At 39.1% G+C, this 72,089-nt stretch overlaps 2 protein-coding genes across 3 annotated transcripts in view; one reads left to right on the top strand and one right to left on the bottom strand.

Moving 5' to 3' along the window:
* podxl (podocalyxin-like) overlaps window positions 1–9,043 on the top strand; it is a 28,438-nt gene extending 19,395 nt beyond the window's left edge. Inside the window, exons 3-8 of the mRNA XM_028451211.1 lie at window positions 452–687; window positions 775–798; window positions 3,297–3,429; window positions 3,522–3,565; window positions 3,642–3,761; window positions 6,716–9,043. Coding sequence (XP_028307012.1) covers window positions 452–687; window positions 775–798; window positions 3,297–3,429; window positions 3,522–3,565; window positions 3,642–3,761; window positions 6,716–6,910 — 752 coding nt within the window. The 3' untranslated portion in view covers window positions 6,911–9,043. The remainder of the gene's footprint in view (window positions 1–451; window positions 688–774; window positions 799–3,296; window positions 3,430–3,521; window positions 3,566–3,641; window positions 3,762–6,715) is intronic.
* A 13,563-nt stretch (window positions 9,044–22,606) lies between these two features.
* On the bottom strand, window positions 22,607–49,691 carry mkln1 (muskelin 1, intracellular mediator containing kelch motifs). 2 transcript variants are annotated; one of them, XM_028450674.1, is made up of 18 exons: window positions 49,556–49,691; window positions 44,616–44,685; window positions 42,732–42,874; window positions 39,898–39,986; window positions 39,710–39,819; window positions 34,996–35,188; window positions 34,779–34,895; window positions 34,501–34,566; window positions 33,170–33,282; window positions 31,581–31,793; window positions 30,966–31,187; window positions 30,763–30,892; window positions 29,950–30,097; window positions 28,772–28,886; window positions 26,911–27,050; window positions 25,404–25,506; window positions 24,583–24,637; window positions 22,607–23,397 (listed from the first exon to the last, which is right to left on the bottom strand). In XM_028450674.1, exons 1-18 carry the CDS (start codon window positions 49,633–49,635, stop codon window positions 23,276–23,278), a joined length of 2,229 nt encoding a protein of 742 aa, XP_028306475.1. In that variant the 5' UTR covers window positions 49,636–49,691; the 3' UTR covers window positions 22,607–23,275. The 2 variants fall into 2 exon arrangements, with proteins under 2 accessions (XP_028306475.1, XP_028306476.1); XM_028450675.1 differs by having other exon boundaries at window positions 29,950–30,085.
* Between the last annotated feature and the right edge of the window lie 22,398 nt (window positions 49,692–72,089).

The following is a 72,089-nucleotide window of genomic DNA, read 5'->3' as shown; positions in this document are numbered from 1 at the left end:
GGCTTTCAATCCAAAGTTCGGGGCGGAGCTCAATGCGGCATGCTATTGTGCTGTGTGACTCTTATACAGTTAAAAATAATCAACCTCAAAATAAATAAATTGTGACATATAAATAATTTATATATATACAGTATGTTACATAATTCTATAGGCATACAAAATAGATATGGGTAGGGTTAGAGTAAGACTGAACGCGATCGGTTTATTGAACATTAAGCTCCGCCCCGAATGTTGAGCGCCGCCCTGAACTGCAGGCTGCAGTCAGGGCTTTCTTGACCCTTTATTTGTTAATTTTCCACTCTCAAGTACCCCCTGTAGTGCCATCGCGTACCCCTAGGGGAGAAAAAATACTGCCTTAGAGCATATATTTCCAGAAAAGTGTCGGCTATCTTTGATTGGTTCATTGTTGTACATTTTTCCAGTAATGTTGTCATTGTTTTTGGGATCACAGTTACCAAGGAGGGACCAAAGACAAGCCCTGAGCCGACAACCGTCAGACCAACAGAACCAGCCCCAAAACCAGGAACAACAGGTCTGCCTGAGCAGCCAAAGCCTGTATTTCCGACTGATCATGACACTGGTACCACAACTCAGAAAACTACTAGTTATAACCCCACAACCCCCATTACCATCACCACCAGCACCAAGTCAACCACTACACGACAGGCTCTGCTAAAGAAGTTCACAGTAAGCCCAGCACAATGACAAACAGTCACGTGTTTGTTGTTACAGATATGTTTGTCTGACAGATTCTTCACTGTGATTTCTTTACAGTACTCTCTTCTCAGCGAGCAGGAGGTAAGACTGCCCACACAAACCACTGTAGCACATCCAAAGGATTTTGGGTCCATCTACTAGGGATGTAACGATTAATCGTAAGGCAGTTAAAAATCGATTCATAAGTATCACGGTTGATATCGATTTTCTGGCAATTGAATCGCAGTACTTTTTTTAAACCAGCAGAGGGCGCTATCCGGAAGTGTTGGCGGCAGGCGAAGTCTGCTAATACTTTCTTTCTGGCTGCCTTCTACTCTTAAATATGTTAATAAATGATTCATTACCCCTGTAGCACTGAAAAAATATCTGTAATATTACTTAAATATCTGTAAAAGTCACGTTTTTCTATTAGCTCTGTCTGCTAGCATAGCTTCTCTTCTTCACTGCAAGATATCTGCATGCCAACCGACCACTGGGTTACCAGCGCCCTCTGCTGGTCCAAACAAATATGACGTAAATCAGTGCAATGACGTTTTTTTTTTTTTTTTTTAAAAGTCCAATTGTTAAGGCACAAAATACATTTTCAGTTGCACTTTTAAAAGAAAAAGAACTATTATGCAGTTTTGCATTGTTTATTATAGAACCAGAATTTAAATTAATAGGCTTCATTTTCATTTGTATTATTCCTTTATTTAATTCAAGATTTATTTTTAGTTAAATTGCATTGTTTTGAATAGTTTATCAAGGAATTCTTTTGACAATGAAAAATAAAAGGAAAATAATACAGTATTTTCTAGTTTTTTTCCCAAAAAAAAAATTTGTCTATAGTCCCATTTTGTAAATGGAAATATCGTGAGAGAATCGTATCGTGAACCCAGTATCGTGAATCGAATCGTATCGGGAGTTGAGTGAATCGTTACATCCCTACCATCTACTGAACGCGTTCGGACTACAGAGGAACAATAACGGGCTCACTGTGGGCTTCCACTGCACACTCGTGTGATAGTAAAACTTAAAAATGACATTTTTATTCTAAGTCAAACCAATATCATATTCAAAAATAGTATTACTTAGTTTTGTACTCAACACCACGTTGTCTGAGACCAAGACATAGACTATTTTAGTTCTAGTCCAGTTTTAGTCAACTTTATGTCATTAAGATTATAGTCGACTAAATCGGTTACAGGTATTGTCGACTAAAATATAAAGCATAAGATGTTATGCGTGTTTAAATATTCAATGACCATTGATCAACCTGGTATTAATGTTTGTAAATACACACAGACAGATTTGATGTGATCATTGCGTAAGAACACATGATCACGAGTTCTGATTGGATTTCGTCCCATGAAACGAAAATGTAGTTTGTTTTTATTAGTAAGGGAAAATTGTAATGTTTGATATAGTTTTCGTTCACATGTATTTGTTTAAATTATAGTTTAGGTACGGAGGTGAATGTAATTGATTACAAGTCTTCAAGTTACTGTAACTGAGTACCTCTTATGGGTACTTTAATTTTTTTGAGTATATTTCTAAATCAGTCATTTTACTTGTACTTAAGTATGTTTTTTTTTTTTTTACAATTTTTTTCATTACAATTCTACACACAACCGTAACTGAGTAAATTATGAATAAAATTGGTACTTAAAGCACAGTAATTTACCGATATTAGGTCAGCAGTTTATGAAGGCACATTAAACATAATCCATATGTTCTTAGTCGTGTTGTTTTATTTCATACAGATGCACTTGTGGGAAAAAAAAATTAGTTCCAATTGTGCAAGATTTTGTCTCTTCTTTTTTAAGTTTAAACATGAGATGTTTACTGTATGCAAGGGAACCGTAGCAAGATTTATTCCCATAAATGAACACGGGGGGTGAAAGTAACTAGTTACTTTTACTTTGAGTACTATTTAATTGAGCTACTTTTTACTTGTACTGAGTACTTTAGGTATGAGTTACTTGTACTTGTACTTGAGTACAGTTTCAATCAAGTAACAGTACTTCCACTTGAATAGGATATATCAGTACTCTTTATACCTATGTCTAGTAATTGCCACTTGAAAAAATGTAGACAAAAACTAGCGAAAATGTTTAGTCAGCAAAATGAACATAGCATCCTCAGACATCTCACACTTCATAAGAAAAATCCACACATTTTAAACATTAAATCCATAAAGTCAAGTATTTAAGTTGTGCAGGTTCAAACAGAGCCTGCACTAGAGAAAGTGAAGTGTTACTGGTGAGTGTGAGTGTCAGACCAGTTCAAACCACCGGTGAAATGGATCGGTTGGGAGCTCCCACACTGTCCAGTAAGGCTGTGGCTTGTTTCCACTGAGCTATAAAGCAATAAGAAGTGTCTTAATGGGAACCTTTCCTGTCTTTCACTGGTTTCCTTTGTTCCCACACCTCGTTCATACACTAACCATGACTTGGGTGTATTATGTAACATGTAGACAGCACACATGTGGCCACATGTGGATCTCTGATTTGAGGATTGAAGCTTCATGTCTGTGTCTGTGAGGGCTGTATTTCTGCACAATGACACACATTACACACGTGTTTTACTTTCATTCACAGACAAAAGAGGAGAAGGACCTGGCTGAGGTGTGCAAGCGTCTGATGCCTGACTGGCAGAATGGAACGTGCACGCTGATGTGGCGCCATCATAATGACAAAGTGGAGTTTGACCTTGTGGAGATTAATGGGAATGGTAAAAAAAAATGTTCCCAGTTTGGAGGAATCTCTTTCATAAACAGAAACATGCTTAACATTTGAACTAAACGGCTGTGATTTGTTTTCCAGTGAAAACCAGCCTGGCAACCCAGTTATATGAGGAAATCACCAAAGTGAGGATCTGCATGTTACCAGAGATGAACAGGAAGACACTCATTGACATATGTGTTTTGTCTCTTTTACCAACAGAAGCCGACAGATAACAGAACGCTGATAGCCATCCTGGCCTCGTGTGGAGCGCTGCTCATCATGATCGTCATCCTGGCTGTGTGCGCCTCTCACCACCGCAAACCCTACAGCGAGAACCAGGTGAGGACAGGAACAGAACAAGGAATGTCTGTCAACCACACGTTTTGGAGTTCCCTCAGTTTACTCAGCGTTATATCTCAGTCCATGTGGGGTCCACACACACACACACACACACACACACACACACACACACCTACACACACATACACACACCTACACACACATACACACCTACACACATATACATAGACATACACACACACACACCTACACACACATACACACACACACACACACACCTACACACACACACACACCTACACACACACACACACACCACACATACACACACACACACACACACACCTACACACACACACACACACAACACACACACACACACACACACACACACACCACACACACACACACACACACACACACACACACACACACACACACACACACACACACACACACACACAGACAGACAGACAGACAGACAGACAGACAGACAGACAGACACATACACATACACATACACACATACACATACACAAAGCAAAAAAATCTCTGTCTGTGAGTGTGTGCGTGTGTGTGTGTGGCTCAGAATTCCGCACGGACTGAGGTGTGCTGTAGTATTTTGCACCAATCTATAAGCTTTTGCAGACTGTATTGTCATTATAGGCCAGAACTGTCTAACATATTTTAGTTCAGGGGCCATGTGTAGACCAGTTTGATCTGAAATGGGCCACATGATGTAACCAGGAAAACAAGTGATTCCAACATTATTGTGCCCTCGTTTGCACTTCCACGCCGACAATATCCGAGCAATAACTCACAGATACAGTATCAGTCACTGCAGGATCTTCACTTTAATATTTATAAATTTGTCACCAAGTTTATTTGTGGTAATTTTTCTTAATAATTCGAGGGAAACTGCAGGCTTTTTCAAAAAATTGAGAGTTCTTAGCACAATTTGGGATTACAAATGATGGCCATTGTTATTACTGAGCCCTGCAAATATTGTATTGTTTCTTTTAATTAGTATATTTGGAGACACCAAGATATCTACAAGTGAATAAGTTGGTCATTTACCCAATTAGTCATGTCAGTTTTCTCTGTCATTACGACCACATTGAATGGTCTTAAGTTTGATACCAATTGACACCACATTTTCCTGATGTAGGACAAATAAGGTCTTATGTGGCCCAAAGGAAGATGACATCCTACTGTTACTGGACCCACACTGGAAATCATGAGGAAAAAAATGTATTGTGGCAGTGATACAACGGGTTCAACTAAAACTAAATATATGTAATATATTTCACAGCTGGTGTCACCCTGATTTGGAACCAAACTTGGCATTCAGTGACGCAAACCTGAGACAAGACCATGTTAAAGCACGTTTGTGCAGTCAGAGCCTCAAAGACAAAACATATAATAATCAAATGAACTAAATGTTACACTTGTTTCAACTAAAACCAGTCCAATCCAATGGTGAATGAATACTACTGTGTTCATATATTTAATAATAGAGAAACCAAAGCATGTAAACATGTAACCCATCATGCAACAGGAGATGCAATGACATCTGCTGGTTAAACTAAAGCATGGCATTTATCTGTGGGGTTGAACAGGAAAAGTTTACCTTCAACTGTGACAGACATTATTATCAGAGGTGTAAAGAGTACTGGTATATATCTACTCTAGTAGAAGTATTGTTACTTGATTGAAATTGTACTCAAGTACAAGTAAGTCATACATAAAATACTCAAGTACAAGTAAAAAGTAGCTCAACTAAATAGTACTCAAAGTATAAGTTACTAGTTAATTTCACCCCTCACGTTTATTATTGGTTATAAATCTTGCCACAGTTCCCTTGGATACAGTAAACATCTCATGTATAAATTTAAAAAGGATGAAACCAAATCTTGCACAATTGGAACTTATTTTCCACAAAGTCATCTGTATAAAATAAAAGATTTGACAAAATGTACATTTATTTTTAAAATTAAGTTAACATCAATGAATTCAATTTAAAATAAAACAAGATAATCAGGCTTTAAGTATAGCTACATTTATTGACTCTAAAACTGAGATAAATAACCGTCATTTAATGCTGTTATGGCCACGGTGCATTACGTTTAGTCCTAACCTTAACCCCTATTTAGCCAGTTTAGGTTGTGTGACTAAAACTAAACCTAAACCTAAACCTAAAAATTGTTGCGATATTGGGTTATAACCTAACCCTAACCCTAATCCTACCTGGTAGTAACCGTACCAATAGCACCAATGGTTGTCTGTACGACAACCGTTCACTTTCTTTATTCTGATTGGTCGGCTATGATGTTACACATTTGATGGTTGTCTGGTCCTGTCTTGTCTTCATTTTTTATCGTTTCACAATGTCCGTTGATCATTTTTAAACAACAAATAATAATTTATTCAGTAATGGTTGGGTGTAGAAATGTAATCAATTACTTAATACTCAAGTACCCATAAAAGCAAATCAATTACAGTAACGTGAGTAAAGTAATCAGTTACTTTCACCTGTGATTATTACATACCTGTATCAGAATCTAATTGTAAATGACAGCAGATAATAAAGGCACTCCTATGTAGAATTACTAACATAGTTAACATAATACCATAGTGTTCCAACAACCGACATTGGATATTAAATGCTGAGAAAGTCAGACAAGTTTAAAGTGATTTTTTTTAAATTGTAGGTATTTCTTTATAAATCTTACCAAATAAAATAAAAGAACTCTCACTGACTGCATAGAACTTAGAAGAATGTAAGGCTGGGATTCAAACCTATGAGGAACATGTGTGTTTGTGATGCCATGGTGCTTTACTCAGGGACTGAGGGCGTCGCCATGATTCTGATTCTAAAGCTCAATACTATGTCATCACCCTCTACATTCACCATTTGTAAATGTGATTGTGAGCGTGGGTGAACCTCACTGCTCCACAGCTCTGTAAACCATCTGTTACCTTCACCCCGATAGCAACACCTGACAGAAGAGCTGAACACGGTGGAGAACGGCTACCATGACAACCCCACGCTGGAGGTGATGGAGGTGCAGCCGGAGATGCAGGAGAAGAAGATGGCCCTGAACGGAGAGTTCAACGACAGCTGGATCGTCCCCATCGACAACCTTCTGAAAGACGAGTTCCAAGACGAGGAGGACACACACCTGTGAGAGGAACGGCCACTAATGACTGTCTCACTGTCGCACAGACCAACCTAGGAGCTACTGTAAGCCTCTTTGGGACGTACGCGGCCTTTTTACGTTGGAGTAGTTCACTGAGTCAATCACTGGTGTGTTAGCGCTGTCCTTTGTCAGCCAGTTTTTGATACATCTTCGTTCAGAGCACAAGTCAACTATTTTATATCATTCATTACTTTTATGTAAACACGTAAAAAGAGGATCCAGTTTGGGCACAGGTGTCTGTCAGGAACCCTATTTTTTTAAATATTTCCTGTGCTCAAAGTGGAATCCTGTAGATAACGTTAATGCGTCTCCCTGGTTACGCCCTAGTTAGACGATGACTCAGGCCCTGGTGAAGTTATATATTTATAAGAACATTTAATGCTGCGGACAGTACATGGGCTACAAGGAACCTGAGTAATTAAACATAGGTTATGCTAACCTCGCTGACAAATCTCAACCCAAATGTCAAAGCAACCATTAGATGCCCCTGAGGAAGACTGACAGTTGGCAGTCCAAACACGTCAGGAGATCAAATTTCCTGAAAATTTCTGAATAAATTAAACCATACATTATTTTAAAAAAAGAAGACAACATTAACTTGCTGGAATTATTACGCTAAAATGTGCCAAATTGACATTGAGGGGAAGGACAACCACAGTTATTTTCTTTGTAACAGAAAATAGATTTTTGTCTGTGGTTTCCATACTTTTCCCTTCAGATTGTAGAAGGAGCTCTAATTCTGATGTTTCTACATCAGAGTGCGTAGATATAGAGTTGGAATGTTGTTTCTCTAACTGAATAAGAGAACACAAGACGTTGCTGACCGCGAAAATACATTTTTATGGATAGACGTTAAAGCTGCCGAGGATGATCCAACATTTTTTACACTGTACCCGTATTTTATCCAAAAGTTGTTCTTATCAACTACTGATGCCAGGTTGACCCAAAAACTCTGACAAATTGACATTTATGGTGTTTTCACGGATTGAAAGTAGTTAATAAAACAATGACGGATGTTAATTTTGTGACTTCAACAGAAAGAGCCAATTATGACTGAAATCTAATGTCTGACGTAGTGATGTCACATCACGAGAAACACCAAAACAAATCAGAACAAAAATGGCATCAAGTGGATCACTATCTTCCTTTTCTGGAGACGAAACTCAAGAAATCACAGTACGAATGAAGTAAAAACACTTCTTAAATATCAGAAATGTAACTTCACACTTTCACTGGAAACCTATATAAGTTGCCAGAACTCAAAAACATTGAGCAAATCGATTGTCAATGTTTTTTAAGTTTGATTGACTTAAAAGGTTGGATGACTGGTGGCGTGTGGTGCACAAAAGCTTTATTATGAGATTTCTAAATATAGCCTTAGGACTACAAATTCCACCTCAAAGCCCCATATTTTGCTAAATCTCTTCCTTTTCACTCAATAACCTAGTTTGATCAGGTGTGTGTTGCTACTGCAGGAGTTATCCCTAGTTAGAGATGAGATATGTGTCTACAAGGTATAACAACCACACATGATCACAAAAGGATCGTGTGCAGTCCCCTTGCTCTTACCAGAGGTCTAGGAGCGTGTCCTCGAGCCCACGGGCTCCTGTCCCGATCAGAGATTGAAGAAGACTTCTTCTTGGTTCAATTAATATTTATTCAAGATTACAAAATAACAAATAGAAAAAGTTTCTAAATTGACTTAAGGTCCTAATCAAATAATATAACTAAAAAGTAAAAAAGCTAAAGCTGAAGCAGAAACTGGAGCAAAAAACAAAAAGCCCCAAAGCTAAAAGCATAAAAGCCCCAAGAACAGCAAAAAGCATATTCATACGGCTTATATAGTTTTCCCCTGACAACTCAGGAAGCTGGGTTTTTCTATCCAGCCTCCTGATCTTGCATGGGAACTAAGTTTCATCAAGGAGGCAAAATTTTTCCATCCAGCCTCCTGCCTTCACATGGGAACTGAGCTTCATCAAGGAGGCTGAGTTTTTCCATCCAGCCTCCTGCCCTCTGCAGAAAACTGAGTTTCATCAAGCTTGACACACGTTATCACCTCACATGACTGGGCCTTATGCCTTACTAAATCACACTTGTTTCTGCTGGTTACATAACTGCACGTTGCTCAAGCCTTTCCTAATCAAACTTTGATATGTAGGAACATTCAGTGAGAGTAAGAGTACACATTTTGATTACATAGGGCATCACAAATGTAGGTCTTTTCACATCATGCAACATCCTCCTTTGAAATCATACATTATTTCAACATATGATGTAAAGCTCAACATCCTCCTTTGAAATCATGTAACAAGTGCCAGGGCACAGTGTCCGGGGAAGAGATGCAACCCAACGGCTATGGTATTCCATCTTCCCCGCTTTATGCGGGGGGAGCCCGCCATGCCGCTGTAATTACTCCCTCACCCTCCACCATAGCCCTCGTCACCCATCACACAGAGCTCCGGAGTATGGAGTGATCCACGAGTGTCCTCTTCGACTTTTACTCCCAGAGTATCCATTTCCTGTGTTGAGGAAACCTCAGGATCATCCGAGTCATAGAGTGGGTACTCTGCTTCGAACTTCTCCTCTTCCTCTGGAACACAGTCACTGTCTTGAGGTGTGGACGTGGGCGTGTAGGAGGGGCTGGGCCACCCTGACTCATTGACAGGCTCAGATTACTCCTCAGAGCAAGGCAACTCCTCCTCCTTTGTGCCTATTTCGTCCAGAGAGTCCAATCCGGGACCCAGGAGCGACAACAGTCCCTCCTCACCCTGGCTCGGAGAATCCTGAGACTGAGGGGGTGTTCCCTCTGGAGATGGGAATGGCTCGTAGAGGTAGCACCAGTCTTTGCCCTTGCAGCCAGTACGGCTCACCCCCATCCTGATGATCAATGAGAAATTCCATCAATTCCACCCCCATTTTTGGCCTGGTAGTGGCCAACGGGTCGTGTCCCTCCGTTACCTCATTCCAGTGCACCACCATGCTATTTGCAAGGGGCACATTGATCCCACTTGGTAGCACACCGGGATGATGAAACAGTGGCCTTTCATCTACCAGATAGGGATCGCCACTGGCCGTCAGTTTAATTATCCCACATTCATATCTATCGTGGGCATCTTTCATCAGGATCCCCTTTCTTTGGACCACGGTTGCTTTAGTATTAACTCCCATTTGATCATTTCTGTGGAATCTCCCCCACACTGCCGTGGGTAATGACATGCAACATGCCCTTCTCATAGGATACGGATTATTTCCCAAATATTCTTCCTCCCCTGAAACTTGTGCTACATCCCACAGAGTTTGTCGCTTTCTCCTGTAGCCCCGTCTTTGTCCTGTTCTATCTTGACTTATTTTGAGCCAAAATAGCGCCTCTTTTCCCCCAGGTTTTTCACTATAGTGGCCTGATGCCCAGACCCCTGGATCTTTTCGATGCTTGTTTTCAATTTCATCATTATGATCATCCCACCATTTTTGCTTCGGCTGTGACACTTCATAGCCTCTGGGCAAAAGGCCATTGTCCTAGGGAGGAGAAGACAGAGGCTACGTCTCCTTCAAAATATCATCCATCTCTATACCATCCTTAATTTTTGGAGGATCGGTAATATATTTCTTTATGATCCTCTTGGGCATTCTGTATCTTTGCCCTACTACGAATGACACAAAACAAGCTCCAATCCAATAGGTTTGTTTGTGTAGTATAATTTGTATGATGCCTGCCATTAAAAAGGACCCCCAGGTTAATACCAAATGTAAAATATATTTTCTGCATCCAGAGGGCCATTTAAGGGCCAAAAAGTTGAAGAAAGTTGCAACAGCAAGGGAATATATTCCTTCTCCTATGAATCTATACACATTTTCTGCTGTTGTTTTGAGCCGCACGATAGTAAATATCATATCCAAGGTATACATTGTAGCTGCGGCTAGGAAAAGCTCATCTGCCCATCCTATTATTGGGAGTCCACCTTGTGCTAATATTAAAAGCACTCAACTAGTATGCAAAGGAGATATCCTCAACAGGCATCGATTGAGGAGTACTTATTAGTAATGCATATCATTAAGACTAGTCATACACATACTTTGGTAAGGTCTATTATGTCCTGTTTTCTGCTGATTAATAATAGTGCAAAAATTTCATACGCTAGAATTGTCCAGTCTGTATTCCTTGTATCATATGCATCATAAGAAGAGTACGCTAATCGTCTTCTCTCTTCTTCAATCTCGTATGAGAGTAAACTCTCTTTATTACAAGACCTATTCCATCCCGAGGTTATTCCTTCAGGAATAGGATACAACATGGTTGCATTGGTCGTATTACTTACCGGTTCCCGAGATCCGGTACCCGGTATCATCAATGAAAAAGAGTCAAAGATTCCTGCCATCTCTCAAGGGTCTTTACTCCTCTCTTGCCAAGCTGCGTCTGTGTGTTGGTTTGCTGACTGATCTTGTAATATCTAGTCTTGGCTTCTTGTTTTGACTTAGTTGTCCTTGAGACTCTCAACTCCCTCCGACTCCCTAAGGAAAGTCCTCCCTTGATAGGGAGAAACACAAAGAAACATAACACCTGACTAACACACTTTTCCCTATATTCCTATAATAAAGTAGTTCCTTCACTCTTGAAAGCATCTTTTCTTGCCTTCTTCATCCGTATATCATTAAAGTGCTCCTCAACCACTTGTTTTTCCAATTTTTTCTTCCTGATATCATTCTGCTTACCTAACCATAGGCATAATTTTCTACAACAATTCAAAATTGTAAATATTTTCCGCAATACAGCCATAGCAATCAAAATTCCTATCGCCAATATCACCCACTTCAGATACTTAATCCACCACCAGGTATTTTTAGCTGTATCAACTATCCCCTTTTTGATACCTTGTGTTGTAGCACCTATCATCATGCTACCAAATAGCTGCCAACCTGGAATTCCTGACCCCTTTTTGTCAATACTTATTTCACGATAACTATGTAATCCAATAGCCTCACAGTCGAACGTATCATCAATGGGTACACTCTTTTCGTCCCTGTAATCTAATTTCATATGGGCACAACTCCTTTCATTATCAAGGGGTATGTACCATGGGCTATCACGCTCCATTCTCATTTTCTTTATGTCCGACTGCCATTCATTAATCCCAGCCACAGTTTTCTCCCTATTTGGCAAGTTAATACCATCGCAGATAATATTTCTAATGGCTCGTAGTCTGTCATGCATCAATCCACCTATATCAACACCTTGTAACCAGCCTATTGAAGCCACATGTGAAGGCCAATGTGGGACTCTAACATGTTTACCAGGGATTAGGCATATACTTTCCCTATTAGTTCTTAACATTTCCTGACCTCCAAAAGCATAATTTGCAGTTACCGTCTTCTTTAACCTGTCAATCAGTGTTTTATTAGACACACATTCCCAATTATCTTTTATCTTTCTACAGGGTCGCCATTTCACATCAGCAGAATTCCAAATGTCTTCAATATACATTTCCCCATCCCTAATAACTGGCCGTGTACCAATTCTTTCCACACCAGCCTTCCTAGTGATAGTCAAATTCCATGTTTCATCCATGGGCAACCATCTCAACTGATGCCATTCAACATCCGGTCTGCCAAATTGTCTCATTTGATTTTTCACCATCCCAATTTGTTATAGGTGCTGTAAGAAAAAGAGATCTCTCAGTGGTATACATATTTATGGCCTGATACGGAAATGGTGACTGTAAGGTATCTTTCCAAAACCACTTTCCGTCTTGCTTCTCATATTGCTTGATAGTATGCAGGAAATCAGGCAGCAGCTGTCTAATTTTAGCATCCTTCTGCCGATGTTTCCTAAACACATACTGTTTCCCATTTTTCCATGATGTCAATCTTTCTGCCCAAGGGGAAATCCAAACCTCCCCTTCATTGTCACTACTGGGACTTTCCCTTCTTTCTAAAAATGCCTTGTATGCTCGATAATTTTTTTCTATATCCATCCACTGCCTCCTAGGTCCGTATGATGTCTTTGTCAAATAGGAATAGAAAGATTCCATTGAATACCTCCTGTGTATATCTCGCAACACTATCTGACTGCTCTCTGACAGGATATCCTTTCTGGGCCTTCCCCAATCACTAACGTTTTCAATTTTAATTTCATCAGTAAACAAACCTTCATCACCAGTTATCTCAATCTTCCCCTTCCAATTGTATGTATTTCTTTCCATAAAAAGTTTCAAACCATCATGATCAACAGGCGACTGCGGGTAAGCTAGAAACTTGTGTACAATTTCCTCACTTCCTTGCGGGAGTGCCATCATATAAGGGATGATTAGGTGCTTCATTGACAATGTATCAAAACTATCCCAACCGTCACCTTTTCCTAGGACCATTCCTGCCAACTGAAACCACTCCCATGCCTCAAAATACACTCTTGGTGTCGTTTTAGCTTCTTCCCTGACATCAGACAAATTCTGAGGCAGGTGCCTACTGCAGTACCACATTGCTATTTCCCAATTTTCTCCTCTAAAGGGCCAAATAGGATAGCACTCCTCTGTCACACAATCAGGCTTTACTTCTACCAATAACTGATAAATGTTGTCTACTCGTGTTATTAAAGATTAAAGATTAAAGATTAAATCGGGCTTTCGCCTTTAATTGGCCATGTAATGTTAGTACATTATTGGAATTTGTCTTCTGCACTTAACCCATCCCTGAGGAGCAGTCGGCAGCCATTTTGCGGCGCCTGGGGAGCAGTTCGGGGTTAAGGGACTTGCTCAACATCCCACAGTGACGGCCCCGGTGAGGCTTGAACCGGCAACCCTCCGATTACAAGCCCAGCGTCCTTAACCACTAGGCCACCACTCCCCTATACTAGGCCACCACTCCCCTATATCTTCCTGTAGGTTTTCAGACAGACATTTTCTGGCCTCTTTCCACCAGGCCTTCTGGTATTTTTCAACCCATTCCTTATAAGCCACCCCTGTCGCCATAGGTACGGCTATTCCAATTGTCTGCCTAAAACAATTACCCCACCTATCAGCCGGATTCAAGACCTTTTTCTTAGCATCATATCTAGTTTGGCATGGCATCTCATTTTTTTGTTGCTTATTTGTCTCTTTTCACAAAAACCTTTGTTGAACTCTAGGAAATGTATTAATAAATTGCATCAGGTGTGATTTATCTTCCTTCTCCGCATAATACATGCCATCTTTTCCCTTTTTATAATCTTGGTGTCTGGTGCCAACATTTCCCTGTCGCATTCCCCATACATGCCCTGCGTTATTGCCAGAAACCTAATACTTCCCAGGATGTATTTCCTTTGGTCAAAGACATTATTCTCTCCAGTTCCCAATGGTAATGGTACTTCCCTGTCTGCCTCCGGGGTGTATACATTGCAGCCCCGGCATTTCACTATTTTTTCTTTGACCGTACGCTTTATTGATCCTGTCTTTTCCAATTCAATCCATGTTTTAACTCCGGTAGACGTCATTAGTGTCAGAATTATTACGATCAATGTCACTATTACAATTTTTGTAATAATTCCCATTTTTAAGGTGTCCTCCCATTGCGCCTTCATTTTCTGCCTCTTTCTATTTTTCTTGGCAATCTGGTATGGGGTAAGTTTTCTTTCCCTCAAATCCCTTGCATAATCCATCTCCCACAATGTGTCTTTGGCATTTTGAGAGTAATACTTGCGGTGCCACCACAGGCGTAGCTTCTCCACCTTCCCGGGTGACATGGCTTTTCTCTGTAACGAGAATACAGCCAAAATTACTTCATTTCTGTTTAGTCAGAATCACAGCATAGTTTTATTTTATACTTTAATTAATAACTTAGCTAGCAACCCTATTTATTTTTATTTTCCCTCTTTTTGCCCGGCGCCATATCTTTTCAGTTCATTGTATACGAGGGTTACTGTATTTCTCCTAATTTTTATTCTTTCATCTCTACTCCAGAGATGTCATCATCCTTTTTAACAATATGTTTTTCTTTGCGTTTTCGTTTAAACGCCCCTTGGAGAAACCCCTTTTTGTCTTTTTTAGGTTTCTTCTTCTCAGGTTCGGGCAGCTGGAATGTTACTTCCTTTACTGCCTTTGGACCTTCGTCCCCTTTTCCTTGGATTTCCGCCTCTATCCAGGTAGCCTGAGGTTCTAATTCCTTTTCCTCTATAAAAGGGTCCTGCCCTTCTTCCTGTGCCGCTAGTCGGCGTGTGACCCAATCATTAATCCACTTTAGGCGTCTCCTCTTTTGCTTGGGAGCCACTCTGAGTTTTTGTGATGTCCTAATGAGACACCCATCTATTCATAACTTTGCCCCCATCGCCACCAGTTTGACAATGGGGTGCTCGTCTGTATAAGTCCTTTGATACAGGGCTTCTACTAGTAATGTTACTTTCCTGTACTCTGGTTTTTCACCTCGGGTGCAAGACAGCACCTCTATTTCTGTTCTTATTACTTTTACTAAAAGCAGATGCCCACTTGGGGGCACAGATCCTGTAGTAATCCAGTCTTTTTGAGACCCTCTTATTGACTGTGGTGTCCATTCCAGGGTCTCACCCTTCTGAGGGCAGACCATCATTTCCCCCAGGATTTCCCCGATGTTGGACAAGTCTAATTTGTCCTTCATCATTCGCTTTTTCTCCCTCTTTAATATTGGGATTCTCCAGCCATCCTGCAGGCTGGCGATAATTCCCGCTTTATGGGCCCAAATACCTTCCTCAATTCCCTTATTCATCTTCCCTGCTATCTCCATCACTAAGCTGGTATCAGGTAAACTTCCTATTTCCTGTTCTTTAGCTTGTGTTCCTGGAGCCCATAGCTTCTCTGGATTTCGCTTTTCTCTATGTTTAAAGTTCCTATCAGTCCTATGGGCCAACAGGACAGCTAGTTCCATTCTAACTTTATCATTGCAGAGCAAGAACTCCCCATTTTTTCCAGCTCTACATTGACAGGGCGAGTTATGCTCATCTATCCTACAGCATAGGAATCTTTGTCCCTGGTTTTCCCAACAGGTAGGGCAAAACGCTATTCAGCAGCTCCACAGAGCTCCACCCCCACCTGCAAACCATCGGGACAATGATCTATCCTGATTCGTCTCTCCTTTCTCCTGCCTTGCCCATAGGAGGCAGAATGTCTCTTTTCGGCACAGACAACACTCCCCCGGAGAATAATCATGTTCCAAAGGCAGGCTACCCAGGGAATGCCCCGGGTGCAGTATTTTCACACTGCACACCTCCTCCCATGGAGCCACGAGTATTATCAGACCCATAGTCAGATGAGCCTGATCCGGTACGACATGGTAAAATTCTTTTGGACCCAGATCACCTTCAGGAATCCCCCACGTAGGGAGCGAGACGCAAAGCGCTCTTTTTTCCTTCAAGTAACCTGGTTCCCACATTATCCCACTCTCTCCTGCACACACATCTCCTGATCCTTCAATTACTTCCCCGCAACTTAAGTCTAACCTGTTGCGGGTGATATCGTCCGCCATCTGTCGTGACTATGACGTTACCTTTTTGGCTTTTAACCGTTCGGTATTCCTCCCCCCGATTAATCCACACCTCGTCACCTTCCTGTAAAACAGGGAGGTCTGGTATTAACTTGGGTTTTAGAGGACGCGGTTTCGGTAAGCTCAGTAATTGGTTTATCCTGAACTGTTATCGCTTCTTTAGCAGCCCTTACCCCCCTCTCAGCTACCCCGTTGGTGTTAGACTGATGGGGGATAGACAGCGTATGTGTTAGACCGAGATTGTTTACCAACGTTTCGAATCTACTTCCAGTAAACATTGAAGCGTTGTCAGTTCTTATTTCTTTTAACGTGACATTTCCTTCTAGATAACTTAGGAGACACCTTTCAGCCTCCTGTAAATCCTTTTTTAGCAGGACTTTGTCCGCTGCCAGCTTAAGGATTTCCATTCCTTCTTGTTGATTTTCCATGTCTAACTGTAATTTTATGGTATCCATTGTTTGATTCGCATCCTGTATTAGACTCGCTGAGTCTATTTCTCCATATCCATCTCCACCCTGTGTCATGCTCGGCAAGTTGGAGGTCGGGTGATATTCATCGTCACCCGAAAAATTATCCTCTATTAAATTAGGGTCTCGCCATTGTTGAGGGTGGCCATTCCCATTTCCATTTTCATCCTCCTCTGATTGCGCTATATCAGGTATATAGCGATCCATTATTTCCCGTACTCCATCCATCCCCTCACTTTCAGCGGGCGGAGATGTGGGCATTATTCGAGGAGTATTATATTTCTCCAGTTGTTGCCTTGCCTCATCATACACAGTTTTTGATTCCACGTCTGTGTATGGAGGGGGCTCCTGTTTTGATTTTTGTGATTATCCATCCTTTGAGGAGTGTCTTGGTCTTGAGCGAGACACAACTCTCCCAGGCGAATCCACTCTCCACTGTAGTGAATTGTCTGTTACTTTTTCCGGCTGTGGTACGTACCGCGAGACTACCCCTACTACTCGTAGGTAGTCTTCCTTTTTCGCTAGGACCCAGATTACTCTTCTGGCTGAGTCCGCGCCTATCCATCGCATTGCGGCAATGAACATAGCCATTTCTGCAGTTTCATTGGCATTTTCATTCCTGCCAATTCAGCAATTATTACATCCCCCAACGCTGCTCGGACAAACGTTATATTTTCGAAGCGAATTGCCTGTATATTCCTGTCAGGCCGTCTAGAGGAATTTGACACTTCTAATTCTCCTCCTAACGAGTGACGCCTGCCTCGCGTCAACTGGCCCGGAGAACTATATCCTCCTGCAGCCATTATTATACCTTTATTACTTGTGTCGTATCGATGCGTATCTCACAAGCGGAACCTGTGGTCGTTCCTAGCGTACGTACTTATTAGAGTTGTTTCCACTAACAATTTATTCCCACAGGATTTAAAATTGGCAAACTCTCACCGATACTTAGAACGAATATTTCCTATTGCAGTTATCTGACTAAATAACTACTTCACTGAGATTTTGGATTTTCAGATATTTCCAAGGTTGATCAGGCCTTGTCAATCTATCTTACTTATCCATTAATCTCTGTATCCCAGCTAATTTATTCACTCTTTGTTCCGATGCCACAATATTTTATTGAGTAAGAGACTCTTATCCACACTACGGGCTCCAATGGGTTCGACCACCGGTCTCAGTACTCTTTTATTTCCTGGACCTGTGGTTCTATTGGATGTCCACTCGTTGGGCAACCATGGCGTGTGGAGCGCAAAAGCTTTATGAGATTTCTAAATATAGCCTTAGGACTACAAATTCCACCTCAAAGCCCCATATTTTGCTAAATCTCTTTCTTTTTACTCAATAACCTAGTTTGATCAGGTGTGTGTTGCTACTACAGGAGTTATCCCTAGTTAGAGATGAGAAATGTGTCTACAAGGTATAACAACCACACATGATCACAAAAGGATCGTGTGCAGTCCCCTTGCTCTTACCAGAGGTCTAGGAGCGTGTCCTCGAGCCCACGGGCTCCTGTCCCGATCAGAGATTGAAGAAGACTTCTTCTTGGTTCAATTAATATTTATTCAAGATTACAAAATAACAAATACAAAAGTTTCTAAATTGACTTAAGGTCCTAATCAAATAATATAACTAAAAAGTCCTAAGGACAAGTATAATGATTCTTAAAAGGTTAAGTAACAAAACCAAGGCTTGTAGAAAAAAGCTAAAGCAGAAGCAGAAGCTGGAGCAAAAAGCAAAAAGCCCCGTCTTGCATATTCACATGGCTTATATAGTTTTCCCCTGACCACTCAGGAAGCTGAGTTTTTCCATCCAGCCTCCTGACCTCACAGGAAACTGAGTTTCATCAAGCTGATACACGTTGTCACTTCACGTGACGGGGCCTTATGCCTTACTAAAACCACACTCAAGCCTTTCTCTACTCAAGCCTTAATATGTAGGAACATTCAGTGAGAGTACACAGTTCTGGTTACATAGGGCATCACAAAAGTAGGTCTTTTCACATCATGCAACAACAATATATCCCAATATTAAAGTATAAGGCGAATATTGTGATTGTTTTTTTTTTAAATATATGGCTTAAGAAACAACTTATCTGTACATGTGTACACCTTCATGAGAACGTTACGTATAAAATATATTTTATTGGCATATTTTACACTCAAAACATTGGCTTTAACATGCCATGTGCCAACAACTTAAAATAAAAAAAATGACATACAATCTGCCTGTGGCTTTTAAACCAACCAACTCTGACTTTAGTACAACTTAACTGAGGTATATGCCTATGACAACAAATAAATGCAGAAAGTTAGTACTTTCTTTTTAGATTTTATTGAAGAAACACAAGCTGGTCAACATGTCCAGGTTTCAGCACGTCTTTGTGCAGTTACAATGTGTCCTGTATTGGAAAAGACTTTCCTAGTTAAATAAAGGTAAAAAAAAATTGATATGGATGAATTTTTAATTGATCCGAGAATCGCGCGACGTAATATCGTGATATTTCGCCAAATTTTTTTTTAACACCGCTACTTGTGAGTAAATTCTCTCGTCTTTTCAGAAGGAATACCTTTGATTTATTGATCCATGATGCCAACACTGTATGTTATTAAAAAAAATGTTAAGGGATCGTCCCCAGCAGCTTTAACAAGTTAACTGGTACAAAACAGACCATGAGTTTCAAGTCCAGTCCTGTAGAATAGAAAAGGAATATTTCACAATTTTAAAATTTAAAAAAAAAAAAAAAAAAAAAAAAAAGAAAGTGCATAAAATAATCAACAGGTAGGGTGATTATGCCACGTTAAATGGTTTCCACACGCAATATATAACGTATTTATTCAAAGAAAAAATAGAAAGCAATAGTTCCAACATTGTTCCTCATGAGCACCAAGTGTAAGTGTTTTCCTTTGTTGGAATATACTTATAAAGCTGATTGGTTTGAGTCTCATTGCATAATATATAGAGAACAAACCCCAAAGGTCACCATAGGAAAGGAAGACACAGGTTAAAGCCTTAATGGTATCAGACACATCTATCGCCACTCTGTACAGTCACTTTGGGATCAGGTGTTTGTTTTTAACGTCAAAAGTCAAGCAGCAGATCCCCTCACATATTTTCTGTATTTCTGTCCAGCTTTAAAACTTCCCTCCCATTAATGTGTACACTTCTATCCAATGTTGTTTATTTGCAGTTTCTCTCTTTTTCAGATTATGCCACTAGTTATCTTTATGTATTTATGGTTCGTTTGCTGTTGAAAGCAAACAACAGGGGTCTGACACACTGGAAGTTGTAAAATAAAGTGCAGTAGTGCCGTCACGTTGCCTTCTTTTCACAAATTATACAAATAAATGTTTGTTTTCACTGTAGCTCAGTTCATCATCTTTGTGCAATAGCCACATGTGGCCACTAGGGGCACAAGAGTCCAAAGAGACAGCAGTTTGAACAAAATACAATCTTTATTCAATATGTACATTACATACAAAGCAATACTACAAGGCTTTCTACACATTCACTGTATGAACTCTACCAGCCTTTAAAACTTCCACGAGTCCCGTCCTCCAGGGTTAAAGAGAAGGACGCGTCAAAGAAATATTACCTTAATAACAAGGACAAAAAGTTGTATTTGGCATTGTGTTGATTTTGTTTTTATATATATTAACAAAAAAAAAAAAAAAAAAAAAAAAAGGTGCTTGGACTGTGTTTTTTCTCCCTCGTGCACAAACAAAAATGCTACAGTAAGTGCGAGTAGCCCTAAATGGATTCATCATCTTTGAACTTGAATCAACAAGAACACAACAGAAGCACGTGATCAAATGGGTCCAGGTTTTAGTTTGGAGTGTGGAGGATTTAGGGATCACCAACTCTGGAAGCTGTTCATTTATTTATGACAAAATACACAAAACTTTTGCTGTAAACGTCACAAAATGTGACAAACATGTTTGTTAAGGAGAAAAAAATAAATAAAAATCTGCTCACAGTAAATGAAGAGTGTTTGGTTTCAAGAGAAAAGGATGAAATACTGAAAGATTTCAATGAGCATGTTGCCCTTGGCTCCACATATCATTAGCATTACTGGTGTTTGTTGAGATTTAGCTTCTCACATGTGACCTAACTGCCTTGTTAAAGCGAACCACTAGTTAGCTTAGCATAAAAACCCATTATGATAATAATCCAGACAGCTCTTAAGCAAATTGTATTATTTTTAAGATCAGAAAATATAAGGCAGCACACCGCTAACTATTTAGCAGGTGTGTGCCCTTAGCTAAACCTATTTACCATCCATAATGCTACGCTAATTTAATCAAAGCTAATAGCTTTAAAAATAAAAAATGTGGCATTGTTTAGCCAACTACCCACTGTAGTTGTGTTTTTAACCCAGCTTTACTAATCTGTTGTAAATAAGAGAAGAGATTGGATTTAGGGCTAGCGGTTGATACCAATTTAGCATAGCCCATTTCTGACACTTTGACAATTAGGGTTAGCCTATTAAGGTGTTTCTTTTAGCTAGAAGCAGCAAGCTTTAAAACAGCTAAAGTCTGATTTAAAGGGTCTGTTAGTTATTATTAATCTAGTTATGATTACACTGAACACAAACAAAAAAGCATTGGGTATTTCAGGCATTCCTACTGAACGCAGTAAACGTGTGCACTCGATTATAATATCCTCTCATAATTTAAAGAAAGCCACACAAAGCAATTTCATAAGTGAATCCATGTGGAGTTTAGTCAGTGAGTGACGCTGGTCATGCAGAGGACTGAGTAAGTGTTCAGCTCACAGTGATTCCTCACTTCCTTTAACAAACTACTAGAAACAGCCATTTTTTTTAAATATAGAAAACTAGATGTAATCAACTCTGCGCTCAGAATAAGTGCCATCACTGTACGAGCTTGAAGCCACAATATTACATCTAAAGAAATGCATTTGATATGAAGTTTTAAAGAATTGGTGATGAAATGGACCTTGTTTTAACGCGTGTAAAAAAAATCATCTGTGCATCTTTAGTGATGAAGCTGAAATGAAGAGGCCCGTTAACAGTCAGAGTAGATGTGTTGTTGACCTGATGAGCATGAATATCACAGTAAAGACGTTAAGGGTAAGTTAGGCTGAGTGAGCACCAGTGGGATTTGGTGAAAGCAGAGGTAAACATGTGGACTTAAAGGTCTGAGCAGAGCAGCGAGTGGACAAACATTCCCTCATACGCTGCCGTGTTACACTACAGTATATACTCAGAGCGCTGACATTCATTGCAATGTCATTTTAGAGAGAAAAAAAAAAAAAAGCTTTCCATCCTTTCTTTTTGTTGCAGGATTGACCAAAAAAAAAAAAAAATCTCTCTTAAAAAAAGATAGAAAAATTCTAATCTGTAATTTGACATCAGTACAGATACACCTTCATATCTTTACGCAGATGAAAACTAAATATGGAGTTTGCCTTTGAAAGAGAAACATTAGATGGACACAGAGCACAGCCATAAGTCAATGAGGTTTATCACATGGAGACGTGTTCTGCTAAACTCATCCATACTCATTCACAGGTGCTAAATGGTACTGGATCCTAATTTACCGTCTCACCAGTTTAATAATCTGATTGGTCAGCATTTCAAAGTCAGATAAAATGAAATAGAATCTCAATGTTGTGTTCAGACTCAGGTGTGTCAGAGCACAGAATCTGAAACAGGAAGTGTAAACATAGCTGCTGTACGTGTGCTGAAGAAAGTGGAAAAGGACACAATCTGAACTCTGTTCTTTTAGAGAATTCTTATTATATATATTTACATGTTCTGTGCATCATTTACCAACTTAAATACAATCCAATAATTACAGAGCGGAAGAATTTACCTGTATCAGCATGTTATACAGGGACTACAACCAAAACTTATTTAAAATTTTACATTTAGATTCATATTTAATTCTGTTATATTATTTCACTATTCCTAAAAACTTTTCTCAAATTGCTTTAGCATCAGCAAGGCCTTCACAAACAGTGGCGTGTGTTTAACAGAAAAGTAGAAAGTATGGGGAGCAGAGACATGGAGTGGTCGCCTGTAGGAGTGGGAAGTGGGAGTTTGTAATGTAAATATAATCATCAAACTCACACAAAAAGCTCGTCTTATTTTGGTGTAAACAGTCTTAAAAAGAGAAACCAATGGAGAGGCTTTTTGTGAGCGATCATCAGAAGAAGACACTTCAGACTACTCTGGAGTTTTGTTCGTATCCAACTCACCCAGTGTTGGACGTTTACAGTCCTTACTGGGAGTCAAGCCTGTGGCAGCAACAGGTGAGTGTGAGGTGACAAATCCACCAGTAGGAGGAGAAACCCACAGGTCTGACTCTCCACAGGGAGGAGGAGGAGGGGAGCGGCGCTCAGCAGCCAGTCCTTTTCAGGAGTCCAAAAGAAGTGGGCGGGGCTAAAGGGTAATAAGGTCTACCAGGTTGCCTTTAGGGGGCGTCATGCTGTCGGGGAAGAAGTTGACGAGCGTGTCAAAGAGCTGCGTCCGTTTAGCGTACGTCTGGTCGACATCAGAGAAACCTGACAAAACAACAGTAGATTAGCAACTAGCAACCATGCACAAAACACACTTTTAAGAGTTTTAAATGATAAGTGCTGAGACTTGTGAGACTCTATATTCCGCGGGCCCTGCCGTACATCAGAACTTGTTTTTGCACTTTCTACTCCTATGCTGTCTTTGCTGATTTGTTGTTTGTAATTTTTCCATCTGTACTTATGGCAATTAACTATTCTATGCTGTTCTACAGCTGGACTGGACAAGCTAAGCTAGTCAGTGAGTGCTTCTCCATCTTTGGATCAACAATCTGATACACTTTTTATTGAAAAAAAAACAGTGACAAGCTTTCTCTGCAGCTCCAGCTGACCACAATTTACTATGATTATGCAACAGGAAATGGAAATAAGGCCCAAAGCTAAACCTGCAGCACTTCCTGTAGCAGCACACAATCTTACTGAGGAGGTTTTCATTATTGGAGCATCGGACTGGTTTTTACTTCTTTGTTAGTATTAAATCATCTCCCTGTGGGAGAAGGTTTACTTCTGTTTGTAGATGATAAAAGATGTAATGTGGTCTACACAAGGAGGTTTCAAACTTTAGAGAACCAGGGACCCATTACAGGGGAGGAAAAAAATTAAGGACCCCCTCATAATCCTCACGTCTAAATAATTGCAATTTACTACCATTTGCTGCTCTACAAGCCATAGGAATGATTGATTTTTTTTTGAACAATTTAACTTAAATATTAAGATCTTTGCTGTAGAAATTAACTTTGAGTACCTGTACTAGTCTTAATAAAAATAATACATTTTATTTATAATACACTTTACATTTACAACAAATCTCAAAGTGCAACAATGGGTCAATAGTCTTTAATAGAACCTAAAATGTGTTGAATGTATAAATAAAAAAAGTACTTTTTTGCATCAACGTTAAAGCCTTAGAGACATCCATCACACTTCAATGATACAGCAGTGCTTCATCTCCAGTATGTACTGTACATGTAAAGTATGTTAGTTTTATTGGTGCATTGGTCCCCATATGGACTTATAAACTTTAGCAATGATACATGACCACCAATAATGAATAATAGCTTGGTTTTTGTTTAGTTGAATTATTTCACAGATCCCCCAAACTACAACTAGAGGAGTTTTGAGCAAAGCCTTGTGTACAGTGTGTTTTAAAGCAACACAACGTCAGGTTCTCACCCAAAGGGATGAAATCAGAGCTGGACTTGAAGAGTGCCGATGGCAGGAGCTGGAACTGGAGCAGAGAAGAGATTAGAGCAGAAACCAGGAAAAGTTTTATGTTCTTAAACATTATGATCAGGAGAATGTTTAACATGTTCACAGCAGACCCCAGTGTTGGGAAACTTTCTACATGAACTAGTTCAAAGTTCTGTTCACACATTTCTTAAAAACTACGTAAGGTCATTATTAATAATTCACAATTTTGAACTAAGTACTCAGATTTAAATTTTTTTTTGTTTTTTTCCCCCAATATGTTGCTCCAAACTCTTAACTTCCTGACATTTCCCCATTGTTGCCACCCAGTCACTCCACAGTAGCAGCTGCAGCTTTCAGCCCGACAGTCAATTCTCAACAACAGGAGGAAACACTTAATGTTTAAATGGACTGTAATGAGCGATTATTAAAACAGAATCAGGGAAATAATCCTTAATGTTTCTCACTTTCAATGATTTTCCAAACCTGGAAATAATCCACTTGAAATTCCATTTCAGTCCTCACTAAAAAGGAACTTAAAGAAAGCAATACTGAAAAAATATAGCAGCAGGTTTTATGAACAAATTACAACTTTAATTAGTAAAAAGAGGCCATTCTAAACTGCAGCATACTGTTGAAGTCCAAAAGATGACTTTTTCATGAAATTATTATAAGTGATCATATGGAGATGTTGTAATAATCGTGAAAATAAATCTAGTTAATGAACAACGGTTCAGGCACAACACTAGCAGTATGTATTATGACGGTTGCTGGGGTAAAACATGGAGGTTAAATAGCTCTGGTACCTCTTTGGTCTCATCAGGGTCCGTGTGGTCCACAGTGAGCGACAGGTCATTCTGCAGGTACTTCAGTGCACTCAGTGGTTCAGACTGGGCCTTCTCCTCAAACCTGAGCAGCAGAAACACAGGAAGAGCATTTCCATCAGCACTCTGTGAATGCTTTCACCTCATCAGTTAACAATAGCTGCTGCATCTCCAAAGCAAGGCTTTTCCAGTCACATTTCTAAACAACATACAAACATTAAACACTATTCTTATTCTTCGTAGCTAATGTATATTAGCATGAACTATTCTTTAGAAACAAACACTCCTTAGGCCAAACTTTAATCACAGTTCAACACCTCATTTTCTGTCCTTTTTTTAGCCCCAAACTGAAAACACTTCACTGTAATGAAAAGTAAACAGTGAAATTACTGACAAAGCTTGGGTGGCCATATGTGGATTCCTAAAAGGAAAGAAACAAACATTTGCAGTTTGCTTGGCCATGAGGTACTTCAATGATATATGTATTGTATTTAAAGAACGTGATAAAAAAACTAAAAAAAAACAACGTTTGGGTCAAAGACGAACTCTACTTAAGAGATGGCTACATCATTTAGAGAAGAGAGCAGCTCATTGTTTCTCTGTGTGGGTTTGAGTTACACTAAGCAGTGCATTAAGGCCCATAATGTTCATACATATACAGGTATATACAGATGCTATGTTTGTGCCTTAGCTCCTTTGTTAATGTTATTCATTATGGGCCCTATTCTCTGTTCTGGACTAAAGCGTTTTTTTGTGCGCCTGCAGTTACGCTCCTCTCTCCTGCGCATTCGTTTTCTCCTGACGCGACCAATGCGCGTAAGTCGACCGAAAGCGCGTAGTCTGTGATTGAAGGTGGACTGAAGCCAAGGAGGCAGACTGGGCCATGATGTCATTATTTTTGGGCTTTCTAGAAGTCACGGAACATGGAGTTTTCCCAACGCTTGTAAATATCATTGAAATCCGTGAAAATAATAAAGCTCACTTTCAATTTGAAAAGCCTTTGTTGATAAACAATGTAACAGGTTGATTTGATCAGATTATTGATCAGATTACTGCAGGGTGACGATGGGACACATTTTTCTGTCTGAGAAAAAGTCCATATGTCTTGTGCAATATAATGTTTCACCTTATGGGGGCGCTGCACTTATTCAGAAGCGCGTAAGAGGAAAAGAACTTAAGGAGATGGGAGAATACGCGTAACGCCAGATTTGAATGCGAACGGCCACATTTCAGAGCTGCTCCACCCACAGTGCGAAACTGGGAAGAAGGCACGCAGCGACTGACTTAAGTACAGGGGGGAGAATAGAGCCCTAAAAGAGCATTTGATGGGGGAAGAAATGCTACTTTCTTCTGACAACGGCCTATAGCAGCTGACATGGTTCTTTAAAAGCAAAGACCAGAAAAAAAAGAGTTGAACACAAAGAACAATCACCTACACGTTTAAACTGATTGTTTAAATAGCCGTTGATAAAAGCAGGGGTGGACTGACCTGTACTTCCTGATGAGGTATCTGCAGTGACGGAGCAGGTACTCCTTGGAGGGCCGACATAGTTTGAGGGACCAGAAGTCGTCCAGGCGCATCTTAGGAGAGCAGGACTTCCCAGGGTTTCCCCCAAACAAGTAGTGAACCTGAAGACAACGCAAACCCAAAAGTAAATCAATGAATTGTTACTGTACTATGCATTTAATTTGACTATTTAAAATCTCAAGTACCTGCCAATCAGTTTATTTATTCTCTTTTACTAACTTATAGAAGTATCTATTGACTTCCTAATGTTTATTTCTAAACTAGACAGAATGTAACAAAGATAACATTAGCTTTCAGCAACAAAACCTTTTAGATCTGATATCAAAACATTACTATTGACCACAATCAATAATTATTAGTTAATAGAGTTTGTGGCTACAAAGTAAGAAGCTGTGTTGTTTTTGTTTTTATGAGAACAAAAACACTGTAAACAGGATTATAAAAAGCTGTTTGAGCAAAAAAATGTGAGTGATATAAACAAAAGTGAAGCTCAACTAGTGCTCTAATTTACAGTACATGTACTCAGTTAGTGCTTAAGTCCACTTTACTATGGGGGCAAAAAGTGATACTAGTACTCAGACATGCAAACATCAAAGGCATGAAAAAGGTGACCAAAAAAAAAAATCCATGGTACAGGATCCTCTCCCAGAGAAAATGTTTGATTTTAACTAAAAAATTAATCAATCTTGAACACACACAAATGGATTTGGTTATAATCTCTCCTACTGCATTTGCATTAGGTCTAATAGTCTTATTAGTGAGATATTGAACCTACTAGTAGACAAAAGTTGTCAACTAGTAGACTAGTCTCTTCCTTCTACTTTTTGCTTCACTAGTGGGGGCATCTCATGATTTGATTCTAATTCTAGAGACTGTGATTCCATGATGAATGAATGCACCGCAATGCAGACTTTCACAGCTTTTCTTTGTTTCTCAACATGAACACTGATTACTTGCTGTTTTTAACAGCATTGCATTCAGACGAGAGACAAATTAAGCTGTTTTACCTTTTATTAAACCAGCAGAGGACATCTGCAATCAATTCAGGCTGAAGTAAAAATAAAAAAAACTAATCACTAGTTCTTTCAGATCATGATCTCAGCCTTTATGAGTTTGTTCCCTGCTCATACTCAGAATAAAATCACAGTCAGCCTGTGAGACAAGGCTAAGAACATCGTGTTATACCAATAAAGGAGGAAGCACAACCTTTATGGGTATAATCATGGGATGTGTGGCATATGTAAGTAAAAGGGTAGAGAGAGGCTGACCGTGTGAGTGAACAGAGCTGGAAGTTGACGAGTGAGACTCAAACAGAGAGTTTGCTTTGGATGAAACAAAGGCACTATTCCCACAGACATTGTCCTCGTGCTTCCACCACATCCACAATAGAAGGACTTACCAGAATGTGTAGCCGAGGAGAAAAAGGTCCTTCACTATGACTGTTTCAGTCTTACTAATATGTTCCTGAGTTTGCCGTGGATGTTACATTTTCTGCATGTCTAACCCACTTGTAACGTTATAGCTAATCACAGGCAGCATTTTAAAATCTAGATCATGTGATTAACTCCTAGGAACCAGAAAACAAGGCATCTTTCTATACCGGGTAGTATTGAAGAATTTCAGTCGGTGCCAGAAATTCACTAGTCTAGTCTACGAGTGCACTAGTAAAGTAAAATTGAGTACAAGTATGGTAAAGTAGAGGACTAGTACAGCTCAATATGGTGTGATATCACCCATATCAAATATATGTTTAAACAGAGTTTCATACATGCTTTTTTTTTTAGCTCCAAAAACAATTGTGTAAAAGTGTGTGAAGTGTTACTTTGTGCATCTCGTCGTAGACCAGTTGGTGTGCAAAGCGTGGACACGGTTCCTCCTCCTGCAGAGCTTTGCTCAGGTTTTCCTTCACTGCCTGATCGTTCTTATAGACGCAGGACCTGAGCAAAGAACACACACAGTCACACACCAAATTTCACAACAATGAGTTGAGCACAAACTGCAGTTTGTTTTTCATTAGGTAAACCATGAAACCTTGTTAAAGTCATCATTTTTCACCCATCTCCAGTTGTTCTAAGAACCCAAAAAACATAGTATTTAGGATTTATTTTCCCAAACTCGCCTGTTTTCCAGTTTTAGCCTCTGAAAAGTGACCGTCTGACCAACGAGCTGTTTGCTGCCTGCTAATGCATATTCATGAGTGGGCGTGTCTATACACTGACTTGCCTGCAAGCCTCCTGTATGACTCACTCTGATGCAGATCAGTGATCACCAAAGTAATTTTTTCTTGCTATCCACACTGTTATTATTGTTTTCAGCCAAAAAAAACTGCACAATACAGTAAAACACATGGATATTTAAGCGCTATTGTGTGAGTCCGTCTCAGCGCTGTGCGTTCATCCAGCAGAATCGGGGATCATATTAATCAGATTTCTTTGGCATTTAATTAAACATCTTGTTTACACAACTGGTCATAAAGTAATGGCTGACAGGCATCTACACAACCAAGTGACACAGTCTCTCCTGTGGTATTTAGTACCAGTTTGTAAGAGGGAAAGCCTTTCTGAGGTCCCCTAAGCATAACGTTAACATCCCACTGAAAACAACTTTGAATTTTAAGTTATTGTGATGTGAATCAGTGACCTAGGCCTGAACCAAGTGATTGGCCTCTACTAGAAGACGCTGTTCTTACTGAGATCAGCCGTTTCACACAAACACAGAGCACACGTCAGCCTAAGGCTACCAGAGTCCTGCTGACGTCTTACACTGGACAATGTGTACCAGGACACACACACGCACACACGGAAAGGCTGACAAAGGTGGGCTGTGCAGTAGAAACCTAAGAGGGGCATGTGCAATTTCATTGTTCTTGTGCAATGACAGGATTCTATTCTATTCTAATATGGCAAGTGGTCGAGTTCAGTGACAATCACAATAAAAGCCTGAGTGTGTCAGTTTTCCCATTTTGTGTGTGTGAGTGTGTGTGTCCATTTAACATCATACCAGTTGTTTCTGGCAATGTCATAAATCCAGAAGGAGTTGCGAACGTTCTCTTCCCGTTTGTCCTTGTCCTTGCTGAGTCCTGACAGCACGTGGATCTCATTGAGCTCAGGGTCAATGGTGGCTCTTTGGGTGAAGCCTGTCATTGGCACTGCAACACAGAGCAATAAACAGGAAGCAAAGGGATGAGTGCAAACAATGTTGGGGAACTGCAGGAGTTTTCTGTACCAAAGAACAACAATGTTCTTTAAGCTTCGCTCCATTCTGATTCCATCTCTGGCTGATGTGGCAAGTTGGTGATTGAATATAACCAGACACTACCACAACCCTTACCGATAACCCAGTACACACTGGAGCTGAGCCATGCCAGAGATTGAATATGGCAAATAGCTGCTGGGACCATGTCTAATGATAATCCATGAGAACTGCTTACATGGCAAAATTCCAGTCAATTGAGCATTTTGTGACCATGTATAGGCATTTAGGGTTGTACTGTATGTTATTTAGAGCATACCCTTCCTTTATACACGCCAACTTTAAATACTATAAAGTACTCAGACTTTGAACTTTAGAGTGCAGGAGAAATGCTCCGATCAGGAAGTTGTGCTTAACCTTTAAGTATTGAAGCCACATTCATCACAAATCGATATGAGTTCTATTGATTTTAATCCCCTCTTATTGGCATCAATATTTAGCCGATTCAGGATATATTCTTACATCTCTAGTATAAACATTATGAGACATCTGCAAAGACTTTCACCAAAAAACATCTGTTGTGGAAGCTTCATCAAACCTGTTAATAGAATGAACGCTCACCCATTCCTGAGTCCTTCTTGGTGCCGTCAGATATGATTTCCACGTGGTTTCCATCTACATCATAGCTGAAGAAATCATTGAGGTACGTCTTTGACCTCTGACCCCCGAACACATACAGACAACGGTTCCTCTGGTGGAGAGAAATGGCAGTTAAAAAAATGCTGCGACATGCATTCCATTGGCTACTCTGTCTCCAGACTCACAGTGTGGAACAGCATACAGTGTCCAATGCGGGACTGGACGTCTTCTGGTCCAGCGTTACACGAGTCCTCCCTCAGAAGGCTCCATGTCCCGGCCAGACAGTGGAAGGCGTACAAGCCGCTGAACTGTGGCTCAGACGTCCGGCTGTCCTCCACGCTGCCGTTACAGGTCAGGATCCGTCCGCCAAAAGTATAGATCATGTGCTTCTCCGAGTCCATGCACATCTGAGAGGTGGAGGTCATTCAGAGGTCAGAGAAAAGGACATAGAAGGTACAGGGGTCACTTTTCTTTGGAAAAATATTGATACTGCTTGAAATTTCCACTTTTTGTCCCATAACAATCACAAAAGTAAATGCATTTTATTATGATTTTACGGGCCAGACTAAACTCAACGGACCATATAATCATGAAGTGGAAAGAAAACAAAATACGGTGTTTAAATTTATTTGTTTGTAAAAAAAAAAATAGGTGTGGCATATTCACTCCCCTTATCAAAAATAATACAGGCTGATGGTCTTTACTGAACAGCAACAAAATCTTGTAATGCACAAATTCAGATTTTTTCTTTTTTTTTTTTTACTCTGAAACTGGAAAAGAAATAAGGTGAGTGCAGCTACCTGGTGGTCAAACACCAGCTTTGGTCCTCCATCAGAGGACGTGTCCTCGCTGAGCAGCGTCCATGTGTTGGCATCAATGTCATATCGGTAGAAGTCGCTCTTTAGTGACTTGCTGTTCCTGACGCTGGAGTCCAGGTAGCGGCCCAGTGTGTAGATCTGACGTCGCTGAGAGTCGATGCACATCTTATGGCATGACCGAGCACTTGGGCCACTCTGATGTGACAAAAAAGGGAGAGGACTGCATCATTTTCAAAAGTTGATTCAATTAAATACATTTTCATAATATGGTCAGGGGTCTCATTTTAGTTCAGGGGCCACATTCAACACAGTTTGACTAGAATAATCCTAGCATTTTTTGTAAAAGCAAACAGTGAAATTCTAACAGTATAAGTCTAACAGTTTAAGGACAGATTATGACCAAGAGAACCTGTTCATGAGGCAAGCATTCAGTCACAGGCATCTGGAACTGAAATTAAGGACATTTGACCTCTTATTTTATTTAATAAAGAACATCCTTATGTTAAGGTTAAAATGTATGTAACCCAGTGTTAATTGGACTATTGTTCTCTATAGGAGTGTGACGATATCTCAATACGGCGATATGTCACGATATTTTTTATTGTGTTATCGGTTATCGATATGCTCGCGCTAAGTATCGATTTAAAAAATAAAATAAAATAATTTTTTTTTAATTATTTAAGATTTATTTTATTATTTTCAAAAACCTTTTCTGCTTTTTCACTAAAATATGCAGGTAGGTCTTCACAGAAGTGTTGTCACTGTTTGTTGAAGGAACCAATATATTGTTTACTGGAATATTGCACTATAATGATGTCACTGGTAAGAAAGACACTATTTTTGTTTACAGAAAGCACTATTGGAGATACTTATTCATTTACATTGGTATGTTGACACTTATTTACAGATATATAGTGTCACTGTTCATAGGACACTATCAATTTATTGTCTTTCAGAGATATACAGTATGTCAGATTGTCATAGATTGATTTCTGACATATATATAAAATCGCAGTATGGTCATATCGTGAGATAATAATTACTGTGAGCTTTGTATCGCGTACCGGTACCCAGAAGTTCCCACCCCTAGTTCTCTAAGAGTAATATCACTTGATCAAGCCTTTACCAACATTCCACACTACAAAAACTTTGTCTAATTTACACTGATATTGTATTTGATCAATATCGACCAATGGTCATCAATAATCAGTAATGAATCGAAAGTGAAAAAGTTGTATTGGGACACCCTTAGTTTTACCTCTTGTGCTGGAGAAATAAGTAGATCATTTCAAATATCACGTCAACCACCCAATGATGTTCACTTCAATCAGTATTAAACCACTAGGTGCTATATGCATTTTTAACTACATGGCTATATGCACCCACACACACACTTAATATTGAACAAAGTCAAAATGTATTTTAGCTCTGTGAACTTACCACTGTGATTAACACATGAAGGAAATTAAGACAGAAATATGTTTACTTTGTTCTGCAGTGACTCAGATCTCAAATATAGAAACTCAAACAAGTGAAAGAAAAATCATTGCTCTACTAAAGCATCCCCTCACCTCTTTTTCTGTGTCTCTGGAGATGCATGCCCACTGGTTCTCTTGAACGCTGTAAGCCCAGAAGTCTGCCAAGTCCTGTGTGCCATCCCAACCTCCAAACAGGTACACTGTCTCTGTGGAGCACAAATATAGGCTGGCTGTGATCAGTGTTCCACGGCACATAGAATTGCTGCATGAAACTGATTTATTCTGCTAAAATAGTTTGAAATAAAGATTGTCAGGTTAACATACTGTGGCTGTACACAGAAGTGAAAAATTTTGGTTTCCCTGTAAAGCATGGCCACCCATTTGAAGTGACATCACCGTGGCGTGTCACTGGCAGTAGCAAGACAAAGGCTGTGCAACAACCACGTATCACCAAAGCATTTAAACAGCCCTTAGCAACAGATACTGACTGAGCTAAAGCAATAACAGAAGCTATTGGGGTGTTTATAGCAGCAGACATGAGGCCATATTCCAGTGCGTAAAACAAGAGGTTTAAACATGCTGAATGTGTTTGAGCCACATTATGAGAACCCATCGCCCACCCACTTCAGTGAGAAGATCGTGCCCAGTCTTTATAAGCAGGAAAGGACAAGAGCTGAATTATCCCAGATATGATCTGCTGTGTTCACCACAGACAGGTGGACCTCCAGCCAGTGTAACGGGAAGCTATGCAACTGTGACAGCTCACTACATCACAGCAGAGTGGGAGATGAGAAGCCCTGTGCTGCAGACACGCCCCCTCTATGAGAGTCACACGGACACAAATCTGGCACAGGTACTGACAAAAGCAGTGGAAGACAGAGCCTTATATTGCACTTAAAGTTGTTTTTATATGATTTCAAAATGTTATTACATATTGGATGAACATCTTGCGTTGAATGCTGTTTTTATTTAATGAACAAAATACCCTTACATTAAGTGTTCTACAAAATACATGGAGAGAAAAGTTATATTTGCATATATTTGATTCGATTCACAACTGTAACTGTAATACAATCCGAATGCTGAATTTTTTGATCCATTGCACGACCTCGTATGAATTGTGCATGAATGTTGGTGAGTACAAAAAGGTGTATACCTTTTGCATAACTGGACTCACTGATTGATATGAGAAGCAGTAGCAGTGGGAACAAAATCTGAGTGCACTGACAACCAAGCAAAAAACAAATGGGGCTCCCTGCCAAATTGATGAATAAAGACACTAAACTAAGGCGTGGTACCATCCACACTACTTATAAAAAACCAGCTAATTACATTTATTGAATTAGTTTTCTTTTGAAACTAATTTGTCAGTCAGGCTGTGAAGAAGTGAACAAAGGAGAAATAGTTTGAGTCTGAGATCTCACCAGTCTGAACGTCAATAACCATTTGATGTCCTCCTCTCATGCCCGGCCTATTGTCATCACCATCACCTGCAAAGAGGAAAAAGAGGCGATGGGGATGTGTGCGAGCATGTGATGGATGTTTGGTGACGCAATGGGTAATGGCAAAGGGGGGGGGGGGGGGGGGGGGGGGGGGGGGAATGTGATGAGAAACAGTCAACAAAGGGAGGAGGGCAAGTTCAAAGCAATTGTCTGGAGGTACAAAAGGGGGACTGTGATCCCGCTTGAGTTGATGCTCTCACTGTTCATGTCGTCTTGGCTGATTTCCTGGGCGCTTGTACCTTTGTTGCATTTGGGGATGATCTGACTCCACCTGGGCTTGTACTCTTGCTGGCTGATGTACTGGTTAAACAAACCATCTGGGATGAGGGCATAGAGGGACGGTTGTGAGTAAGACTATAGGCACTAATCTTCAGCTTTTACATGTTTTAGAGCAGCCTCACACCCAGAGTCCAGTACCTCGCACAGCTTTATCTATCAGCTCCTCACAGGCGTCAAAGTCTCCCTGAAGAACCAGCCGATCGTGTAGATGGGTTAGCATGGGGTGCTCTAGAGCTATCCGAGTCTTCTTCTGCAGTGACTCAAAGGCCTCTGTGTAGTTATGCTGTCGGAAGTGTTTCAGGCAGAGGCGAATGGCTTCCTGCTCTCTGTACTGTGAAGACAGAATGAAGAGGAAAGTGATGCAGATCTGTCAACAATAAGTAGGCCAGAGACAAGCCTTCTCATAAACCACCATCAAAAGCTCAAAGGCATTCAAGACAATCATCCAATGATAATGTGGCTTTTAAACCAAAGGTGATGAAACTTTTTATCGAATAAAAACTGTCTGCTTCCTGTATCACTTTAATACAGAGCCCCAGACCTTGTTACATGGTAAGAAAAATAAGTAAATAATTGTGGCCAGAAAACACAAAACAACTTCGTGGCCACATAAAAATAGTAATTAACAAAAAGACATGGTCATCAACATCCCCCGCCAGATTGGTTCTCATTATAACTCAACCTTTTCCTAAATCTAACTTAGTCATTTTATATTTTGATGTGATAGTAAACATCTAACTATCTAAAACGGTTTCTAAGAAAAGCTGTCCCCTTTGAAGATACCTCAAAGGGGACAGATAAAAAGATAATATCTTTTAACATTATCCTAGAGGATCTCGCACTGTGCAATAAAATAGTTACGAGTAGAAATCTGTCCAACAGTGCTGTGGCTAAATTTAAAGAGGCCATTCCTGCTGCCTTACACTCAGTGCACCATCCAATAAATAACTATGACATTAATTATAACCCCTCTCAACTGGATCTGCTTGTCGATAGCTCTGCTAGTCTACTAAAATCCACCTTGGACTCAATTGCCCGATTGAGGGAAAAAACTATTAAACGTCAGAGGAAAGCTCCGTGGTTTAGCTCTGAAACTCGCACACTCAAACAAACAACCCGTAAATTAGAGAGAATGTGGCGCTTCAATAAAACAGAGGAGTCACGAATACTTTGGCAAGAAAGCCATAGTAAATACATGACAGCCTTACGACATAGTCGATCTACATACTACTCCTCACTAATTGAAGAAAATAAAAATAATCCGAGGTACCTTTTCAGCACTGTAGCCAGGCTAACACAAAGTCAGAGCTCTATTGAGCCCATGATTCCTCTAGCCCTCAGCTGTGAGGACTTATGACATTTTTTAACGATAAAATTCACAAGATTAGAGATAAAATTAGCCACTCCCTGCCTTCACCTGGGCCTGCTGTACCATTAATGTAAATAGGCCTAACCTAAACTGTTTCACACATATAGGACTTCAGGAACTTAACTCTATTATTTCATCCTCCAAACCATCGACCTGCCTTTCAGATCCGATCCCAACTAAGCTGTTTTAAAGAAGTTATTCCCTAGTCTGCCCATCTTTGTTGGAGACAATAAATATATCCCTATCAATAGGCTACGTGCCACAGTCCTTTAAAGTAGCTGTAATCAAACCCCTTCTCAAAAAACCTACTCTTGATTCCAGCACTTTAGCAAACTACAGGCCTATATCTAATCTTCCTTTTATTTCAAAGATTCTTGAGAAAGTTTGTGGCGGCTCAGCTCTGTGAATTTCTTCAAAACAACAGCCTGTCGAGGACTTCCAGTCAGGCTTTAGAGCTCAACACAGCACAGAGACTGCTTTAGTTAAAGTAACTAATGATCTACTCTGGGCTTCAGATGAATGACGACTCTCAGTGCTGGTTTTATTAGATCTTAGTGCAGCTTTTGACACTATAGATCACTATATTCTACTAGAGAGATTAGAGAAATTACTTGGAATCACAGGGACTGCCCTAAACTGGTTTAAGTCCTACCTATCTGATAGGTACCAGTTTGTACAAGTGAATAATAAGTCTTCTGTGTACACTAAAGTAAGCTACGGGGTTCCTCAGGGCTCTGTGCTAGGTCCAATCCTCTTCTGTATCTATATGATCCCCCTTGGTAATGTTATGAGAAAATACTCTGTTAACTTCCACTGCTATGCTGATGATACCCAACTGTATGTATCAATGAAGCCAGGTGAGACAAATCAGCTATCTAAACTTGAGGCCTGTCTAAAGGACATTAGGGCCTGGATGGACCAAAATTTTCTTCTTCTCAACTCAGACAAGACTGAGGTCATTGTACTGGGCCCGCGACACCTTAGAGAAACCTATGCTAGCCTAACTGCCCTAGATGGCATTACTCTGGCACAAAGCACAACTGTTAGAAACCTTGGGGTTCTATTTGATCAGGGACTTATCCTTCAACTCTCACAGAAACAAACTTCAAGAACTGCCTTCTTTCATCTCCGTAACATTGCTAAAATCAGATCTATCCTGTCTCAGGGCGACGCCGAAAAACTAGTCCATGCTTTTGTTACCTCTAGACTGGATTATTGTAATTCTCTTTTAGCAGGCTGCCCGAGCAAGTCGCTTAAGAGACTTCAGCTGGTTCAAAATGCTGCAGCACGTGTACTGACTAAAACTAGGAGAAGAGATCACATTACTCCTGTATTAGCCTCTCTGCATTGGCTTCCCATAAAATATAGAATAGAATTCAAGATTCTTCTTCTCACTTATAAAGCCCTAAATGGACAGGCACCAGTCTATCTCAAGGAGCTTGTAGTGCCATACAATCCCCCCAGAACACTACGCTCTCAAAATGCTGGACTACTCGTTGTTCCATTCATCTCTAAAAGTAGTATAGGAGGAAGAACTTTCAGTTATCAGGCCCCACTGCTCTGGAACCATCTACCAACCACGGTTCGGGGGGCAGACACCCTCTCTACCTTTAAGGTTAGGCTCAAAACATTCCTCTTTGATAAAGCTTTTAGTTAGGAACCAGCTCATAGCTCATAATTAAGATTGCAATAGGCATAGACTGCCGGGGGGGGGGGGGGGGGGGGTTCTGGCATTCTCGGTTGGAGAGAGGTTGGAGAGGGCGTTAAGAGAGAGGTCATTTAGGTTAGAGAGGGACCGGAGAGGGTCCCATTCCTCTTTCAAACACTCCCTCTATGTCTGCTTCTTCCCTTGTGTGTTTGCTCCTGTACTCCTTCTGGCTTTTGTCTTGCAGGTCCGTGGGATCCTCAGTGTGGAGTTACAGAGACTCAGCGGCTCTGTCTCCACCCTTTTCTCTGCACACACCCAACACAGCATAACGTGGATGGCTGTTCATCATAGGAATGGGATCCACACAAGGTTCCTGCTGCTTAACAGAAGGTTTTCCTTGCCGCCATGATGAATTCATGTTGGGTGTGGGATACATATGTATGTGTATATACGTATATATGCATATGTGTGTATCCATAAAATGAAGAGTCCGTCCTTAAGACTGCTCTACTGTAAAGTGCCTTGAGATACCATTGGTTATGATTTGGCGCTATACAAATAAAGATTGATTGATTGATTGAAATAGAGTAAAAAAAAAAAAAACGAACGAGGGCACTCCTGAAAAAAATAATTGTGCGTATTGATACCCTGAAGCCACACACCGAATTTGGTTATCCTATCTTATATAGTTTCTGAGAAAAGTAGAAGTTGTTCCCTTTAACTCGGATGGACGGAGCTCAAACCCTTTATCCCCCTTCCACATTTGTGGGGGGGATAATAATAGCTGATGTTTATATATGTTTTGTAATGACTTTTCTGATTGGCACAGGATTGATACAGTCTTAAAGGGTCTATTTTTTTTTCCATAATGTTTTGTTTCATCAAACTATACAGATTGTCAAATTAAATAAGAACACATAGGGCTGATAACATGCAAACACATTTAAGTTCTTGTTTACAACAGCCGCAGTGAGTCCACGTTCCAACGAAAAGTCTGGTGTTCTGCATGTGACTCATTTATACACACAGCTGAACACACACTCACATTAACACTTAAAGGTCGTACAACATATATAAAAGCAACATGACATCAATGAGTGCAGCTCAGCAGCACCCTGGTTCTCTTTGACAACATCTGCCATTGCTACAGCAAATACACTAACCTTAATTAGGAATTATGTGTACACATTATACTTTGTTGTCACAAAGTTGTATTTTGTGGCCATGAAGTAGTGTTTCATGCAAACGTAATGGCTCATTCGTGGCCACAATTATTATTACTTTTTAACCATCTCATGTCTGGTGCTGCATAATTCTCATTTAGATGACACCTTTCTGTAGCTGAAGAGTTAATTTGATATGCTGAAATTGTTCATACAATTCAATAGGGATGTCCCGATACAACTTTTTCATTTCTGATATGATATCGATATTGCAGCCTTGTGTATCGGCTGATACCGATATTGATCTGATATCAGCATGAATTATACATACTTTTTTGTCTTTAATAAAAAAATTATAATTACTTATTTTGTAGTGTGGAATGTTAGAAAAGGTTTGATCAAGTGATGTTACTCAAACAGAACAATAGTCAGCAACAGTAGGTATCAGAAAAAAACTGGGAAGATACATATATATATGTGACATTTGATTAGTGTCACAATGAACAGAAAAGCTTGTTGGCAAACTTCACTGTTTACCACCATTACCTCTACCTCTGAGCAAAGAAACACGTCGTGCATATCTTGGACTAGCGCACAAATGCTGACTGACAAGGCAGACATTTAAAGGGATGGAGGACAGGATTACCATGTACATACAGACTACCTCCTTACCTTGCTGTACCAGTTGAGGCAGGGCTGCACCACATCAGGGTCTTCAATACCATGCAGCTCCACATACCAGATGCTGAAGTTAAAGCTGGGCCCCCACGACATCAGAGGCACTGAGATGAGGGGAAAGATGAGGTCTAACGTGATCCACTACGTGACCGTGTTACTGTGTAAATCTCTGTCACTCTCACCTATTTTGACAAATCTGCAGGGAAACATTTGCTCGTCGATCTTGTGCTTTAATGTGAAGGTTTCCTTGTTGTAGTCATTCTTAAGGCCACTGGTAGACAAAGAGGATGAAAAAAATATATGATTGAAATACACAACTCACATTACATTGAGTGGGAAACCAGTTCATCTGCTTTGTATGCACTTAGCACAGCTGGTTTTAAGGTTGGTGAGCTGCTTTAAACTCCAATCAGAAGAATACATGATTCACACTTTGTGCATTTCAGACACCTTATATGCGTTAGTTTCCAGATATAAACAACACTGCTCATGGAGGAGCAAGACTGAGTAAACAGGTGTCAGATATCAGGTAGGAATAATTCATTTCTGTTGAGCACTGTCAGTAGAAGTCAGATATAATTCATCAATTGGAAGGATGTCTGGCAGGTATTTTCATCATTTGATCTTAGGGATGTAACGATTAATCGTAAGGGAGTTAAAAATCGATTCATAGGTATCACGGTTGATATCGATTTTCTGACAATTACTTTTTTTAAACCAGCAGAGGGCGCTATCCGGAAGTGTTGGCAGCGGGCGGAGTCTGCTAATACTTTCTTTCTGGCTGCCTTCTACTCTTACATATGTTAATAAATGATTCATTACCCCTTTAGCACCGAAAGAATATCTGTAATATTACTTGAATATCTGTAAAAGTCACGTTTTTCTATTAGCTCTGTCTGCTAGCATAGCTTCTCTTCTTCACTGCAAGATATCTGCATGCCAACCGACCACTGTGTTACCAGCGCCCTCTGCTGGTCCAAACAAATATGACGTAAATCAGTGCAATGACGGGTTTTTTTTTTTAAAGTCCAATTGTTAAGGCACAAAATACATTTTCAGTTGCACTTTTAAAAGAAAAAGAACTATTATGCAGTTTTGCATTGTTTATTATAGAACCAGAATTTAAATTAATAGGCTTCATTTTCATTTGTATTATTCCTTTATTTATTTCATTCAAGATTTATTTTTAGTTAAATTGCATTGTTTTGAATAGTTTATTAAGGAATTCTTTTGACAATGAAAAATAAAAGGAAAATAATACAGTATTTTAAATTTGTCTACAGTCCCATTTTGTAAATGAAAAAATCGTGAGAGAATCGTATCGTGAACCCAGTATCGTGAGTCGAATCGTATCGGGAGTTGAGTGAATCGTTACATCCCTATCTGATCTATTTTTATTTATTTCTTTATTTAAGTAGGGACAGTACATATTAATGAACATTCAAAAAAATGTAAATATGCCAGATTATAGCCAACGGCTAATTTTAATTAAATTGTTGTCCCTAGACAGGCTGATGTAATAAAATGTCACACTTAACAATGAGACATGACACAAAACAATATACAAAAGGATTACATACAGGACAAAAAACATCAGGATCATAAAATACTATTAACTACACAGCCAACCTGTTTACAGTCTCTTTGATGCATCTGACATCGAGTACAAACAGGACGCACAAGCTTGTACAAATTCATGGAAAAATGCTTCACAGATCTGTTTGGTTTCTGAGTGGCGAAGTCAAAAATTGGCTATAAAAGGACTCATTCTGAAGTAATTCCTTAGGATTTACTAGGGATGCTCATTGTTAACTGGTTAATTGATAACAAAAACATAAAACCATGAATACAAATGGTTAATTTATTTAAATTAAGTACTTATGTCAATCAACACGTGGCCACTTTACAGCAATGAAGCTAGCAAAACGGAGCTCTGCATGGGACAATTTCACTCAAAGGCAGCATTACTAGGATTTACATTAAAAAATACTTTCTATGGATGACAGCAGTCAGACAGGTTAATGCGTGGGATCCATCAGATTACCACAAAAACAACAAACAGTAGCACGAGAGAGAGGCGTTTCCTTTCTACAGCGGATCGTGTTGTGCTAAATGGATTGTAGTTCCCAAACAAAGCTATTTTCACCACTAAAGGAAGGCGTCATGATGTCCATTGATGATTTATACGCTGCATTCTCCCTCTAATTTACATTTGTTGAACTCGCCTATTGTTTTCACTCAATTGCTCTGACCATTAATCCTGACTTGCTGGCATTGAAAAGTCATAAAGGGAAATAGCAGTGGCACATGTTCAAAGTGCTGCCCAAGAGGTTTGATAGTGATTTACTCTGCTAACAATAAGAAACACATCAAGGACTTTGAATGCCCTAGGTGGAAAACTGCACTTGGGTCTTGGATTTGACCTTGATTGAAATCGGCAACAATTCAACACAAAGTTTAAAAAATAAGCAGCAATGAATTACTTTGCTGACATTTTTTTTTTATTCACAGTCTTTGCATGCCCTACCTTTGTTCTGTAATAATCAAGCTTTATAACTACCAGGTAAAGACTGCACAAACTTCAAAGCAAGCTCTGTTGAAACCACGTTAACGGCCCACGGCAACAACAAAAAAAAGCTTCAGCAAATCTAAATCTCTGTTTTAAAGTGTAACATGTCTGGCATGCTGGGATTCCCTTGTGATGTGTACTGAGGAGTAAATTGTTGAGGTATAGAATCAGTGCCACACATACAGACTAAGCTAGTCCTGCACCAGACCACCCAACAATCTACCATCAATGCAGCCTCATTGTGTCGACTACTGCCACCTACTGACATTCAGGAATATTTCACTCCTCTGCAAAATGTTGAAGCAACAGACTGTAATCTACTGCAAAAAGACATATTTGGTTGAAGTTACTAAAATTATATATTTTTACACTATATCCAAGGACAAGACTAACCAGTTCAAGATCAAAGCTTGGAGAGAAAAATAGTTAATAATGTGGACTTCTCACCTGGACAAAAGCTCTGTCATGTTCTCTTCACTCATTCCACCAAATACTTTAAACTTCTTGAGGTTGCACACGTGGGTCTTCTCATATTTTCCATAAGTGATGCTCTGAACAATCGCTGGCCGTTCCAATTTCAAGATTAAAAACTGGGGACGGAGAAAGGAAGCATTAACTAGACATGAAGCAAAAAGAAGAGGCTTAACACACGTGTGCATGGATGACTGCACACATGATTGATTGATTATGGTATGCATATTATGTTTACTTGAGAGCCTTTAGTGGATTGCGTGACTTGTACATTTTGGTTTTATCTGGGAAGGTAGCAGTGATCGCCATGATTTATCAGCCTAGCAGCCTCCTCCTAAAGAGACTTTACCTGCAGAAGAAGCTTCATTGGTGAGTTATGTCAAATAAAGCCACATGCAAGCACTGGTATGGAGACCATCCAGCAGGTTTCCTTTTTTGGGGAGAAAGATTATTACTTGAATATGGGGAATATGCAGCGTGCACAATAAATGATCCACGGTGAGAGACTGTCAGGAACAGAGTTCACTGTAATAAAGCAGAGAAGCTGCTCTTCATCAAGAACTTACAGACACTTTGTTTTAGGAGAAAATGTATTTAATTTGATTTTATTTCAGCAGCCCAGTCAGCTATAGGCCTGTATATTTTATTCTGTATCTTATATTTTTGCATTGCTAGTGTCAGTGCTAAATAAATGTTTTGATATTTTTAAAAATGATTTATTCTTTGAAGCATTAATAGGAATTTATGCAATGCCTTGATTTTAGTGAGATTAGGACACAGTCAGAGCCATAAATACAATGCTACTAATATTTGGCATAATTTATTTCTGTGTTTTGGTTTTTTGCCTTGGTTAACCAAGAATGTTCACCTCGGTGACTCCCTACAAAATACTAAGGGTGTCCTGATGCAATATTAATATAGATCCAATATCATATTATCAAATGGGTCAGTTTTTCCTCAAACTTACTGCTCCTGACTATTGTTAAAGACTGAAATATCGGTGTTGCATCGAAAGTGACAAAGTTGAATCAGGAGCCTAAAATACTGACATGTAAAAGTAAATAAATCCTACCTATACAAAGAATAAGCCAAAAAAAAAAAAAAACACCTAAAAACCAAACAAATGTGATTCAGTGATGATAGAACATTTTTATACAATGAAATAATTTATTTCCTAGGCGTTGATATAACTTTTTCACTTCTAATATGAAACTGATATTGTATCCTTGTGTATAGGACATTATCGATATAAGCATGAATCATACATAGTGTAGAATGTTAAAAAAAGCTAAGAAAACAATAGTCAGCAACAGTAGGTATTAAGATAAACTGACCCATTTAGTATTACCAATGGATTACATCCATTTTAACATTAAACAGAAGAATATTCTACAGTTGAATTATAAGACCCTGAAAAATATCAATAAATCCAATACATTATATTGGAGATTTAAGTTGAAGGCCAATATATACAGATACTTGTTTTTAATGATATCAGACCGATATCCGATCAGGATACCCTTAATATTCTTTGAGATGTGTATGGATTGCACACTAGGAGAACGTTTTAGTTTAGATTTTTTTGTTAACTTAATATTACTAAGGTAATTGTAATAGTCTTAACAAAATGGTCAGAAAATGTTGCACGACCCTCACTTCCAATTATGAATGCTGTTTCAGCGGGAAAATATGTTCAACCGATAAATCCTTATAAAAGGGTATTTACTCATATGTCCTGTACTCACTGGGAAGACCATAAATCCAGGGTGAATACAGGTGAAGTGTACATGTTGGTGTGTGTGTGTCCCATGTTCAGTTATAGAACATCTGATGAGCTGCTGCTCTGAGAAGTGGACTTACCTGTGGAGGATAGTTGCTCTCGGAGGACCACCTGGAAGACTGATCATTGGGTTTATCCACCAGGATGTTCCTACAAAAGAATCAGACATCATCCGTTTCAGCTGTGGGATACCAATACAAGCAGTATCATTTTGTCAACTAAAACTATAAGTTTCCATCAATGACCTTTTATTCCATGACTAATTAAATTTGTGACGAGAACATACATTTAGAGGAGTACTGACAACAAAAATTAAATCGATATCTCTGATCATTATCAACAGACGAGTAAAAACGTGAAGTTAAAGGGTGCAAATATGGTGCAAAACAATGCGTTTCGTTAGGCATAGATCTTCTAATAAGGACATTTCAAAGGTTTTAGGCTACACTTGTAAAAACAGTGGAGGATCCCTCAATGTCTTTGTTTTCATTTTTAATCAATTAGATACAGCGGATAAAACAAGTATTGCACGTCACCATATTTCTTAGTAAATATATTTCGAAAGGTGCTATAGACATGTAATTTTCACCAGATGTTGGCAACAGCCCATGTAATCCACACATGCAAAGTAACCAAACCATAAATGTCCATAAATTTAAAAAAAACATGGAAAGCCAAGACACCAGCAGAAGTCAATCAGTAATTAGAAAGCTATCCTGTCCCTTGTCAGTGCAAATTCATATCAGCTGGTTCAGTCCCAATTGATGGCCCATGTACACTGACCAAAAATATAAAAAGCAACACTTGTTTTTTTTTTTTTTACTCCCATTTTTCATGAGCTGAACTCAAAGATCTAAAACATTTTCTATATACACAAAGACCTATTTCTTTCAAATCTGTCAAAATCTGTGTAAGTGAGCACTTCACCTTTGCAAAGATAATCCATCCCACCTCACAGGTGTGCCATATCAAGATGCTGATTAGACAGCATGATTATTGCACAGGTGTGCCTTAGGCTGGTCACAATAAAAGGCCACTCTAAAAAGGTTCAGTTTAATCACACAATAGTAGGGATGTAACGATTCACTCAACTCCCGATACGATTCACGATACGATTTATTTTACAAAATGGGACTGTAGACAAATTTTTTTTGGGGAAAAAAAACTAGAAAATACTGTATTATTTTCGTTTTATATTTCATTGTCAAAAGAATCGATGATAAACTATTCGAAACAATGCAATTTAACTAAAAATAAATCTTGAATGAAATAAATAAAGGAATAATACAAATGAAAATGAAGCCTATTAATTTAAATTCTGGTTCTATAATAAACAATGCAAAACTGCATAATAGTTCTTTTTCTTTTTAAAAGTGCAACTGAAAATGTATTTTGTGCCTTAACAATTGGACTTTAAAAAAAACAAACCGTGATTACACTGATTTACGTCATATTTGTTTGGACCAGCAGAGGGCGCTGGTAACACAGTGGTCGGTTGGCATGCAGATATTCTTGCAGTGAAGAAGAGAAGCTATGCTAGCAGACAGAGCTAATAGAAAAACGTGACTTTTACAGATATTCAAGTAATATTACAGATATTCTTTCGGTGCTAAAGGGGCAATGAATCATTTATTAACATATTTAAGAGTAGAAGGCAGCCAGAAAGAAAGTATTTTCAGACACCGCCCGCCGCCTACACTTGTGGATGCGCCCTCAGCTGGTTTAAAAAAAGTACTGCGATTCAATTTTCAGAAAATCGACATCAACCGTGATACCTATGAATCGATTTTTAACTGCCTTACGATTAATCGTTACATCTCTACACAACAGTGTAACCACAGCAGCCCAGGACCTCCACATCCAGCATGTTCACCTCTATGATAGTCTGAGACCAGCCACCCGGACAGCTGCTGCAATAATCAGTTTACATAACCAAAGAATTTCTGCACAAATTGTCAGAAACCATCTCAGAGAAGCTCATCTGCATGCTCGTCATCCTCATCGGGATCTCCACCTGACTGCAGTTTGTCGTCGTAACAGACTTGAGTGGGAAAACGCTCACATTCCATAGCGTCTGGCACGTTGAAGAGGTGTTCTCCTCATGAATGAATCCCAGTTTTAACTCTTCAGGGCAGATGGCAGCCAGCGTGTGTGGCATCGTGTGAGCGGTTTACTCACCGGACATGTCACCTATTGGGCATGTTTGGGATGCTCTGGATCGGCGTATACGACAGCGTGTTACGGCCCCTGCCAATATCCAGCAACTTCACACAGCCATTGAAGAGGGGTGGACCAACATTCCACAGGCCACAATCAACAACCTGATCAACTCTATGAGTAGGAGATGTGTTGCACTGCGTGAGGCACATGGTGGTCACACCAGATGCAGACAAAAATAGTAAAGTTTGGAGGTGGGAACAATGTGGTGTGAGGCTGTTTTTCAGCATATGGTACGACTGGCAAACTTCATATAATTGAAGGAAGGATTAATGTAAATATGAACTGATGTATTCTTGCTAAAAATCTGCTGCCATCCACCAGGATGATGAAGATGAAACAAGGGTGGACATTTCAGCAACACAATGATACAGCCAAAGGAACTCAATTGGTTTGAGAGACAGAGCATAAACCAGCTACAATAGCCCAGCCAATCACCTGACTGGAATCCAATAGAAAATCCATTTATGGAAAGAATTAAAGATCAGAGTTCATAGAAGAGGCCGACGGAACCATCAACATTTGAAGACTGTGTGGAAAAGCGGGCCAAAATCACACCTCGGCAATACATGCAGCTAGTTTAAAGCTGCCATTACCAACAAAAGCTTTTGTATGAAGTATTCAATAAATTTCAACAAGCGCGTACAATACTTTTTTCTTGGGGTGTCGTGATCCGATATTGATATCGCTTATCGGTCCGATATCAGCCAGAAAACAAAAATCAAATTTTATCGAACTGCATCTAAAATCTCCGACATAAACACTCTCTGGATTGCAGCTCAAATCCTGCAGCTTGTAAGACTAAAATGTAACTAAATAAATGTAGTCTTTAAAAAGTGACTAAAATAAACACTGAATCCAAGCAACAGTGAGAGCACTGGAGCTAAAGGCTTGACCTGAACTGCTCATACAGGTGCATCAGTGTTGGATACTGTTTAAATCTAATCTTTACATAAAAATATTCAACCTCCAGATAGGGCTGGACGATATATTGAGAGTTATATTTTAGTGATATAGAAAATTACAATATCACCTATATGGACATACATATTGTAAATTTGTATTGTATTAAAATACTCATTTTAGGAGACACTGCTTTCACTACTTCAGAACAGCTTCTCTTAACCCAGACCTTCCCCTAAATGTTTGTTAATAAATGAGCTGGTGTAAAATAACACTACTGTGAAATTTTCCTACGGTCGACAATGGGCATGCGTGTCCATTATGTTGAAAAAAGTTAAGAATCTTTCCTTTAATTTTTAGGGTTAGGGTTTAGGAGGAAAATTTTGTACATATATGTGTAAATATTTAATACACTATTAGTGCGGATGTAGGAAACTTTCACGTGTAGGGTTATTTTACACTACACCGGTGTGGTGTTTTTCATCAACAAATTCAACCCAGAATTGTCTTTCTGGTAAGACTTTGAGTTTAAAAAAAAAAAAAAAGAAAGCGAAAAAAAAAAAGGTTTATATCGTATATCATCATTTTGAGGGGAAAAAAAAGAATGGAGATGAGTTTCGGCCCATATAGCCCAGCTCTACCTCCAGAACATAAAGAGTTGACTAGGGTAAAATGTTGTGAGCAGATCACTGTAGCTAGCCACTGTTGTTGTGAGCTAGGTGTTCAGCAACAGAGGATGATCCACAGAGTCAAACAATGTGAATAATAAACAAAAGCTCTAGCAGTGTGTGTGTGAGAGAGAGACATGAAGTTGCACATTTGGTTTTATATGTGTCAATCAAACCAACATGTAAAGCTCCTTAGCATAGTAGCTAACAGGGCTGCTATTTGCCTATTTTCAGTATGGACACTGGTTTGGATCCAGTATTCCCATCGCAGCTGCTGTATAAACTACAAGATGTGTTTAATGTTCTGCCAGCTAAATACTCACTACTAAACTGTGAAAGTCAAATGTACATTGTATTTGACAAACACATCTACTTACTTAGAAAAGACACCAACTCAACTGTGCATCAAAAAACTAGTCAGACCCATGTAATCTCTCCTGTTTTGAACATTACCTTGTAAGAAATGAGTCACTGTAAGCCAGAGAAAGCACAAAGGCTATGTTAAACCATAGCTAACATTACCAGCTGTGGGTTAAAATGAGTAAAGCGAGCTTTATTGAACCTAGCTGAATGGGTAGCCAAGCCCTAGCTTGATGTGTAGCCTAGCCGTAGCTGGACGTGTAGCCCTAGCCCTACCTGGACGTGTAGCCCTAGCCCTAGCTGGACGTGTAGCCCTAGCCCTAGCTGGACGTGTAGTGTAGCCTAGCCTTAGCTGGATGTGTAGCCTAGCCTTAGCTGGATGTGTAGCCTAGCCTTAGCTGGATGTGTAGCCTAGCCTTAGCTGGATGTGTAGCCTAGCCTTAGCTGGATGTGTAGCCTAGCCGTAGCTGGATGTGCAGCCTAGCCTTAGCTGGATGTGTAGCCGAGCCTTAGCTGGATGTGTAGCCGAGCCTTAGCTGGATGTGTAGCCGAGCCTTAGCTGGATGTGTAGCCTAGCCTTAGCTGGATGTGTAGCCTAGCCTTAGCTGGATGTGTAGCCTAGCCGTAGCTGGATGTGTAGCCTAGCCTTAGCTGGATGTGTAGCCTAGCCTTAGCTGGATGTGTAGCCTAGCCGTAGCTGGATCTGTAGCCGAGCCGTGGATGTGTAGTGTAGTCTAGCCCTAGCTGGATGAGGAGCAGACGGCTGGGCCTGTCTGGAGCTAACATGACCACACTGAGCGGACAGCACGACACACAAGGCCCCAAAGCACTGGGTTTAGAGGGCAGCTGCTGCTGCTACATGAAATACTCACTCAGGCAAATATGTGGAAGAGAAGGAGCTCCATTTAAACACGCTGAATGTGAGGACTCTACTTTCAGGGACGACAGCCATCTTGTTGCAGAATTGACAAGCAGCAGGAGGCTGAGGAGGAGCAGTGTCAGCAGGTCTTAAAGACACAGTGCACCTGTTCCCTCTGTGCTAACAGGCCTGTGTCCCAAACAGGTGTACTGTCCCTTTAAAACACATGTGTCAAACTTAAGCCCCGGGGGATAAATCCGACCCTTTTTTTAGATCAGTGGTTCTCAAACTTTTTTGGCTCAAGTCCCCCCTTTCTCTGATTTCTGAATCCAAATACCCCTTTTTGTCCAACTATAATATTTTGCTCGGAATTGTATATATATAAAAAAAAAAACTATAGAGCGTAATAATGGAATGAAGGAGTGATAAAACACATTTTAAAGAATCTAATTTTGTAATTAAGTGGAATAAAACAGAATTTTGTGCCTCCTGAATGGATTATTTCTATTATTTTTTTTATTATTATTTCCTGTTATCTCCCCCCTGGTGTTGGGACCAAGACTGACTCTTGTATTTTCAGTTCTTGTTCTCATCAAAGTAATTTCCGCCATCATTATTATGATTATATATTTTACCTTAACATAAACAATATAAACCCCCATATTTTTAATTCTTTCATTTGTAAATTTTCCAATTTCTCTCTCTCTCAAGTACCCCTTGTAGTGCCATCGCGTACCCCCATTTGAGAAACATTGTTTTAGAGCATCCAATGTGGAAAACATGAATTATTGTCTTGTCACCAAATAATTCAGTTGAAGATATCTCAGTCCCTCCAAATACTCAAGTTCAGTGAAACTCCAATTTACTCTATCTATCTATCTATCTATCTATCTATCTATCTATCTATCTATCTATCTATCTATCTATCTATCTTGCTAGATAGCAATCGTTTTTAATCTCAAATTGTTGAAATAACTACACTTTTCCAAAATCCTGCAACTTTCCACATGTTAAACCCAACTTAAATAAAAATTGGTCACAAAATCAAGGAAATTAAAGTGAAGATCCTGCAGAGACTGATATATCTGTCATTTATTGCTTGGATATTGATGGTTCCTTATATACTTTACATATCAGTTACACTTGGAAGTGCAAACGAGAGCACCATAAAGAATTTACTAGTTTACAAATAAACAAATAAAATGACTCGAAAAATTTATAAAATTACAGAAATAGGACTGCAAGGACAACAGAAACATTTATGAAATGATCACAAAAACAGACAAAGTGACAACAGAAATACACAAAATTAATCATAAAACAAAAACGACATTACCTATTATAGCGCGAACTTCCAGGATTTAATCAGTGTGTGCTGGACAACAAAGCTGGCTGGAGTTTGATCTCCATGACAACTTATGCTGAACGACTAACCTGCTCGCAACCAGGTTTGGCTCTGGCTTGGATGTTAGCGAGTCTTAAAGCCCCAGCCTCCTGACCAATCAGTTCTCTTAGAAAACAACTTTCCCATTGATAGATGATCCTGGTTGGTGCAGATCTGATAGCTGCTTTAAGGAAAGAAGATTATTAAATATAAATGCAATCCTTTCATTTACCGATGACATCCTTTAGGAAAGATATAGATTTATATCAAACAGACTGATTTACAGTCAGCTGATGAAGCCTATGTGTCGATCTGTGTGCGCGGACGGCTGAAGTCATTAATTAATTCACTAATTCATTCATTCATACGTTGGGGCTGACATTATCAGCAGGAACATAAACAATGTGCTCTCATCCCAGTGTGTGTGTGTGTGTGTGTGTGTGTGATAAATAGGTCTACTTGAATAGAAACATGTGTGTGCTGTAATAAACTTGAACTGCAGAGCGCTGTTCGTTTATCATCCATTGGATTAATATCATAAATAATATCACGCTTTTGCGATTCACTGCCAGCATTCCCTCCTGGTGCGTGTAGCACTAACAGTGATGCTCTTTGCTGTCATCCTTGATTTTAGTTCATTATATTTGTTTAAAATCATTATCTGCTCCTCCATAAAAAAGATGGTGGCTCTTCCAGATTTCTCCATTGTAATGATTGGTCAGACGCTCCAATCTCCACCCCTTTTATGTTAACGTGCACATAGTGAGGCTGTAAACATTTGGCTTCAATTCGCGTGTTTTTGATCACAGTTCGTGACACAGCTCATATCTGAAAAGGAATGTTTGGTTAGTTCAAGCCAGCTAACGCAGCTTAATCCAATCTAGATTCGTAGTATATCCCCAAAATGACTCAAAAACTCATACAAAATTTTAGAAAAATACACAAAAATATATGATGGCGCTAGAAAAATATAAAATTAACCAAGGGTGGCACAAATATTTTTCAAAATGAAAACAAAAACACACAAAAAACATTATACAAATACAAAAAAAAAAGGCTCCAAAAACCAACAAAACAATGACAAAACACAAACAACCTCTTTGTTGTTTCCTGTAATAATACAAAGATTCTAAATTATTTAATGAATATTGATTGTGTGGTCCTCTCATCAGACAATCCTATTTTTGAGGCACCGCTGTGATAAAAGTTGACCTACAACTAGCCCTGGTGCAGTATTTTCCCTGCCTATTGATATTAATCTTTACACTGTGAAACTACTGTCTATGCATTTTACCCATTTTCCCATGAGGCTTAGCCGTGGGCTGCCACACACAATGCAGGGGCTCTAGGAAGTAATTCTGGGGTTTGCGGTCTCGCTTCTCTGACAACAAGGCAGCCGCACAGTAATTGGAAATCACTGACTTAGAGAGACTTTCAATCCCTGCTTAAGTTGTTCCAAAACGGTTCCGTGTCCTTTGTTTGTTTGATTTTATTACAAGTAGTTTAGCCAATGATGCTCAGACACACAGAAACATTTTTTTTTTTTTTTTTTTTTTTTTTTAAACAGATAAAAGAAAACGTATTGATGATTAGGGAGAACATGCAAAAGGCTCAAAAACACATAGATATAGTGTCCATCTTGCTTTTACAAGAGCTGTTTGTTGGCTGTAAGCTTTGATGCTTTCTATGTGTATTTGTCTGCTTCTGTGTGTTGTGACTACATAAAGCAGTGGTTCCCAACCTTTCTTGTCTTGTGTACCCCCTGAGCCTTTCTGTCATACCATGAGTACCCCCTCACTCATATGTGTTCATGATTCTCCAAAAGTAGAACATAACACAACTGAATATTCAACACAAGTCATTTTATTTCATCTTCTTAAATTGAACAATTGATATTCAGGCATTATCTTCTTATTTAACTCAAATTAAACATACAATTGTGTTGCCTTCAGGGCAATGAAAATGATAAATATAAGAAATTATTATAGTAAACGTTTGTATTATTAATACTGTATTATTATTACTAATATATTCTAATTACATTGTTATTAGAGAAAAATAATAAAGTTGAAATTGGAAAAAAGTAAGAATAAATAGAAATAATAAGTAATGTAAAAAAATAAATACAAATAATCACACTGCCTGTGTTATATATAAATTTTATGACATTTACCACAAAAGGAGCTTCTTTGAATATGTCCCCTTTAAACAGGCATTTAAACTTTAAAAACAAGTCATCGCGCACACGTACCATTTTATTGAATGACTTATGAAATGATTATCTTGGAAATAAATTTCTAATTTTTCCACGTACCCCCTGCAATGTGCTCACGTACTCTTAGGGGTACTCGTACCCCTGGTTGGGAAGCACTGATATAAAGTACCTGCAGGACAGGGTCACTGATGTCTGTCATGTCTTTGTTAAAGCCTGTTCACACTGCACTGGCTCTTTGGTGTAAACTTTTAGGGCTGATCTCAGTGTTTCACCTCACACTGAGTCATCTCCAGCTTCTAGGGAGGATGAGTCAGCTGGTGAGTAATGTGGACACTCGCCTTTTCCCGTTAACTCCAGTTATCAGTTTAATTTTAACGGATAATTACAAGAGTTCGCCATTGTTTTTGAATAATATTCAGATATGAATAAGCTCCTTTTTCCCCTAAACTCACTTTATTTCATTTTCACTGCAGAAGTGTATTCTCAGTTTGTTTGGTTTGTTTTTTTTTTTTCTTCACGTGGATCAGTGTTATATTTAATTAGGATTGGTTTTTTTATTTTTTTTATTTCTAAGCCAAACATTTTTACCAAGGTCCATCCATCCATCCATCCATCCATCCATCCATCCATCAATCACTGATCTATAGATCAGATAATAATCCACTTAAATCTGTAAATAATATACTGTATATTATACATTAATTACACCAGAGAACCAGAGATTGCAAATAATTGTTGTTTTTGCATGATTTATGAAAAAATTATCAGTTTGATCTTCTGGGCTTTAATGTTGAAATATATTTCATTTACAACAAATGTTTTACAGAGTTATCCTTTGGGCTAATATATTAATGATCAATAATTGCTTTTATGTGTCTGTTCATTCCATTGACTATTGTGTTCTGTGTCCAGTACATGTGTTTGACTTATTACAATTATTATATTGTGTGAGTTATAGAAACTCTCTGGAAGGGGTGCTCCTGTGTTCTGTCAGTGTCTCTATCTCTCTCTCTTCTTTTTTTATTTTTTATTTTTAGGTTAATTTATTACATTTGGTTTCAGTAAAGTTTCATTTTAGTAGTGAAAGAGTTTCCGCTTATCTTCACTTTAGTGTTTCTCTTTCTCTTTTTCTCATAAATACATATGCTTTGTGTTATGATGAGCCATTTAGCATTCAATGTTTTGATGAGAAACCTAGTCAATGTCTCATTCTATGCAGTTACAAAAGATTAATGTGCATACAAATGAACCAAACTCGGCTAACAAAATCTAAAAATGTCCTTATTGCATATACTGTAGGCATTGATATTTGTGACAACTATTTTGTTATTCGTAATACAATAAACACATTTGACGTTATTTACATGACTAGTACAGGTACCCTTTAATTATTTGATACATTTTAGGTTTCACATAATGGTCAGATTGTAAGTCCTCACTGGTCACATGGGGTGCCCTTCAAAATAAAATTCTACCTCGTCCTAATGTGAGCAGAGATAAACGAGTTAAAGGAAATAATAAGTTGAGAGCCAACTCTCAAAATAATATAAAAAGGGTTTTTTTTTTATTGTGTAATCAAGAGTTCATATGGAACAGCTGATCTGTTGTCATATTTGGTCTGTAGATTCTGCTCATACACTGGGAAAAGGAGCAGTTTGTAGATGAGCAGAGAGGTTATGATTTTAGTGAATGTTAGAGCCCAATTTACATCTGACACACTTGTTTTTTCTACAATTAATGTCTAGATATTGTCCTTAAAACTAGTAAGAGGAAAAAAGAAAGGTAACGTGAAGTGTACTTTTCCATCCCTGCTACATCTGTCCCAGCTCAGTGTGTCTTTTTTACTGCAGATGTCCAATGGTCTCTATTGCTGCTAGTAAATGTAGCCATTGTTAAAAAAGAACATATACATCTTAAGTTTGGGCTGTGTAGACTGTTCTAGTTTAATCTTTTATGCAATCTTCATGCACAGATAGTAAAATGTTATGATAATTACGTGATTCGGTTTTAATTTTAGACTGGCATGATTTGTAAAGTAAGGTAAATTCAGAAAAATTGTCCTATTTATGTTTTTTTGTTTGTTTTTTATATTACTATTGATTTGAAAAGGTCCTACACAGATTAAGTATGTAATTATGTCCCTGAGTTGAAATAAAAAAACATTGTTATTTTTCCAACGGTTGTCTTTTTCCCATTTTCATTTATTGTATTGTGATGTCAGTCTATTGTCCCACCCCTACTAATTATGCCCTGAGTGAAACACTTCCTCCTTCCTGCAAAGCATTACCTCCATCCCCTGTACATCCTTGCGTTCTTGTTATGAGGTCAACTGTGTGTTCCCTCAACATTAGTCATCCTGTGATGATGTCACAGACAGTCTGACCTCACACTGGGAGGGGAGGCGATCACAAATCCGCCTCATTTCCATCACCATCACCACAGCCTTTATCACAAACACAAGAATCATCTTTATTCTATCCAAAACTGTTATCTATCCCATCATTCAGTCGTCATCCATCTATTCTCAAAACTTTTTTTAAATTTGTTTTTTACCATGTCTGTATTTATTATTGACACTGTCGTTACAATTTATTTTGCAACAACTATGCAGGTTTTTTTCTCGCAAGGAACAAATTAATACATTTATTATAACAGAAAATTGTGACCATCACCTGCCCTGCCTAAAGGACATTAAGATGTAGTTTTTTTGGAGGAAAGATATAAAAAGAAAGGGTTTTTTACACCTGAGTGAGGGGAAAATACAATATGTCAACTGTGTGGAGGAATTAAATCTGTTGTTTCACACTATGAAGATAATGATGATCAGCCCATGGACATCATATAGTATAGTGGTTCTAAAACCTTTTTGGCTCAAGTACCCCCTTTATCTTCTTTCTGAATCCAAGTACCCCCTTTGTTCGACTACAACACTTTTTTCTCAGAATCCTGTCAAAAAAACAACTATAAGTCACATTTAGCACACATTTAAAAAAAAAAAACAAAACTATTTTTACTTTGCAATTTCTATAATTTTCGGTCATCTCCTGCTTGGTATTGGGACCAAGACTGACCCTTGTATTTTCAGTTCATGTTATAATCAAGATCATTTCCATCATCATTATTATAATTATAAGTTTAAACTAAAATATATATAACCCCATAGTTTTAATGCTTTCATTTGTTATTTTCCACATTCTCTCTCTCTCAAGTACCCCCCGTAGAGTCATTTGAGAAACACTGGTATAGTAGACGCCTCATCGCCTGTGAAGAGGCTTGACTAAGTGCTGTCATCTTTAGTGTGCATGGGGAGCATACTGCAGGAGTGCCTGTGAATCAATGAAGGTATGAGCCAATCAACCACCTCACAGTAGAATTAATCACTGATTTACCCATGACAAAAGGAATGCTTGGATGTTGTATAAATGCAGTTTTTACCACTCAAGTATATTAGTATGTGACTAATGTTATGTGTTCCCACTTTCTCTCTGTACTGGGTACAGGTCCATGTATATATATCTTCCTTTTTTTACAATTTGTATTACGCTGTTTTGTTGATCTGCTGCTGGAAATCTGCAAAATAAAAAATAGAATTAAATATATCGAGATTTGTGCTAACCACAGTGTGTAACATAAACAAAAATGCAAAAATGATTAGTGACATAATTAATAATTTGGACAACAAAAATTTGAGTCGTCGTTTAATGTCGTACATTCATGATTAAATCAGTCCGGCCGACCGCTTTCTGCTTCATTTTTGCTGCAAAGTGATACGTGCTTTCAATTCAGAGTCGCTAAAACTTTAGAAAACGATCCAATAACAAGTCGCTCGTTGCTTTTGAGAAAATAAGTCACTTAAGAGAAACTGGAAAAGTTACTGGATTTAGTGAGAAAGTTGCCAAGTTGGCAACACTGACGGCTTTGTCAAATAGCTGGCTGTGATTGGCTCCATCGCTATTCAATCAATCCAACTGGACAAATAAGTTTGAGTTTTTTAATTTTGTTTTGTTTACCTTTATTTTAACAGGTTGAGTTCAGTTAAGTTCTCCTTTACAATGACGACCTGGGCATCGGTGGGAGATTAATTTAAGTTTTTATAAAAGTGTGGGTGTCGCATCCTCCCCATCTCTGGGTGCGACTCGCCTGGTCACATGACTCGAGCACAAAAAAATAACTTGTATTTTTATAAGAACAACAAATGAATTCATATATATATATGTGTGTGTAGTACAATCACTGTGTTTTATTTATTCAATTGTAGAATACTGTAGATATTTTATGTTGAAGGTTAAAATGTATGTAACCAATTGGTTCATAATAAATGGGTGAGTTTTCCTCATACCTACTGTTGCTGACTATTGTTCTTTGTTTGAGTGACATCACCTGATCAAGCCTTTTCTAACACACTACAGAATAAGTAATACAAGTATGTATGATTAGTGCTGATATAGAATCGGATCGATATCGGTATCGACCAAGACACGAGGCTGCAATATCGGTATCGTATCGGAAGTGGAAAAGCGGGACATCACTAATATTAGGAATTGTATTGTTTCGAAAGAATTTGGGAAAACTGTAATTAAATCGGCCAAAAATCCAATATTGTGCATCACTATTATCATCATCTGCACACCAGACATTATCAGCATGTTTTTTATGATAATTAAAAGCAGTTTCACTTCATCAGCATCAGTAAAGACAGTCATTCCTCTTAGTTTTACTCTTCATCATCACTACTTCATCCCCACTGTCATACCAGCACTAGTAAAAGGAATATATGCGTCATAATTCCGGTAAAGCTCCGCTTCAGCTTGACTTTTGATAAAGCGCTGCATCTTTATTTGTCCGGGGCGCGCGTTTCAGGCCTGTGAGCGCGCGCACGAAGCGCTATCACGTGGGAGGTCCCTTTAAGTTTGCACTGACTGAGGCCTGAGCGTGTCACATGGACATGACACCGTTACAAGCAGGAGTACACAGCCAGCAGCAGCCGCAGCAGCAGCAGCGACTCCTTAGGACGGAGGAGCCGGAGACAGCGGAGGCGCGCCCGGACACCCTGCACCTGCACCTGCCCGCACACGCACACACACGGGCTGGAGGAGGAGGAGGAGGAGGATGGTGAGGCTGTGCTGCGCTTCTCACCGTGAGTCAACTTCTTTCTGAGCTCGAGCTTCTGCTGCTGCTGCTGCTGCTGCTGCTGCTGCTGATGTTGTGGAAGCGCGCCGCCGCAGGTGCGTGCGTGCGTGTGTGTGCGCTCTTCGTCTGCGGAACACGGAAAAGAAAGTGCGTCGTTTGCTCAGTGACGGAGCGTGTGCGCAGCGGTGGCCGCATTCCAGGTACTGTTGCGCACACAGAAATTGAAGTTGAAGTAAACAAGTGGGAATAATGGGCTGGTGTGCTGGGAAACAGACTCCCGCCCTGCTTACACAAGATCAGCCTCTGCTTCCTGACAGCAGCCGCTTGTTATGTGACATTTCAAGATGACGCACAATCACAAGTGTGACAGGCCCGCGTCGTTCCACAGTCCCTGAAAACTTAGTGAACGTGTAGAGATAAACCACTGACATGTCACTGTGACCCTGATATAGGTGGGTGGTGGTGGAGTTTACATGATAAACATTTATCTGAGTGTTCATTACAATTCATATGATATCAGCTAATAATGCATACTTTTTATCTGATGATGGCAAGGCAGATATATTTGACATTTTAAGAAAAAGAAAAAAGAAAAGAAAAAAAACCCAAAAAAGGATAATAATGCTACATTCGATTGCACTCGGAACCCGGAAAGTTGCGGTGTCACGTACTAAAATAAATAATAAATAAAACACGTGTCCGTTCACTTTCAAAACATAAATAAACAAAAATGAAATGAATGAATTAGTCGACTACCAAAATAATCGTTAGTTGCAGCTCTAAATTGAATATGTATTTTTTATTTATTTATTTATTTATTTTTTCAAAACATTCTTGATCGATATCATCATGAATCATAAATTAAAAGTCCTGCATCCAGGGTACAGGGTTCTGAAAATTACAAATGTTAGGGTATATGAAAGATATATTATGAATATGAATGTGCTTGTGTTAGATGTATTATGAATATTAATGTGCATTGATACAACTAAATATATTACCAAAACCAACTACAAGCAAACCACACAAAAATCATGTTAAATGCATCATGCTCCCAAAAACTAGGTGAGAAAATACATCACGCTAAGAAAAGTGCCACAAAAACAGACAGAAGAAATGCCACAATTACACTAATATAATGTACCAAAAGCCATCATATAGCATCATTTTTGTAAAAATTTCGAGGGGTGGGGGGCATGCACCTTTAAGTTGTTCTTAATTTGTGTTTTTAAGTTATGCTTACTAATGAACAAATGTAGTTCCATTTACTCAAAAAATATTAGTTAAAGTTACTCAAAAAGAAAGAACTTGTTACACTAACTTGACATAATTAAGTTAGTAGAACTTTTTATTGAACTTTAAGTAAAAACTACTTAATCTTTTTAATTATGTTGAACGTTCGGGTTTACAGTGATAGACAGCACTTCTTTATGTGTAGATACTAGATTGATCTCCATGTTTTATTTTTTCAGCCGTTTAGGCAGCAAAACCCTTTCAGGCAGGCGTATAATGGTAATGTCTATTCATATAGATGTGATGGTGCAGATGATTATCTAACATTTACCTTAGGCTGCAATGATTAGTCGACATAATCGATAACGTCGACTACAAACATTTTCTAAAAGTAGTTGTTCAAGACCACATGCACTTTGTATTATTCAATTTGTTTTTGTTTTTATTGTGATCATATTTTCTTATGTTGAAAATACAACTATTATAAATGCATTATTTTCTCCTGTCACTGTTTTTATTTCCTTTCTGATAAACATGTTGTCATACAACAGCGTCACTTTCACAGGTGTGAGGATTTAAGCAGGCGAGTTAAAATAGCTTCAAAACAAAAAAAACAATTGATTGATTAGTCGACTACAAAAATAATTTTTAGTTGCAGCTCTACATTTACCTATGGCTGTGTTTGATGGAATTAGAGCTTCGGCGTGTAGGTCACAGCAGCACGATTATTGGAAACAGACGTTCACTTTTACTGCATCATGTTTGGGAAAATAGCAAGACACACACACACACACACACACACACACACAGATGTATTTTGCTGATTCATAACTGTTACTATGTGTGAGATTGTACGAGCTAAGGCTTTTGCCTTTGGCTGCGTTCTGAGTCATTTGGGAAGTCATTCAATGTTTTAGTCCAGAGTGGTTCTTCCGGAGGAGCTCTCATTCCCAGCCAACTGGAGGAAGCACAAGTTAATAGAAAAGCCTTAAGAGACTCTAATATAATCAATAGCAAAGCAAAAAGAGCCAACCTAAAGTTAAATGAAACAGTGACGAAATGAATAATCAAAACTAGGGCTGCAACAACACGACTATTTTGACCGTCGACTCGTCATCGGTTATTGAAACAATTAATCGACTACCTTCATAATAAATCATTAACTAATAATCATTAATAGCTATTAATGACTTTACTTTGCTACCAGCTTTTCAATGTAGCTTGAGCTTGTTTAGGGTATATGTTAATTAACAATAAAGACAACAAAAATGTACTCAAAAATCAGTCTTTTAATACACAGATGGTTAGGTTACTCCTCATACAAAATATACATGAAATTATTTTTTAATCCATTTTAGATTAAAGGACTGGCAAAGTGATTACATATGTATACCTATAGTATATATAGGTTTCAGACCTATATTATCGTTCTGCTATGCAGTGGAGCACTATGAAAGCTGATAGTTTGTTTATTCATGGGGCTGCGTAGCCAGCAGCACCATGGTGGAGCGTCCCGGTCAGGACGGGTTGCTTTGCAGGGGAGCATCGCTGCTGGAGGACCGGACGTTAAAGTTTGCAACATGCGGCAGCTGAAACCAGGTGCTGCACTGTTTCGTATGAAGATGAAGTCCAGCACCACAGCATAAAACAAACGTGTGATGACATAACTCACAATTATCGACAATTAAAGTTGTCGGCGACTATTTCGGCTATTTTTGTCGACAAAGTTGACTAATTGTTGCACCCTTAATCAAAACGTGTGAAAGACTGTATCGTGCCTGTGCGTGTTTGATAAACTAAAGTACTAGTTGGAATTACTCAAATATTCAAATATTACAACTAAGTAATAACTGAATATCTTATGTACCACAACATCTGTGCTGTAGGTGGCAGCAGTGAGTCACTGTAGATTCCTGTCTGCACACAGGTTAAGTATACACAGACTGTAAACAGAATGGACGGGACAAGCTCCTGGGGAAGTGAAGCTTTTATTTTTAGAGCTCTCCCTGCTAACTGGCTGCAGTATAGGTCATAAACCCCGCCTCCTCAATGATAACGAATGGGATGTGGGTCAAACTGTAAAGTTAAAATACTCGTCACATAATTTTTTTTCAAACCTAAAATCTGCTGTGATCATTAGTTAGTATCACCCTACATTGTGTTCAAGTGGTAATTTTTCTGTCAAGTGTGTTTTAAATAAGTTATTTGAGGTTGAAAAATGGGATTTTACGTCATATATGACGATTGACAGCCGCGGATCTTGCGTATCTCTCTTTGTAAATAGCAGTTACGTCGTGAAGGAAAGCTGGGACACCATTTCACTAGATATTTGAGTTGAAATATATTGTGGTTTTGTACTAACCTCTATGATCTGAACAAGCTGTTGGTAGAATTTCTAGCTAGAAAGATACTTATTGGTGTAGCTGCGCAAGTCATCAGGGCAGTATCTTAAATGGGCGGGGCGTGTTACCAGGGCTACTCCCACTGGACCATACTGCGCAGACACTGGCTTCACATGAGGTCAAATTTGCAAAACGGAAGCGCCCCTAAAGCGCTGTATTTTGGCTTCAAGAACGTTGAGTGGGAACAGCTACAGTACACGCCCACTGGTTATAGGTTCACCTTTTCGTGGTTGTTTTCAAAGTTCTCAGATTTTTTGTTTCACTTGTTGTGTCTTAATGACACCCTGCCCCTTTTTGTATTTATCACCTTCTATTGCAGGTAGGTGAGTTTACACAAAGCTTATCTTTTAGTTATTTTTTTTTTTTAACCCAATTGCTCATTTTAAAGTTTTAATGAATCATCCTTGCTTGGATAAACCCTTTCAATGCATCTGATGCATATTCATTTTGATGGAATGAGGACAGACAATAGCACAATGCACTACATATATACTAATAATGTTGCAATGAATGTTTGAGTGTTGTCTCCCCTCTTTGTATCAAGTTTTCCTGTCTCTTCATTGATACTCCTGGGAATGTTGTTGTTCCATTAAAGGTCCCATGTCATGCTATTTTTCACCCATCTCCATTTGTTCTAAGAACTTTAAAAACTTCCCATTTCCTCCTTTATGATTTTCAAAATAAGATCACCCTAGGCACTCACACAGATGCGACCAGAATAAATGTTCACTCGCACACACTGAAAAATGACTCGCATATGCAACCAATTTGGTCGCAGTCTCGAGTCGTGCATTTCTCTGCCAGCCATGTACACGTCCCTCACACTGCACCCCTAATCTATCAAACCCAGGCCAATCTGCACCCAAAATTAGAGGACGCACCAGGTGAGGACTAAGACACCAATCTATGCTTTTTGCCATCATTTCTAATTCCACCGGTACAATTGGCGACGTCTGAATATTACTGTGCCTCTGAATGGCTTTGGGTCTGAGGGGCAGTGCAGTTGTTGGGGGGTGGTTTAGGCCAGGACTTTGGGATAGCTTACATTGTGACATAACTTAGAAATGTTACAAACAAATAGCTCTCTCATACTTGTAGGCACACACTCACCCTCTCAGTTCACTTTTATTTTTGTAGTATCTGAGCATTATGATGTTTCCCCTAAATATTCTCTATATATGTCATTACATTGACATTGCAGATTTCACTGCTCCGCACAATAGTGACATCACATTACACTAACTTGCCCGATCAAAATGGTTAATCTCTGGTCCTTCTGTGTCCTGTCCTCCCTAACCCTTTACCCTGGTATTTCCCCATCGCTCAGGCGTAACACTGCCCTCTTTTTTCAGCTCTTACTCCATAATGAAGTTTAGCTTACTCTTTGTTAGGGTGGGATGGACAGAGACACACGTATGCTATAAAATAAATGAATTATTTATTTATTTACATGTATTTATTGCTAGAATAAAACATGCATTGCTGTTGTGAAAATATTGAACTACATATAGTCAAAAGTTTGACAATCTAAGATACCAAATGCAGACATTGTAAAAAAAAAAAAGATATTTAGGGAAAGTGAGCATGATGTCCATGCAGTTTCTTAATTAATCAGCGTTAAAAAAAAAGAGTTATACTAACTTATTGATAATTCATTAGTTATATTTTGTTGGGTTTTTTTTCATTAACCAGTCTTTTTGTTTTGTCTTATTACAAGATTACAATATCATTTAGCAGATGTTTTTATTCAAAGCCAGGAACAACATGTGCAGTGTTAGGGTTAAGGGACAGTGAAGATCCAGGTGGGATTGGAAACGGTGACAAACCAGCTTCCTTAACCACGGGCGACTGTGGGTCAGGTGGTAGAGGGTCGTCTTCTGATTGAGAGGTTGGGGGTTCGATCCCAGTACCTGCCTATGTGTCGAAGGGTCCTTGGGCAAGACACTGAACCCTAAGTTGCTCCCAGTGGTCGACTAGCGCCTTGAACGACAGTTCTGTCCGACTGGTGTGTGAATGTGAGAGTGATTGGGTGAATGAGCTGATTTGTAAAGCGCTTTGAGACTGCTTCAGTGTGGTGATAAAGCGCGATATAAATCAAGTCCATTTACCATTGTCACCCTGTGAAAGTAAAGGTCAATCAAACTTTTCTTTGTTTCTCAGAGAGGAATAGAGAAAAAGGTGCTGGGGACAAATGCTGTTTATCAGCAATGCTGCAACTCGTGTGATAGTCAGGAAGAAAGCTCTCCTTCCTCCAAACATCCTGTTGTTATTTCATTATTATCTACTCCTGCTTGAGTCCATATTTGTGGCTTTGCATTTCCGGCATTCGGCATTTATTGTTCTTAAATAAACCAAATGTGTTGAATTAAAATGTTGCACGCTGATGAACAAAGCAGCAACTGTTGCTTGACAACACCAAGCAGGGCAGAACATTAGTTTGTCAGACCTCCAGCACATCCATCTTAATGAAATGTGCAATAATCCAACAGCGTTACTCACTAACAGACTTTAATCCTGCTGTCTTTGTCCGTGTTAGCCGAGAACAAAGCCATTCCCTCTTTGAAGCACACTTTCACTGCTCGAAGCTGTTGTTTCTACTCTTCAGAACTACATGATCAGAACTGTAGCAGTGAGCTTAGAGCTCAGATGAGTGTCATGAGAAGGATAGAGTGCGTCTGATGTGTGACACCATGGTCTGGCACTGATTGTGTGTTCTTGTTTATCTGCGTGTGTATTTTTTTTTCATGCATGTGCTGACTGAACCTGCGTCACAGCCTGTCCGTGACGTCTTTCTGTTGTTTGTGCTCGCCTAGATGTTTCATTTGGATAAAAATGAGTGTGTGCCATTGTTTCCTCTGACTCACACACAGCCTGAGCTGTTACCTGATTTTGCTCACTAAACGTTTGGCTCGCAGTCCTTCCTCCTCCCATACAGAGCAATCTGCAGCACCAGGATCTGAGGCTATTATGATACACCAGACCATCACTTCCCCTCTTCTCTACTAGATATTTGCTCTAACTGAAAAATAAAGGGGATTTTTTTTTTTTGGCAGGGCCAGTTTTGAAAGTTGTGTTTCTGTTGTGTGGTCATAATTAGCTGCTCCCATGTGACTGGGTGTATAGCTTGTGTGTGAGCGAATGCCTTTAAGGAGGATGTGCTCTTGTGGGAGAGGGCGAGTGACGCAGGAGGAGGGAGGGTGGGAGTTAAAGCACACACTGCTAAGCCCTGATCACTCGTTTCACTTGCAGGCCATCCTGTCTGTGCTGCTGGAGCTGTAATAGACACATTGGAAAAAAGCAGTCAGTGCACATTAGATTATAAAGCTTGTTTATATCTGCTTAACTGAAACAGCGACACAGGCTTTTGTTTGCAGAGCTCAGCTCTTAGCTATCCTCCCTGTTATCCAAACGGTAACATTTGTTGGCGTCTCCTCACTCGGGGTGAGTATTGGCAAGGATGTTGCAATTCGATACTTGGGTCACAATACGATATTATCGTGCAATATTGCGATATATCGCAATATTCTACCCAGTTAATATCAAAATTAAACGTAGAGATGAGAAATCAAGTTGCTGTATATGTTCATCAAAAGATATTAATCATTCAAAAGACAAATTGAGTCAAAATTATTAGCTTCAAAATATCCTATTTATTATTAGTGTTTTTGAACATTTTCACTGAAAAAAAGAAGTGCAACAAGTTTCTTTTCACTGAAACTACTGTGTAGAAATCTCAAAGTAACCATGACAACATAACAATGGCATTGTAACAGCCGTACGTGAGAATATCAAGGATAAATCAGCCTGGGTTACTGGTAATGCACAAAAATAAGATAAATCTATCATTTATCCTATTGTGTCAGTTTGAACACTGATCTGAACAGATTATATGAAAATAAAATGTCTGTGCATACATAAATATTGCAGGCATTACACACTGCCATCATAAAATTAAGTGCATCAAGTAACCATTGCAACACATTGAAAGCATTGTAACCACTGAAATATTGCACAAATACACAAAAATATTGATTAAATATATAAAAAAAATAAAAAATCGATTTTTTTCAAATAGAAAAAAAATGCTTTAAAATCGGCACCCAAAAAAATCGCTATATATTGTGAAATTTTTTTCACACCCCTACTCCTCACCAAGATCCTCTGTGCCCAGCCATGAGCATTATCTGTATGTGTATGTGTGGTGGGCATTGGTAAGCACATTTTATCCTTGCAAAGCACTTTGAACTGCCTTTTTTTGTACAAAAAGTGCTTGATGAATAAAGTATTATTATTACTGATACTATATAGTTAGCGTCAGTGGTGCCCGTGGTCGTCGGGGCACTCGGGGCAGTGACCCCCAAACTGGAAGAGTGGCTCCAGCAGATCCGAGGAAATACATCAGACATGTCGGTCCAGAAAAGTGCAGTTCTAGGAACAGCAAAGATACTGTGCAGAACCCTCAAGCTCCCAGGCCTCTGGTAGAGGACCCGAGCTTGAAGGAAAAAAGAGACCGCCCGCGGTGGGTGAGGAAGAGTTTATATAATATATATATAGTTATAGTAGTTAACTTAGTTTTAGTTTTATTTCAAGCACACAATGAAAAAGTGTACAGTATGTACAACATACGACAACAATCCACAGAAAACAGAAAAATTCACTGCTGCTCAAAAAGGAGTGGGATGAAGTTTAACACTTATTAATTCCCACCCCCTCTTCCAAAGTCTTAATACAATAGCTTACGTCCTTTGGTTTTATCCACTTTCTTACATAACACAAGCACATACAGTATATCTTCATACATTTACACAATATGTTAGTAACAAAAATTCCAGTTAAACCAACTCATTTTCCTTCATTTTTATAACATTCAAAATTTGTTTCTTTAGATTTTTTCCTAAATTGTTTTATTTTTAGACATTCCTTGAGCTGCTCATTTGAGCTGTTCCACAGTTTCGCCCCTTGTACAGAAACACAACAAAAACCTTTCTTCCTACTGTGTACCATCGATTTTATGAAATTTAGTTTTCCTTGTAACATATACCCTCCCTCCCTCTGAGTAAATAACTTTTGTACATTTTGAGGTAAATCATGACTTAACTTTATTATTACTATTAACATGACGTGCATATTAGGAGCTGTAGGCCTGATAACATCAGCACCTCACTTGTCCCGGAAGCAAGCAACCGCATACTCATGAAAGCGGAAGTTGTTCAGGAAATGTCCATAACCACTTCACTCACAGACAAAAATGTTTCTTCTATTCTTCCTCCTCCCTCTTCTTCTCTATCACAAACTAGTGGTTTTGTTCAGTTATTACAATATTCAATATTGATCAGAAATTAATCAATGGTAATGATGCACCAATATGGATTTCCTTTGCAACCAATTTTATAACCAATAGTTTTGAACTTGAAATGTTAATAATGTGGATTTTAAAAACAAATCAAAGATCATTTCTTTTTTCTTCAGCAGTCAAGCAGGACAGTGATTGTGATCAAAGTCTTTGTTTTTTTTTTATCTTACCTTTCATCTTAGAACAAGTTCTTATTTTCTATGATGACCTGGAAGCAGTTAGGGTTAAGGGACTTGCTCAGTGCCCCACAGTGATGGCCCACAGTGGATTTGAACAGATGACCCTCTGGTAACAAGGCCACTGCCTCTGCAGAGCTCCACCTGAAGTGTTTTTAATGTGTTGTGATCAATAAGCAGGTCAGATTATAAAAGGCAGTGGTACAAAGATAGGTTTAGCTGATGGTGTATTTGCTTAACTGATGATGAGTTTACCTTGTGACACGTCACAGCAGAAGCAGGATTTCATGCATAACGTCAGGGTGATTTGCCATGTGGCTGTAATTAAATGTTTTACAAATAATGTTTTTGACCATATCATGAGTTTTCTTGGTATATTTCTATTTAAATGGGAGGCTGACAGTCTCGCAGGGTGGCTCACTTTGCTCTAGTGACAAAATCTCAGGTGATTTCAGCACAACAGTCCTGATTTTCTAAATCCTGTGAACCATATAAATGTAAAATAATAACAGTAGTTGACCCGATTAACCCTGTTCAGCATGTTTGGCACAACTTCAGGAAGTTTAGTCAGTAAAGTCATCTTAACAGGGAAAGACAATGAAGAATTTGAGAAATATTTCATTGGAAAATCGAAGGCCTTATTTAATAAATGATTATGGTTCCAGGATCACTGATCCAGATAACTGCCAATATGAGGCAGAGAAAATATTTGGCACTTGGTTTGCCCTCTCTGAGTACTCTTGGTAATCATTAAAACCAAGCAAGTAGAAAAGTTAAATAGAGCACAAAATATTGAATACAAATTTATAAAAATAAAATAAAATAAAATCTTAGGTCAGTTTGAGCAAATCTGAGCAGAGAGCTAAACATTTAGATTGTTAAATTGGACAGGAAGGTTGGGTATATACACAAGTCATAAAATTTGGAAATTCGAATGGATTTTGGAATTTTCTGATTTGTAGGAAAGCACAGGCTCTTGATGGAAGTGTGTTTTTGTTCTTTGTGTCTTTATTCTCAGCCTCACCCACTCACAAAAACCCTCTGCTTGTTTGCATTGAATCGTGTCCAGAACAATGTGTTCATCACGGCAGAGCATGACTGTAACATAGCTGCAAACTTTCATTTTTACACTGCTGAATATATAATCACTAATAGATTGATAGAGTAGTCATTGTTTTAAGAATTCAAAATGTTAAAGAATCTTCATTAAAGATTATCTAAACCCAGAGGTTTTGGCTGACATGCAACTAGGCTGGAAATTTAAATAATGCTTTGAGTATGGACAACATTGCTTCTGGAGCATTTAAGACACTCCTAGTCTATGCTATAAAATCTCCAAAAATCAATCTTTGTTATGCTAACTAAATTCCCTTGCCTGTGAGGTGGTTACAGAAAACGTATTAATAAAAGCACCAAGCAACAACCCAAGGTGCTCTCCTTAGCAACAGACCAAAAAGTGATGCCTGACCCCTGTTTATATACCCAAATAAACATCGATTTTACAGAAAACATTAACTTCATAAAGCACGGGATGTTTGTTTGAGGTGTGATGAATCTTTTGAACTATTATTTTTCAGTCGATTGATGGCTTGAGCCTTCTATCTCTCTGCTGTCTTCGGGGAAATGCTAGATTCTTTCTGTAAATGACATTAAAACTGTTTTAAAGTGTCTTGCTTGTAGCTTTGCCGCGTCATTTTCTATTTGCACATTAACTAGCTTGATATGGTCTATAGATGATACATCTGTAAGAAGTGGGCACAGCCACAGCTAAGTAGGCCAAAGACACAGTGTGTCACATCAACTGTGTGCTGTGAGAGCCATTCCCCAGGGACTTGTATAGCCACAGATAGGAAGAGACACTGAGAGGGACAGCACTTAGCATGCCTCATTTATCCCGCGCTGCCTGACGTCATACCATGACACCTTAAACCACACTGCTGCAAAGTGGAAGCACTTGTTCCCATCGTACCATAGACCCCACTAACCTTCTCCTCATCCACTTCAGACGCAAACTAAAGGTCAACAATTCCAAAGGGTTTCTTCAGCGTGGTAGCCATGTCTGAGGTCGTGGAGGACACAGACACAGTTGTGGAGGGCCCTTTGCTTTACAGCAGATTGTTAACAAATCGATGCTGAAACAACAGGCTTGATGCAACTGTGAACCTTCTGTCATAACAGCAATCCAAGTGAGTGATGGAAACTGCCAATGGCTTGAAAAGATGTTAATACTTTTAAAGGGGTCATATCATGCTAAATCCACTTTTTTAGCCCTTAAATGCATTTTGATGTATATTTAGATTGTTTAGAAGCACAGAAAATTTCAAATTAATCGCTTCAGGTGCTCCGTAGATATCTTTATATTCTGTTTTGGTCATATTTTTCAAGCTGTTTCGATTTTTCGATTCTCTATTACGTTTTTTGATCTATTACATCACAGTATTTGCAGCGGAACTGCCAAATTAGGACATCAACTCCAGGTCCAACACTTCGAGCAATCCGCCATTTTTATTTCTCGCTTTTATTTTGTAGTCCAAGCTCAAGGATGCCGACGTTACGAGAGGATAAGTCAAAATGTTTGGTTGTTGGATGTAGTAACACACACGCTTCATTACACCGTCTCCCAGCATCAGAACCTTTTCAAAGTGCCTGGTTGAGTTTTATTTTTCACGGAAATGTACCCACATCTGTGGGTAAGGTCATTTTTGTGTGCGCGGAGCTGACTGCTTCAGCAACCTCTGCCAGTATAAAGAAGGATTTGCCAAAGACTTTGTCTGATTGAGGGTTCAATTCCTTCTATCTTTGGAGACGACGAACAGAGCACTTTGGTAAGCTGTAAATAACGCTAAAAAGTGTGATGATAAGACGTCCCTGTCATTGTTTTGTTAGCATTAGCAGTTGCACCGTCTTCAGACTTCATATGTTAGCGCTGTGTGCTCGTTTTAGATCCTTGATGTTATGGCCTACGTGATTTAATTTAAGTCTAAAGTTTTCATTAGTCATTTCATTTTGCCGTTTTTGTCTTTGAAAAGACTGTATTAAAATGCATTTCGTGACGTTAGCTTGGTGCTAGCGTTAGCTCGGTGCTTGTGTTAGCTCACTTGTTAGGGTTCTGCAGGTTCATCATCTTCATTTTCATCTCGCTCCGCTGGGTCCGACTCGGGCTCGAACATGTAAGGCTGGATGGACAAGTCTTCTGTTGTTGACATTGTGTAAATAACGTGTGAATAAACTTTTTCTGCGCCGCTACATAGCCGTATCTCTTCTATCAAACTACAAAAATGGCCGAGCAGGGTGGAGTTGAACCTGGAGAGGGGGCGGGGCATGAAGTGTCTCATTTGCATTTAAAGAGACCGCACCAAAACGAGTTGCTCTCAGAAGCACATCAGAAAAGGGGTAGAAAAGGGGCCTGTGGAGCTATAATAATGAGGAATTCAGACCCAAGCATTGCAGTTCCTCTTTATATAGACCACAACTGTATGATTTATATGTAAAAAGGAAGGATTTAAAACCATGATATGTCCCCTTTAAGTTTATATACTTGAGAAATGTTTCACTTTGAATCAAAATGTCCCTCTTTGGCTCTAGCGCTACACAAACTTCTTGGTTGGAGTCTAAAAGGTACTTTAAAACAATGTCAGATGTTTATTTTAAATGTAAAGATACAAATCCAGCTGAAGTGAATTGTCTCGTGGAGTGAGGTGATATCTCAGGGAATACCAGGAACAAACCACAACAAAAATAGAATCAAGACAATCACTGAAGTCTTTTCCTGGCAAAGAAACACATAAATCACAGTAAGAATGAAGTAAAGACACATAAATGCATCCGTCTATGGGACTCCACTTCCCACAATGCAAAAAGAAAAAGAAAAGTTTACGGTGGAGATAAAAACAAACTTTAAAGCGGCAATTTCAACCTTCACGATACACTATATCTTTATCTGATAAAAAATACTATGGTTTTTAGCAACTTAAATGAATGACATCTTTCTTAATTGTCATAAATGGATTTAATAAAACGCTAGGGAATGCTCACTCCTCTAGAAACTGTTTTCCTTGACTCCTATTTAACAAGTGACCAAAAGTTAAGCACTCTGCTGTCTTTGTTTTACACCAACGTCAGACATGTTGACTTTACACGGATGCTTTTATTTTTACTAAATGTTACTCTTGTGGTTTGGATCATTGGTCTACAACCACCAGGCCTCCTCCTTTTCTACGCTTTATAGTAGTTGGTTTCATAGTTGCACGATACACACGGTACCTCGCGGTGCCAAATTAACTACTATAACTACTATACTACAAATTCTACACGACGGTACTACCGTGGATTACGATACTACCGGTGCCAGTTACCGATACATAGCGGCTGCCTCTACTCTCCTCCTGGCTTCTCACTGCACATTCTAAGCTCACTGCACTCTATTCACTTACCAACATGGCAACCGAACTACACCGCTGCTGAATGATTGGCTGTTTGCCTGTTACTGGTGACGTCCGGACATATGATAGGCTGTTTCTGCACGATGGGTCTGCCCGTCTGTAGCTGATTGGCTGTTTGTTTGTTTCTGCCGGCAACAAGCTAAAGTTTTGTCTTGCTAGGACGCGTGCACGGCTTACAGTCACAAACATGAGACAACACATGGCAGAAGCAC

The sequence above is a fragment of the Gouania willdenowi genome, chromosome 6 (assembly GCF_900634775.1).
Source record: "Gouania willdenowi chromosome 6, fGouWil2.1, whole genome shotgun sequence".
NCBI lineage: Eukaryota > Metazoa > Chordata > Actinopteri > Blenniiformes > Gobiesocidae > Gouania > Gouania willdenowi.
Note: the sequence above shows the minus strand (reverse complement) of the source record. Positions and strands in the feature narration are given on the sequence as shown.

Coding starts and splice junctions, on each gene's coding strand:
- mkln1 (XM_028450674.1), bottom strand. CDS start 49,635: ATGGCTGTCGTCCCTGAAAGTAGAGTCCTCACATTCAGCGTGTTTAAA. Junction 42,875..44,615: donor AGAGCAACTATCCTCCACAG/GTAAGTCCACTT, acceptor CTCCGTCCCCAG/TTTTTAATCTTGAAATTGGA. Junction 30,098..30,762: donor CAAGAAGGACTCAGGAATGG/GTGAGCGTTCAT, acceptor TCTGTGTTGCAG/TGCCAATGACAGGCTTCACC.